Source organism: Camarhynchus parvulus, chromosome 1, assembly GCF_901933205.1.
Source record: "Camarhynchus parvulus chromosome 1, STF_HiC, whole genome shotgun sequence".
NCBI classification, from domain to species: Eukaryota; Metazoa; Chordata; class Aves; order Passeriformes; family Thraupidae; genus Camarhynchus; species Camarhynchus parvulus.
This window is the reverse complement of record NC_044571.1, coordinates 39,591,769-39,663,697: the sequence shown is the minus strand read 5'-3', so window position 1 is coordinate 39,663,697 and position 71,929 is coordinate 39,591,769. Positions and strand designations below refer to the sequence as shown.

General features: G+C 42.2%; 2 protein-coding genes across 2 annotated transcripts in view; both read left to right on the top strand.

The window, feature by feature from the left end:
• The first annotated feature begins 23,417 nt into the window (after positions 1-23,417).
• TM9SF2 (transmembrane 9 superfamily member 2) lies at positions 23,418-51,746 on the top strand. Its single transcript, XM_030946049.1, has 17 exons — positions 23,418-23,694; positions 28,365-28,432; positions 29,499-29,592; positions 30,238-30,365; positions 34,504-34,633; positions 36,188-36,312; positions 37,176-37,287; positions 39,157-39,236; positions 39,327-39,435; positions 39,559-39,691; positions 39,935-40,054; positions 42,215-42,272; positions 42,918-43,077; positions 44,504-44,655; positions 45,689-45,800; positions 46,408-46,579; positions 50,593-51,746. Exons 1-17 carry the CDS (start codon positions 23,563-23,565, stop codon positions 50,658-50,660), a joined length of 1,953 nt encoding a protein of 650 aa, XP_030801909.1. The 5' UTR covers positions 23,418-23,562; the 3' UTR covers positions 50,661-51,746.
• Positions 51,747-69,663: 17,917 nt separating this feature from the next.
• The window catches only part of CLYBL (citrate lyase beta like), a 164,993-nt gene continuing 162,727 nt past the window's right edge, over positions 69,664-71,929 (top strand). Inside the window, exon 1 of the mRNA XM_030950586.1 lies at positions 69,664-69,718. Within this exon, the coding sequence (XP_030806446.1) occupies positions 69,666-69,718 (53 nt within the window). The 5' untranslated portion in view covers positions 69,664-69,665. The remainder of the gene's footprint in view (positions 69,719-71,929) is intronic.

The following is a 71,929-nucleotide window of genomic DNA, read 5'->3' as shown; positions in this document are numbered from 1 at the left end:
TCCTTTCCCACTGGAGGAAGGGAGCTTGCCAAGGGGCAAGTTCCCCTTTCTCAGGTGGTGTTGAACTTTCTCTGGCCTCCCGAGGGTGCAGGGTGCCTGCAGGGCCCTGGCACTCAGCCCTGAGCAGGCTGATGTGTTAACCAACACCTCCAGGGCTTCCAGGAGGCACAGGAAGGAACTCCAGCCTACCACAGCCACAGTGATGCTGCTGCTTCCCATAAAAATGCTCCAAAGGGAAAAGCCACTTTGCTGTCACTCCTGCGTGTGCAAAGTGCAGCAGGGAAGAAGTGCTGAGTGACTTCTGAATTTCTGATGGCAGATGCTTCTCCAGGCTTGAGCTGAGGAAGATGTGCAGAGCTGTCTGCAGGTCCTGGTGTGGATTCACAGAGGTGGTGCAGGGAGGAAGTGGTTGCTCTCATGTCTGCATGATTGCTGCTGCACACCAGTTGTGAAGCCTTGTATGGGGCTCATGACAGAGCCTGCCCTGCACAGGCAAGGCAGGATGAGGAGCTGGTGAAAAACCCCCACATTTAAGGGAAGAAAAGTGATTTTTGTGAGACGGGGGGGGGGGGAATGTGTCATCCCACATCACCTGTGGGTTTGAGACAAGCCCTGCTTGGTGCAGATGGAGCATGGCAAAGGCCACTCAGACATTCCTCCATGCACCAGCCATTGGCCCTGGGACCACAGGGGCTGCTGAGGTGACAGCAGCTGGCCTGGGGGGCAGGAAGCCTCCTTGCCCTGTGTGGAAGGTGTTGATGGGACAGGGGCACATGGGACTGGTTTCTCATCCCAGGATGCCCAGATAGGAGATGAGGCTGAGTTCACCAGCCCATTTTGGATCAGGGGCTTGGTTTTGTCCAAGGGTCTGGTCTTGTGTGAAAATGTCAGCAGGGTACTGGAAAGAAGTGGGAAGAAGTGCAGGAGAAGGAGGGGACTCTTTTCTCTTTCTGTGCCAGTCTGGAGCAGGGAGGGGACATGGAGGGAAACTGAACTTCTAAGCCCTAAACCACATCCTCTCCATAGTCACCGATGCCAAAGAAATGTCGATTTACAACAAGAAATCAGGAAAAAGTAAAGAAGGCAAAAATAGATTTTAATCATCAGATGCTACATTTTAGGATACCTGGAGGTGAAATCTGCTGCCCACTGTCCTGGGAATTAGGCTCAATATCGGGGAAATATCCTCACTACACACCTCGCACAGATTACAGGAACCGGCTGTGTGCGCACCGGGCTGCAGAAAATCCAGACCCAGAGCCCACGCTGCTTCCACCTCCATTTCCTCAGCGGCAGAGGTGAATGGCGGCAGCTCGGGGCTGGGTGCCCGGAGGAGGAGCGGCCCGGGCCAGAGGCGGCTCCCGGTGCCGCTAGAGGTCCCCGGCACAACGAGGGAGGAGGGAGCGGCCCCGGCGGGGCGGGATGGGCCGGGCGCGCATCCCTCGCAGCGCGGGGATGTGCGGGGCAGAGCTTGGCCGTGCCTCTGCCAGCGCCCCGGGAAAGCTTTGTGGAAAGGCACGGAGTCAGAGCAGCTGATTAACACAAAGGAGGGAGGGAGAAATCAGATGGAAAATGCCTATTTTTCTTTCCTTCTTTTTTTTTTTTTTTTTTTTTTTTGGTTTTTTTTGAGTTTTGAAACTTCAGACGGCTTTTTAAGCGTGCAGCGTCCTATGCAAAACCTTCCTTAGCACAGGGCTTGGAAGCTGATTTTTTCCAACAGCTTCAGTGCCATGTGTCTCCCACACTGGCACCTCCATCAAACGCGCCTTCTTCACATTTCCTCATCGCCACCCAACAGCGAGGATGTGGGCAAGAAATGGGATCCCAGCTGCTGCACCAAAATCTTTGGTTTAAAATCTTTGCTTCTTAGTGTGTATGAATTAAAGACAATTTAAGAAAATGAGGTGTTAAACTTGCCTGAGGGAAATACCTACGATTCCCCTAGAGCTTCCCCCATGTCCTTCCTTGGATGTTTGCTCTCCTGCCTGAAGTGAGTTTCAGCCTCTTTGGGCACAGAGAGCTCTCATTTACGAGCCTCAAATGTTCCTGGGTAAGGTAACGTTTAAAAGTAAGTAACCATCATGGTTTTAGCCAGGTTTCACTCTGAATCACCAACTTACCTCAAAGCAAAACTGAGAAAAAGTTCTGGGCAAACTCTAATGTTCTCAAACCTTGGACTGTTGCACGTCTTGACTTAGCGTAAATTTATTCAGAGCTGATGCTGGCAATTATTGGTCCTGTTAGAAACCAGACAAAACCCCCTCAATTTCAGTGGTTTCGGGATTTGTTTTTAGTGGCTGCCCCCATATTTAGCCGGCAGAAATGCCGGCAGCAATCATCACTGACACGAAGCAAACTCACTCTCACTTTCCACGCTCACACCCTCTGCCAAGCTGCTGCTCTGGTGACACTTCTTTTGGGGAGGACTTGGACTTCCATCCCTGCCCTGGCCTGGGAAATACCACACAATAAGGAGAACTGGGGACTTTTGGCCGGTGGAAGGTGGTGGGTGTACAGCATCAGGAAGCAAAACCTGGTCAATATAGCGCAGCCACTATAAAACATCTCTCCTCATGAAAGCCAACATCCTGCAGGGCTGTGAGGGTGATGCGCTCAGCAGCTCTTCCCATGAAATTTTCCATAGAAAAATGCATTTTCGTTGTGCTGTAAGGGTTTGGCAGAAACGTTTCGCCTCGATGTTGCCACTGCATGTAGATACCATAATGCTGGTGGGCACCTCGGGTGGAGGCAAATCCTTCCCTTTGCAGTGCATAAAACAGCTCTGAGTGAATCACAATGGTTTGGGATGAAAAGAACCTTAAGGGTCATCTTATCCCCACCCCCCTGCCATGGGAAGGGACACTTTCTGCTGCACCAGATCTCTCAAAGCCCCATCCAACCTGGCCTTGAACACTTCCAGGGATGGGACATCCACAGCTTCTCTGGGGACAGTTCTAGTGTCCCACCACCACCACAGTGAAGAATTTCTTCCTGATATTTAACTCAAACCTGCCCACTCTCAGTTTATAGCCATTGCTCCTTGTCCCATCGCTACATATCCTTGTAAACAGGTCACCAAGCTCCTATTTACCAGACACTTCCTCAGCTGTCTGGGCTTGCAGGAGGAGAGGGAGAAAGAGGTTTAGGGCCCTGCAGTGTGGAAGGCTTGGCTGGGAGGACGCTGCTGCAGGGTTCTTTTGGACCTTTATGTCCCTCTGTTCTTCTTCTCTGAACCCCAGGGACCAGCAGGCATTTCCATGTTTCTGAAGCATATTCACAAGTTTTTGCAGGCACATCATAACAACTTTTGTTTGTACAGGCAGTCCCAAGGACTTGTGCAGCCTTCCAGCTTGCCAGCAGCTCCTTGGCACATGTCAGGGGAGGGAATATTGTTTCCTAGTAAAAATAAGGGCACTGGTGTAGGTGCTGCAGTTTAGTTTCTTTTCAGAGACAGTCCTCCTTACACAAGGCCGGGTGTGGGGAGCAGAGAGGAAGAAACCAATGGGAGGAAGCAAAACACCCTGAGAGCAGTGAGGCCCTGGCTCCTGGAGGACACCTAAGGGTATTTGGGTTTTAAGGGTGTCATCTGTCATCAGAGTCCCTGTGATGTGGGAGAGCCCCAGGTGTCACACACCCCAGTCAGTGCTGAAGCATTTCCTAAGGTGTGGAGGAGGTCTGGTAGACAGGGCACACAAAGCCAAGGCAGGGGAAGGCTCCCACCAGTCTCAGCTGGAGCAGGTGCCACCTCAAACTCAAGACATTGTTTCCCTCATCTTGTAAAGGAATCTCCTACAGAGGCTGTAGAGAAACAATAAGAAAACCTCAATAACAAGCCCTGTGGTTCACTGGACTGAAATTTCCAAAAGCCAGGGCAGCTTTACTGGGGGTTTTGTCCATTTAATAAATAAAATGTGCTTTCCATCTCACTTTGGAAGCACATGACCACAGAGATTGAAAGCAGGCCAGGAGAAGCCCTAAGGAAAACCCCACTGTAGGTATGGGATAAACTCCAGTACAGGCAAGTTAGGTGCTGATTAGAGACCATAAACACCTGAATAGAAAACACACGGCGAGCCAAGGTGCTGGAAAATGCATTCCTCATAGGAACCATAGGAGAAGGTGAACTGCAGCTGATAGAAGCCTCTGTTTGGCACCAGATGGCCATGGAAGGCTCCTTCATGTACCTTTTATTGTAGAGGGGGATCTGGGGACTAATTCCTCAGCCAATGTTTAGGCAGAGAAAAGATCTTGGTGCATTTCAGCCTTGTTATTCAGGCAGTAAGTGAAAATCAGGAAGACATGCATGTACTCAGAAAGCAGGTTAGTATGGAAAAAGTTTTAAATCACAAGCTAGTTAAAGAAAAAAACGTACAGTGAGAAGATTTTGGACATCCAAGTTAAAAATTTTTCCCACCAGTGCTGTTTTTATATGTTACATACTAAACCCAAGAGATGAAAGCAATAGATCCATGATAGTTTCTAATTTGGTGATCAAATGGTCAGTCTTTACTAATATTATCAACTGCAGCTTGGATTAGGCTGCTGTAAGACCTATTCCAGCCTGGCCTAACTTTTGATGAGAGTTTGTAAACAACATAGGTTTACAGAATTCAATTAATTAGAGGCAGGTTCTAAAGCTCATGGGTTTGCTATCAACAAGAAAGTTAATCCTAGTTAATGCCTCAATCGATCACAAAAATAAACAGTCAGAAAAAATCAAAAGATCCTCCCAGCAGTCCCTCAAACACTTTATTCTTCTTGGAGAAATGTCAATGACTTCAATTTTTCGGGCTTTTGAATCTACCTAGGAAAATTAAATTTGTGGCATTTTGACAAACTGGGGAATTTTGAAATAATTGACATTTTTGTGGTCTACAACTTCCTTACAAGGGGAAGCAGAGGGGCAGGCATTGATGTCTTCCCACTGATGACCAGTGACAGAACTCAAGGAATTGGAATGAAGCTGTATCAGGGCAGGTTTAGGTTGGGTTTTAGGAAGATTTTTCATCCAGAGAGTGTTTGAACAACAGAATGGGCTCTCTAGGGAAGTGGTCACAGCACCAGCCTGACAGAGTCCAAGAAACATTTGGACAATGCTTTCAGGCACATGGTGTAATTCTTGGAGCTGTCCTGTGCAGGGTCAGGAGTCGGACTCTATGATCCTTGTGGGTGCCTTCCAACTCAGGATATTCTATTATTCTATGAAAAAAATGACACAATTGTTTCTTGAATGAAGTCACTGTGTTTGTGTGGGTGAGATTCAGCATCTCTGGACTCACCCACTTACACTGAGATACTGCAAAGTAGCTGTCTTCATGTGGAAAAAAAATCAGCTCTAATATTCAGATGCAGAGAGTGGAGCTGATGTTTGTTTGTGGAGGACAAACAAACCTTCTGGAACTTAAGTGGATACAAAATAGGAAAAAGTTACAAACTGGTAGCCCGGACAGTGAATTAAATAACTGCACAGGTCTGTTTGCTGTTATTTCTTAGATTTGGGACATAATCCTGCTCTAAGTCAATGGGAGTTTTGCTATTGAATTCAGAGGGACCAGAATCAGGCACTTTGTCTTCTCCAGACCTGGCCACTTTATTTGGAAATATAACTTTTTAAAACACACACTTCTCTCTTAAAACGCTACAAAGTAAAGCAAGTAATTACATTAGGCTCTACCTGAAACTCCAGAGAATTAAAACAAAGGCTGCTTGACTCTTGCCAACTTTCACTATTACAATTTTACTAGCACCATATGCAGCACTACTGTACCTGCTTGTTTCACTTAGTAAAATCACTGGGGTTTGGGTTTGTTGTTTTTTTGGTGTTTTTTTTTTTTTTCCAAAGGAACATGCAATATCCACAAACAAAATCTCTAGGGAGTAGGAACCAGCTCGGAGGCCCATATGGTCTTAGTATCAAAGTAATCAGAGAGGGAACAGGTCTGTTTGCTCAGCAGCCCCACCCTTTTTGCAAACATGTGAGAGTTGGCTCAGGAAAGGTGCTCTTTTGGGTGGTTTCTGCTGCTTGCTGTCATGCAAGAAACTGTGAAGTGAGATTTCCAGTGTTATTTTCAGCACCCCTGTAGCCTAAAAGGAAAGAAGCTGGGAGGTAGGGAGAGAACTGGCTGTGTCAGCTTTGAGACCACGGAAGGGTTGGGGACACCTTCCTAAGGACACCCAGGAAAGGGTTTCTGCAGAGGAGAGTTTTAACCAGAAAAAGCTAAGCCTGTGATTCTCATTTGACTAATTCCAATGCAGGAGAAGAGCTGAATGCAAATGACACATACAAGGCTTCGCATAAAGGCCAAAGTGTCTGCTAAAGCAGAGTAAAAGTCAATGAGGGATTTTTCATCACTGGACTTGAAAATATAGTGACTTCTTGCTGAAAGATGAGATTTGAAGACCCAAGAATCTGCCAGTGTGCTGCTTTGACATGCACAAATACACTGAGCTGTGACTACTGCGAGGCACAACCACGTGGAAGTCAGATACCAATGACTTTAAGACTCTGGCTAGCTAAGGCTGACAGGTTTGTTTGCAGTCTTGGTTCTGAACCCCAGCATAGACTAATGCACATTTGTAAGGGCTAGGCTGAGACCAGCCCTCAGGAGACAGCATCAGGAAGAGCTGCCCTCTCCTTCTGGCCAGGTGAGCTGGCTGATGGTTTGGGACATGCTTCTCTGCAGCTCTGGGAAAAAGAACTGCAGAATCACAGGAATGTTGGTTGCATGAGACTGCTGGAGCTCACCTAGTCTAATCTTCTGTCAGAACAGGACTACCACAATCATCATACATTAAATTAGCCTTATCTAGCTAAGCCATAAAAAGTCTCCAAGCCAGGAGCCACCATCACCTCTCTGGAGCATCTGATGGAAAAGGCCAAGCTGAACATCTCCATCTGCCATGTGTGCCTGTTGCCCCTTGTTAAGTCCCCTGACATGACCAAGAAGGGTTTGGATTTGTCCTTTTTTTGTACCTGCTCTTCAAGGAGATCTGCTTTGGGTTTCCCTTCACTGGGAAAAACAAGCTCCTTCCACCTCACTCTCGCTGCATCAGCACTCCAGATGCTGGACCATGGAGGCAGCCCTTAGCTGGATCTTTCCAGTTTTTATCATGTTCCCCTTGAGGCAGAAGCCCCAAAACTCCAGCTGTGGATGCACCAATGCTGGGAAAAGGAAGTGCATGGTGCCAGGTGTTTGAGCCACAGCCTTGTGTTGTGGGCCAATGCACGGTGCAGACACCGCTGTACCTCCACCCCTATTTCCACTGCTGACTGTCAAAGGGGACTAAACAGTTGATATAAACTAGGAGAAACAGAGTGATTTTGGTTACAGCTATGGCTCAGTATCTCTATATAACTTTCCATGCTTACTCAGCAAATCAGAGCAGAGCCCAGCTTACTCCCTCTTGTTCCTCGAGTTCATCTTTCAGTCTAAGACTTACCAAAACATAGTTTTATATGCTAATTTCCTCCCAGTAAACCCCTTACTGTATGTCATTCACCGATACCAAGCGATGTACATGGAAGAGTAGGCCAATATTCTTTGTATATTACCAACTTTATGAGTTAAAGAATTACAATGTGCTTGCTTTATTTAGGTGGTAAACTATTTTAATGAGTCTGGAGAGTCCTTTACATAAAAGTACTGACTCTAGCTTGGCATCTCTTTCCATGTTTATTAGAAATGTGTTTTACTTTACCGTGAAAAAAGCCAAGGAAACATACAGCCCTAAAGTCTAATGAAGTAGTTACTCGTGCAGTCAAAGTTCATAAATTTTAAACACATTTAATTTATAAATTGAAAACATAGCTTGCACTGGCTTTTTCAAGATTATTGCTTGCCACAGGGGTTTTAGGAGAGTTGCTGGGCCATGCATGCTACCTCTTTTCTTTCCAGGCCAAGACTGAATCTTCATGATTTGCTCACACTCGTGGTTGTTTTTTTTTTTTTTTTTTTTTTTATAAAAGCCTTTTCAGAAAGGTATCTCTTTGGAGTATTAAAAATCATAACCCATCCAGCAGTCTCAGAAGTCTCTTTGTTCTCAACTTAGACAGGATTTGCTTTTGAGCTGACACTTTGAGAGCTCTTTCTCCTGGTGAGAAGCCCTTTGTCCCTCTGGACACCTGTCTTCTCAGCTAATTGTGAAGGGCAGGCCCTGCAGTGGCAGTCTGAGCTGGATTCCAGTCTCACACCAATAAAACCTCAGTGCCAGCCTGGGTGAGGAGCCCAGCTCCCAGGAAAAGGGAATTTGGAGGAGTGGGGAAATGAAGATGCTAACTCCCCACTTTTGCCCTCCGCATTCCACAGGTTGCTTATCCATCCCTGGTAAACGACTCTGGCTGCACAAGCTCCACCAGATTTGTCCTACTTGCAAAGCAGTCTCAGGTACAAAACACTCCATAAGGATGTCTGGCACACAACAGCACTCTACCTGCCTCAGGAGGAGATGAGAGGAGGGTTCCAGTCTTATGCCAGCTGGAATTTCCACCAGACACTCTCACTGGGCACACTGCTTCATGTTGGTGCCTCTGTGAAGCGAGCCAGCAGATACCTGATGACTGCAGGATCACTTTTCGTTGACTCGGAGTCACAGAAAGTCAGTTCTGGAGCTTCAGGCCACTTTACATGGATATGATAGAAATTACACTGTGCCTATGATAAGGGAAAACATCCGACCCACAATACTGGAACAGCAGTGTTGGTATTTAACTGTTGAACTTTTACATTTATTTGGACAATTCCCCCAAGCTTCTTTTAGCAATATGGCAATGCAGGTAAAGAAAAAAGAGTAGCAGGGCTCATCCTCTCTGCTTCCATGCCCCCAAAATGATCAGTTATACCCAAGCCACTTCAGAAAGATATTTGTGTGTCACCTGGCCTCAGCAGCCCCATGCCACAACATCCCTTGCCTGGATACCCACCGAGTCCCTGTCCCACATTTACCAGGGCTGCTTCTGCATGGCCCCTCCAGATCACTCCATCCTCAGTCAAGCAGGCACCTCCAGGAGCTCCTGAAAAGGCAGCTGGGAGGTGATGCCCTCCCAGTGACTGCTGCAGGTCCCTGCTCTGGCTCACCGTTTCCCCCATCTCTTCCCCCCCTAAGTCCCGCAGTCCCTGCGTCGCTGCCTGGCTGTTGGCACACACCAGGCCCAGCCAGCGCCGGGAGCAGGGCCAGTAATTGGAAAGGGGAATTGCAAAACCGCAAAGCTGATCAGCTGGCAGTGAGGGAGCATTCAGCAGCCACTTCAGGGGCCAGCCCAAGGCCCAGAGTGGGTTGGCAGCCTTTTGTTCGGTAGCACGGGGCAGACGCGCACGGCTGCTCCGCTCTGAGCGGGCATGGCCGAGGTTAAAGAGGGTGGTGGCTTGCTGGCTGGGGAAGCCTTCTCCTTCTGCTGGGGCTGCTGAGGCTGTGCAGGAGCAGTGCTGGAGCAGGGAACAGCCATGGCACAGCGCTCAAGGAGCTCACACTCACCAGTGAGCATGACAGCCTCGAGCACGGCTCCTTGGCCTCCAGAGTGCCACCAAGCACCATTCCTGTGCACAGCAGGAGAGGCTATTTCCTCATACATCTTTTACTCATTAACCAAAGCTTCTAAATATAGCCCTGACTAGCAGTAGCTGGAGATGGGGGGTGCCCTCTGTGGTTGGGTCTTTGCTGTCTGCCTACCTGCAGCACCAGCACCTGATCTTCGCTTTGTCTGGTGCCCTCTGCTCTCAGCCCTGGAGCACACGGATAATTTACATCACAGGTTTCCTGGTACACACAGGAAAAGCATGCAGTCCCAGGAATGGAGCCAGCTTCTCCTGTGCTCCTGCCAGCCCTCAATGCCCTGTGCCATCTTCCCCTTTAGTCCTGAATCAACTCCTGAACCAACCAAACAATATCACTCCTCTCTGGGAGAAACCAGGCTCCTGGTGGAGCCAGCATGGGTAAAACCCATGAGTTCAAAGCCTGACTCCTTTTGCAGTTGTTCTCACTCGTTACCTAGGATGGGTCTATTGGGAGTTCTCTGTTCTTGGCAGGGAAGGATTGAAGCTTATCAGGCAGGTAAAATGGAAAGTATTACCTTTACTGGAAAACTTTCAGGACATATTGGGAATATCTGATATATTTGTATGATTAAGTTCCTGACTTCAGCCTTGGCTTGATGGCAGGTAGTAGAATCCCTGTACCTGCCAATTACTCACTGCCAGACAATGCTTACCCCTTCACTCAGCAATTTATTCAAAAAGTGGGCGGCTGGGGAAGAGGGAAGACATCTCATGTTCCTGTGTGGATTTTGGGCTACATTCCACCTGTAACTTCTGCAGGAGTTACATGTGTCCATTCCTTCTTCCAGTTCTGTAAGACTTGAAAAAGACAGTCAAGGGAGGAAAACTAAATGACCATTTGCATTTTGTCCGACAAAGAAAGAGGTTATGGATGTTTAAAGGTTTGTTGCTATATTCTAGGTAAAGGAATATGATTATGATTTCTTACATGTTGAAATATGATGTCACTTGACAGCTTAATGTTAATTTAATTTTTTGTCCATTCCTACCAAAATGGGCTTTACAATGCAGTAAAAATTCTAGGCAGTCTCCAAAACTCCTCTAGAGCAGCCTACCATGAAGCTTCATAATTGTTCTATGTGAATTTGTCAACTCATCTAGCTCAACATGATTTCCTTGGACTAAATTAAAGCCCACGCTTCTCTATGCCTTGAATTCCTTCTGTTACAATATTTGAGGTAGGATAGCATTTTGTATAGAGAAAAAAGCTTTGTAATGGGTACAATATTCTCATCAGAAGTAACCTGCCTTTTAGTGAATGGCCTCTTATGCATCCTCTCTTAGCCAAGGATCATTTTTCACAGTAGCTGGAAATCTAACTACCCATGTCTTCTCTCGGGAAAACAGTGTAAGAATAAAAATCTGTCAGTGAGCAAATATTTGGTGGCAAAGCCAAAGAAATCATGTTCTTTTGAGACAAAACTCTCTTTACTTACAGCTGAGTAGACAGAGATTAAGTTATAAGGAATCCAGGCTCCTTGCCAATTCTTCCCCATCTGCGTGTCAGGAACAAATGCTTTGTTATTTGGCTCAGAGAGGGAGCAAAGAGCAGGAGAGAGGACAGTAGGCCATGGCCATGACCTCCCACAGGCACTCCCCTGTTGGATTTTGGTTAAAATTTCAACACTCCCCCACCCACAGGAGCTGCTCTTGCAGCACTAGTACTCCATGCTAGCGACAGAGAGAGGGCCAGGACTGGCTTGCCAGCAGAAGTGGGTATCATTCAGGAAAAAAAAATCTGGATAAAAAAATAAATGAATGAACATGAATATGTGAGAGTTAAGAAAAACAACGGTGGGTGTGGAAATCAAGAAAGTAAAGAAGAGAGATTTTCAGTGTCCTTGTGAGATCAAGGTATGTTGTGTCACTGATAGGAGCAAAGAGACTTCTGGGGGCTCTGAGCAACTGAAAGAGTTGGTAGTGCCTGGAGCTATGTTGCTGTGTCACCAGTATTCTCTAAAAATGTGAAAAATTAGAAAAGCAAGTGCAAGAAATATGTACCTCTACCACAGCAGCAATCTTAGCAATCCTATGGAGTTCAACAAGGAGACATTTAAAAGTTTTGCATGTGGGACAGAAAAACCTCAAGCTGTGAAGTACCAGCTCTGCTAGAAAGGACCTGGGGGCTGTGGTGGGTGACAAGAGGAGTGTGAGACTAGAATGTGAACTTATTGCAGCTAACTTACTGAACTGGGTATCTGCACGGCACTGGTAAGTCTGCAGATGGAGTACAACATCCAGTTTTTGGACTCTTGTCTCAAGGGGGATGTGAAATGAGCTGGAAAGGTCCAGCTAAGGGGTGCCACTATGGCCCAGTGTCTGGAGTGCAGATGTAACATGAGAGGGGGAGGGAGCTGGGCTTGTTTTTCCCAGTGAAGGGGAGCCCAAATGGTGATGGAGCAGCAGCCTATGTCTGCCTGAAAAGAAGGTACAAAGATGACAGATCAAGATTCTTGGACTGTAACAAGGGGCAGCAGGCACACATGGCAGGTGGGGAGGCTCAGCCTTGCTGTTAGGAAAGGTTTCTTTGTCAGATGCTCCAGGAAAGTGGTGGCAGTTCCTGCCTTGGCGAGTGTTCACAGCTTGGCTGGATAAAGGCACAGCTGACCTAGCAGTGGTGGTAGTCCTGCTTTGAGTAGGGTGATCTTCAGGGTCTCATCCAACCAACATTTCTATGATCTCATTTCTTGGCATAAAGTTATCAGTGTAGGTACTGCCTACTTCACTAGCACAGATGTTATTTTAGGAAAGATTGCAAACAATCAATGCAACACTACACAGACAGCTTGCTGCAATCCAAACATGTCACCCAACCTGAATCAATGAATGCACAGGCTGCATATTCAGCTGCATGTATTTTCCATTCAGCCAGATCACACAAATACAATTGTGTCCTTCAAGAAGCTTTTCCCACTGCATCCAAGGTGTTGAGGACTAGCAGACTCAGCTGTTGGTTTTCTCTAATTGCTTCCAGATTCACCATTTTTGGCAGGCCAAGTCAGCACAGATTGTTCTTTCTTTTTTTCCTTGGCTTGCAAAACTCCTGAAGCCCTCAACATGCTTTAGACACAAATGTAAGACCAAGAGGTCTTACAAACCATATGAATCCATAGATTGCTGTGTCAAAATGAATCCATAGATTGCTCTGTCAAATGCATTATCAGCCTTCCAGACTACCACTCTGCACTTGCTCATATATGTGAAGGAGGAACAGTACAGAAGCTGATCCTTGCTGAAACAGTGTTGTGAAGCATCCAGTGTACAACATATTGGCCAGTGCACCCAGTTTCAGTATGTGTGAACACAGCTGCAGCACCATGTAATGTCACAATTGTAATTACCCTTTCCACACTTAAATGTTATGTTATTTTAATCTAGGAGTATAACTGTTGTGCATGTTGCAAAGTCACACTGTTGAAACTGAAAAAGAAAGCTGACTTGACCATTGAAACTGAAAAAGAAAGCTGACTTGCAAAATTCTTGGTGTTGACAGATTTTGGGTTGTGTTACTTTCCATTTTCTCTGCAGCACTGTTCTGTATTTCTGCTCATTCAAAGCCAATAATGGCAAACAAGCACCTCTTTCTGAGCAGTGCCACGTAACCTTTTCAGACCTACCCACCACTAGGAGTGTTTGGAGATGATTTTCATGACAGGTATACTTGATTTGTTAGCAAATTCACATGTCAGATGTGATTCTTTTCATTACAGCCTCTGTTTCCTGCTCCTGCCTATTTGCACAGTGACCCATATCCCACATGGTAAGTAAACCTCCCAGGGAACATACTGTAATTTCCAGAGACAAAAGGCCACTGAGAGAGCCATCTTCATTTCACCAGGACTTCCCAAGCATTTCTGTCTCTTTCCTATGTAAATAATGTGCATGGATTTTTTCACATCTGAAGAATGTCCTACCCACCAATCATAAATTGAAGAGGCAGTTTTGCATTTTTCTGTATTTTACATAATCTTATTATTTTTTATGAGATATGGAAGACATAAATCAGCATGTAATTCAAAATTTCCAGCATTCCTCTGGTTTACAATGAATTAATAATACAAAATAGCAGAGATAATAATTCCCCTACCTGGCGTTTTACATCAATTTTTGGCATCCTAATCCCATTGATTGCTAATTTAATTAACTTTTACACTAACCTCCATCCTGTTATTGACTGGGATGTATTTACAAAAAAAAAAAAAAAAAAGCATGTGATTCTTTAAACATTATCTCAGCAGAAAATTTATACAAAAATCTATAGGGGGACATACCTCTCCTGGTGCATTCTTTCCCCTGAAATTTTTAAATATCTAAGCACTCCTAACACATCACTTTGAAAAGGGTAATGAGGGCACCTAAGAAAGAAGTTTATTTGCAAATGAGGCCACATAACCTTATTAAACCAGTTTGTGTGTGGGAGCTGGCAAAACCACATCTTGCAGTCTACCCAGTAGGAAAATACACCTCTTGGTTGTTTCTAATAATTCAAATTTGGGTGCTTAGAGACCCCACCCTCTAAAATATAAAAGGGAATTAATTATGGGAGGAGTTGCAGTAGGTTTGCTTGTTTTTCTCCCTCATTTGGGAAAACAAAAATCTTCATGCAAAGATTTTTGTCTGCTTAGGGCAGGTTTGTATTGACTGATCCAGCAAGTCCCGTTCTGTTTACAGCCACACACAATTGCTAAGAAGGCAAAGGCATTTGCATGAAACTACAACAGCAGATCTGCAATATTGTGCTAAGTTTTTAGTCTGGAGATTATTTTGTTAGTCTTAGAGAAAACAAAGTTCCCCCATTTTGTGCCACCTTCTCTCTCCACACCTTTCTTCCTCCTCCATCTTCCACATACTTGGCTGATCCCTTCCCTCCTTTTTGCCCCGCTCTGCAGTAATTTAATGAAGACCACATGCCCCCAGTTTACCCATCAGAGTGTTTTATGGGACAGCATCAGAAGCCTTCCTTGTCCTGCCTGCCTGCAAGCCACCTTTTATAGCATCTTTTTGACTGTCAGACCATCTTCCTAGGTGGTCACACTGGCCTCTCCCCATTCCTGCTGGGAGCCTCCTGCATCAGAGCAGTTTTTCATCCCATCTTCAGCTCCTCTTTTAGGAGCTGAGAGTTCTCCAGGGCTCCCTTTCCCATTAAAATTCCTTTCCACAAGACTGCATTTACCGATTCTTTGAGTGTGTTGAAGTCTTCTGGTTTAAGTTCATTAGTCCACTGCTTCTGCTCCCTCCTCTCCTGAAACTCAAGGGCTCTGCTGATTTGTGATCTTTTCCACTCAGAACACCTTCCTCAGCAGCAGCAGCCTCTCATCCAGTTTTCCCACATTAACCAGCAGCAAACCACAAGCCACCAGGTAGAGCTGCACACACCTCATGTCACTGCAGCAAAAAGCTGCTCTTTATCCACAAAACTTCAGGGATGGGCTAGACATTGTAATTGCCTCCTGAACACATATCTAGGACAGAGTTTCCAGCGCTGTGGAACTCCTACAGGAATTACAGGCATCGCTTTCCCACGTTCCCTGCTGCACACAGGGATCTGGTTGAAGGTATAAGCTCACTGCAGTTAAAGAAGGATGCTTGTGGCTCTGCAATCAGACTCCTTGTCTCTATGCAAACAATTCCACTAGGAACCAGGAACCAGCTCCAACGCTTTGGCTCTGTGCTGTCCCCCACTCCCAGTAAGCCCTGGGATGTAACTGACTGGAAAGAGATGAGTCTGGGAACTTCCGAGTTGTGTTGGCATCCTTGTCCTTGAACCAATGCACTTCTTTCCCCAGTAACAGGCAGTCAGATGTTCAGATGCAGATACTGATTTTGCAGTTCTAATCCTGGATGCTGTATTTTTCTCTGAAGCCAAGGAAAGTGGCATCAGGAAACCAGCAATGCTACAAGTCACACACGTTGTCTTAAGAAAGGGCAACAAAAAAAAAACCCTCAACAAAATCCACAAAAAAAAAAAAAAAAAAAAGAAGGCATATAAATCTGAAATGCAAAATTCACAAAAAAAAGAAGAAAAAAGAATTTTTGCCTGGATTTCTCCCAGAAACGGCCACAAAAATTCTCTGCTGGGCTGATGATCGAGAAAATTATCTTTTAGTTCTACCCACATCATCTTACATGGTATTTTAAACATAATATTATTCACGGTAATTTTTCACTTCTAATTGCAATGTCCTTTCACTTCTTTTACTTCTAAGTGCCAAGCTTACAAGAGCTAAGCAAAATTCTTTTCAGTGTCAAATTCTTCCCAATTTAAAGGGCTAGTTGCACTGCATTACCATTGCCATTTAACACACCTCCTGCTTTTTGTGGTTCTGTCTTGCTTGCTCTAAATGCTCTCCACTTACTACTTTTTCCCTTTCTCCACTTTCTATTTCAGGCTGTCAAGGAGAAAGCAGAGTCTGACTCCCACAATGAAATGCTTCTACCTGCAGAGCCTGCTGAGAGTGAAATTGATAAAGGACAGCACCAGCCCAGGCAATTTCACTCACAGCGGGCACTTGCAGGTGAAACACTACCATAAAATGGAGCAAGGTTACTCACCTGCTGCCTCCCAGCACAAGTCACCAGTCAATAGCTGCTTGTTTCCTGACCTTTTCAGTTGTCTCCTGCCATGCACCACTTGCTCTGACCCCAGTGCGAGAGGCAGGGATCAGCCATGTAGCCCAGCGTTTGCAGGCAGGGGCTGAGCCCAGGTAAGTGCTCCAAATGTGGAAAACTTGGCTGGAGGCTGGCCCAGGCACGGGACTGCTCAGGCCACCTTCCCACCAGGGGGATCCTCGGGAGGATGTTTGCAGTCCCACCCACACCTTCATGCAGTACAACAGTCCCACAGAGCTGTCACCACTGCAACAGGACAAAAATCAACTCATAGATGCTTCTGTAACATCTCTGTAGGGTACCAGCCTGATGCCCTATGTCATTTAAGACAACCTATACATCATTTTAGCTGCTGGTTTCCATGGATCTATTTCAACACAGGTTTGATCCCAGGGGGTATCACTCTCACTGTCTCTCCAGCATTGCTTTGCCCCAAGTCCTGCTTCCTTTACTATTTGAAAATCTTGTGTATTAAAGAACAATTCTAGTCAGTTCAGGATTTTTTTTTAATAGAATGTTCCTCAGAGCCTGACAAATACCAGGGCTGATGTTTTTCCCGAGACAGGTTAGTGTAAAGAGTAATCATATGAGAATTGTGGTGATGCAAAGTAGGGAAACTAGGCTCTGCCATCTACCCCTTTTTTCAATACTAGGAGTAGGGGACGAAAGTCAGAATCTCCAGATTTGGAAAAAACAAATTAACAAGCAAACTTTTCGTATGTAATTCATCATGTATTTAACAAGGTAATGTCACTATTTCATACCCAAGACCAAAATATTTTGAAATGTAAAAAAAGCTTAAGTCTTTCAGGAGAACAGTCATCGTTTCACTTAGATTACGTGGATAAAGCAAGCTTAAAAGTTCCAACAGATCACCTTTCTCATACTTCAGGCCATAAAATTCCGGGAACAGAAGGGATTATTGAGAAACTCCCTTTCTAAACTGTGCTTCTTATGGAGTGCTATACAGTCCTTGTTAGAGACTTGAATACCAGGCAGTGCCAGACATGTGGCAAAGCAATTCCTGCAGCACTGGTGGGGGAAAATCATTGCTACAAATATTCTTTCTATAAATACCCATCATACCATTTACAAAATTCGAGGACTGAAATTAAGACCTAAGGAGCACAGTGCAAACTCAGTGTAGTTGAATACCCAGATCCTAATTTGGAACATAATTCTCAATTGAAATTAGTGGAAAAATAGGAGTCTCAGAAGGATTTAACTGCCTCAATGCCTTCACGTCTAGATTTCCAGTAGGTGAGTCTCAAATCAGCTCTGCAGCCTTTACTGTGCTGTTCCAAAAGGCTTCTCACAATGTGAAGTGCAAAATTTACCACCAGGAACTGGCCTTCGTAATAACCTTTATCAATGGCTGATTACAAGTGTGATTATTGTCATTCCATGGGAGGATTCAGGGCAAGGACAGAATACTTCAGAAATGTGACCACAGGTTAACTGCTAATAAGCAGATGGTCTCTGTGTGTTCCCATTTGTGAGCTAGAAACAGATTACAACACTTTTTAAAAATTATTTTTTCCCAAAAGATCTAGTTTAACTCTTGTCGGAGATCCTGAGCAGTCTCTTGGAGGAAAAAAAATCTACAGCAGATTATTCTTTTCCCAGTTGATAGAAATTAGTGACCACTAAGAGTGATTTAACCTTGAAAACTTAAATAAGCATGTATATTTAAGCTGACAGTAAAACTATTACTTGACCATGCTCACTGCTGAACAGGTAACCAGCTCAACTGATTTGGGGGTCACAGAGCTATAAAAAGAAAGCATTTCCCTTTGTTTTACCCACAAACATATCAAGGGTATAAGGGTTTGTTTCTTTGCAGTCTCTGTAATTCATACTGATGTTAACAGCATTATATTTTTACACACTAATTGGTGCAGCCTGAACCAGACCTGCTCCAAACATGGGAGATGTGAGCCAGGCAGGCAGCAATCTTCCCACACTTCCTTTTGTGCCGGTTTAAAACTCACCAGGGACCTCACAGAAACCTTACCAACAGCAACAGCTGAAACAAGCCATAAATGTGGCTGCTCCCAAGGCCCAGAGCGTGCAGGCTGCTCTGGCTGGTGCCACGTGTCCCCTCTCCCTCCCGGGGGAGTCTGGCTTGTGTTTGCTGCAAGGCATCACCACATCCCTCTTGGCACACTCATTTCTCCAAAGGCTCTGCCCCATTGTTCAGGCAAATGCTGAATATTAAATTCAGGCAAATACAGTATATTAAAAGCTGAATTTAGCTTTAAATATACTGTAATTGTCTCAGCATTTTCTTTTTAGATGTAATTCACCACCTGTTTTTACCTGACAGAGCTCTTCTTTGCCTATTTTATTCAGTCAGTCCTTTCTCTTTATAACTTAGAGAGTAAGGCATTGGACTGATTGAATGTTTCTAGTGCCCTTCCCTTTTTCCAAAGGGAAAAAGGACATAGGCCTCCACAGCATACCAAAAGCCTGAAAGGATTTATGTTAAATATTAATCTGAAGTTGGTCATAAAATCACAGGAAGTGCTGAATCTAATGCCTGAACAAAGATTAAAAAAAAAAAAAAGTACCAGCAAACCAGACTTGCAAGTCATTAAAAACTAAACAAAATCAGCAATGGCACAACCAGATGAGTTTCTACACACCTTGTGACTACTCAGAACACTGGCTTGTTTACTTATGTAATGATGTGGCTTCTATACAAAAGGACACATTTTCCCAGAGAGACTATGCCTCTGCTTTGACTTGAAGGAGAAGCACACCTCACATGCCACCAAGCCCTGATGAAGTCTTCACCCTGACTGCTCATTTTATAGAAAAATGGCCAACCTACCAGTGTAGGAGTTACTTAACAGCAGGGGATTTCCCCCCAAATATGAACAACAAATATAAATTTTTTCATTGTTAGTGCTGGTTGCCTGGAGAGAGAAAAAGAATGCACTTATTTACAAAACTCTGTAATTTAGTTGCTTCAGGTTCCAGGCTGCAAATAGATAATTTATATTTTTTAAAAAGTTGAAATGACAATTAGCAGCAAAATGGACATTAGTTGTATCCAGTTAGCACCCTAAAAGTTATGCAACAGCATTATTTTGTTCTTCTGGTCCTAAAATTGGAACAGAACTGTATCCTGTGGTGGGAAAAACAACTGTGTGCTTGCACCTGCCAGAGCAAGGGTTATTGGTCTGTTCCACAGCAAATGGGACAGCCCCACAGCTTGGCTGCAAAGGCAAAGGAGGGAGTACGCTAGGAGAAGGCATTAGCCACTGAGCTATAGGATAAGAGTGACTTCTGGGACTGTGTTTCTGAAATGAAGAGCTAAACTGATATAAATAGGGCAGGAGATCTTTCTCCTTTCTAATGCCTTTATCAAAAATGAGATTGGGTGGGAAGTACCGATGGGTCGCTGGTTTGCAGGTAAAGGTGGGTATTCCATCCTCATGAGATCATCAGGAGATTCCCAACTTTTTGCTTTGACATTCGGGGTCCTCTTTTTAGCCGACGTCTTTTTAGGTTAGGGTGAGGAGTAAAGGGTCTTAGCGGATACTGGATTCTGTTCCTCACATCTAGACACCACTTTGATCCCTTAATTCTGTGTTGGCTCATTGTTTTTAGGGGTTTTTGCTAGGTTTGGTGAGGGGTTTCCTCATTTGCACGCCAACTTCGTTTTCCCCTCCTCTTCACCGTCCCAGGTGCCCTCCTCCAGGAGGCGGCAGGGTGTTACTGACAAAAAGGGAAATTCCCAACCATTTACAACAGTAGTTTACGAAAAACTATTAACAACAGGTGATTACAACATGAAACTATCAACAACAAAGTCAGAGCTCCACCCTGGCAGCAACTGGCCCAACTTGTGAACTCTGCAACCTTTTAAAAAAAATGGGCAACTTTTCTACTCCTAACATAAACTGTGGGAACTGTGACTCCTCAGATGAAGAAGGCACTCCTTGGAGTCCAGACATGAGCAGCAAAATGTGAGAACCATCATAAGAATAGCAAAAGTTATTCACAACACTTTCTGATAAAAAGAAGGGGTAACACTTTTCAAGGAGTGACACTTCCTGAGAAGTTTCCAACTGCTCTATATTCTTATCTCTGTATTTTCTTATGATGATAATTTATCAGGAAAAAACACAGAATGTCCTTTTACATTGGCTTCTGTTGGTTCATTAGTGTCTGACACAGTATTTTTTCCTGCATTTTATTTCACAGTCTTGCATAACCTTGAAATTTCTGATGATAAAACCTGTGATACTTGTTCTTCCAGTACTAAAACCACATCCCCTGAACTGTAACCTATGGCTATAAGACTCGTAGCAGGGAAATTCAAGAAGAGAAATTATCAAGCAAGTTCTCACTGAATTTCTCATTAAATTAGAGAGAATGGGTTTTGCCCAGCTTCAAACTGGATCTCAAGGGCCATGACCATTCCTGGGATTGTAACCCATGGTTATAACTACTCCAAAATAACACAGCCTACAAACAGTTTTTCCACATCACCTTTGCAGAGCAGTGAGGAGCATAGCATATGGCTCCACATCCACAGAAATGCTGTCTGGACTGACTGGCAGAGCACTCCTTAAAATAGCTCTGAGTCAGCAGGTTTTGCAGTCACGAAGGCAGAGCAAGGGGAGAGACTGAAGCAGCTTACAAAGCATCGATGCACACACCGCAACTCCTACTCCTGGCGCAGCTTTTGGAGCGTTCTCAAGGAAGAAGAGGGTTAGATGGGCAAAGGCTTTTAAATATTCTCTCATGCAAAGGAATGGAATTAGGCCCACAAAAGTAATTTGCTTGGAATATTAACCTGGGAAATGGGAGATACAGTTGAACTCCCTTGTGGCAGAAAAGCAACTGAACTTGGGTCATTTACAACCTGATTATCCTAACCATGAGTAATTTTAAATAAAAAGAGGCAACTGGGATTTCTTCTCCAGCTGTGCTTGTCATAAGGCTTGATCTTATAATTGTCCTCTTAGGATATCTACAGGATGAGACAAGTAGGAATTGGAATGAGAAAGGTAGATGAACAACTTATATTTTAAATACATGGAGAGTTTAAAAAGATCTAATGTATATGCTATAAATTAACACGCATTCATCTCAAACTTGAAGAATGGTTTGTGTAATGTTGAAAATTCATACAGATTTATTAAAATAACTTTGCCAAAGGACTGTGTTATGTGATCTAGGTGCTTAGATGCTCAACCCTGTATCTGGTCAGATGCTGTGTGAATTGACCCACCTGAAGCTTCACCCTGCCCTAGACACTTTGGCTACTGCAGGACTGTGTGATCAACAGGTGTGCTCCCCAAGCCCAGTAATGAACAGCAGAAATTAAATAAAAGATGTTGGGAGAACCAAGGCAATTAGTGGAAATGCTGCAGCATTTACAAAAATAGTTTTTCATGAGAGGGTGTTGTTTGGAGTTTCTGAAGCTGCACAAACCCAAATGGATGGAATGCTTTAGGAAGTAGGGAAATGTAAAATGATAATCTGAGCAATGTCCTCTCCTACATTATCAAAACAGACTTTTTATGTCTGCCCCTCTTATAGGGTGGGGGTTTTTTGATGGGGATTTTTTTCAGTAGATTTTTACCAGTGCTATATGACAGCAGCCATTGATGACGTGGAGAGAACGAGGACAGAGATTGCTCTGAATGCTCAGCTGCAATGGACAGCCACCACAGCCAACATCTGTCTGTCTGTCTGTCTGTCTGCCCCTCCTCCCCAGCTCCACTCAGCCAGCAGTAGGTCTCACCCCAAGAATTTGGTTTGAAAACTGTGATGAGTTGTCCACCCATGAGAATCAAAAAAACCAAAACCTGTGAGAATTAAAAAGACCAAAACCAGACAGGGATGGTTTTTGCTCTGAGTCTGGTATGGGCAGTGTCATGCCATGGTCACAGGACACCTGAGTCTGGAGGCCACCTACCTTCAGGGCTGATTGCTCCCTGCCTAGCTGTGTCAGGCATTAATTCACCACAATAACCCATGGGAGGAGAAGTGAGGATTAAAGACTGGATTTTCTATTTTAAAGAGATTATATTTTGCATAAATTTTTTAAATATTTTTATTTTAAAAAAGCCTCACCCTCCCTCCTTCCCAATAACAGCCATATTCTGCTGCGCCTAGAAGCTCCGTTTTGTTTCAGTACTTTGAAATTAACTTTATATTCTAATAACCCCTTCCTCACTTAGGAACCCTTGAACTGAAAATGATTGGAAATTCAAGGGTGCTGGTAAGAGGGGCTGGGCATGGCAGTCCCCTCTTCCCAGTGAAACCCTTGAGAATTAAGAAAAACCACAAAAAATAAAAAAAACAGACAAAATTTATTTTAAAAATATGATTTATTTTTTAAAAGACAAAATTTATTTTAAAAAAGACAAAATGTATTTTTAAAAAAGCAAGGACTGCAGGACAGGCATGAAGGCAGTGCAGCCTGACAGGGACCAGTGGAGCCAGGCTTTGCTGGGATTGACTGCCCAGGTGCAGGGGTCCCAAATGGCAGCTGGGCACCATTCCTGTTTATCACCTGCAGGCATTCACAGAATCACTGAATGGGACAGGTTGGCAGAGACCACAGTGGGACAATCTGGTCCAACCTCCCTGCTCAGGCAGGGTCATCCCAGAGCACACGGCACAGGATTGTGTCCAGGCAGTGCTCGGGTATCTCCCGAGTGAGGGAGACTCCACAGCCTAACTGGGCAGTCTGTTCCAGTGCTCAGTCACTCGCACAGTATAAAAGTTCATCCTCACGTTCAGATGGAACTTCCCGTGCACCGGTCTCTGCCCGATTCCTCTCGTCCTATTGCTCGACAACACCGAGCAGAGCCTGGCTCCATCCTTTGGCACCCTCCCTTCGACACTGATAAACATTGACGAGGTCCCGTCTTAGCCGTCTCCTCCCGGGACTGAGCAGGCCCAGCTCTCTTAGCCTGTCCTGGTAAGAGAGAATCCAGGAGCTCTAACATCTCACCCAGCGCTGGACCCCCGTGCTGGAGCTCCCGTCTCTCTCGCACGGAGGAGCTCAGACCTGGGCACAGCACCTGTGCTGAAGAGCAGAGCAGCCTCACCGCCCTGACCCGCCAGCGGGGCTCCCCTCACGCATTCCCGCCCTCCCGCCGCCGCTCGGGGCGGGGCGGGGCCGCGCTGCCGTGGCAACGGGGGCGCGAGACACCCCGGAAGCGAACGCGCGCGCCGGCCCCGCCCCCCCCGGCTCTCGGCCTGGCGGCCCCGCGCGCGGCGGGTGACGACGTGTCGCGCGCGCGCGCGAGGGGGAGCCGGAAGCGGCGCGGCCGCGTCAGGGCGCGCGCGGGGGGCGAGAGACGGAGCCGCGACCCCGCTGCCGCCCAGCGACCCCGGCCCCGCCGGCCCCTGCCCCGTGGTCCCCCGGCCGGACATGGCTCTGCGGCGGCTTCTCCTCATCGCTGCCGCGCTGGCGGCGGCCACCGCGCCCGCCGCCGCCTTCTACCTGCCGGGCCTGGCGCCCGTCAACTTCTGCGAGGCCGGCAAGGAGAAGCCCGAGTGCAAGGTGAGCCCAGGGGGCGCTGAGGGGAGGCCCCCGAGGCCGCCCGGGTGCGGCGCGGCCTGGGTGTTGTCCCCCTGCCGCGGGGCTGCGTAGTGGAGTTTGTCCGGAGGGTCTGGAGCCGCCGTACCGGGGCTGCGGCTGCCGGGGCTCCGAGCGTGGTGCGGTTCCCGCTGTGCTCAAGTTGCTCACAGAATTGTTAGGGTTGGAGGGGACCTCTGGAGAAACCCGGTACAACCTCCCTGCCAAGGCAGGGTCGCCGGGAGTCGGTGACACAGGAACGCGTGTGAATGTCTCCAGAGGGGGAGACTCCGTGACCCTCTGGGCAGCCTGTTCCAGTGCTCTGTCACCCTCAGCGTAAAGAAGTTCCTCTTCGTGTGGAGGTGAAACTTCTTGTAATTTAGTTTATGACCATTGCTCCTTGAAACGGAAATTGATGAGACAGAGGACCCAGGGGAGTGGCAGAGGTGCTTGCCTGGCTCAGCTCCGGCCTGGCTGGGAAGGGACCACGATCCCTCCGAGAGAAGGAGAGGGATGTCGGCTCATCCTGTGAGTTACGGCCACGTCAGGAAAGTAGGAAGCTCCGGCCGGTTATCTCTTGGGTCCTTTCAAATCCCTGCAGGGAAGCTGCAGCAAGTAAGGATGGCAGTGACAGGTCAGGCCGAGGGGTGTGTGTGTGTGTGATTCTTGGCAGGAGCGAGCAGCTGGTGGCTGGAGCAGATAACAAAGTAAACATCCCGTAACACTCTCCTTGCTGTGTCTTCCTGGCTGCAGGAACTTGAAGTGTAGGGGCTGCCAGGGCCCGGAATATCAAGTGAAGCTTAAATTTACTTTCATGTCTGCAGAAGGGACAAGCGAAGTTTGCATAACCAAGCAACTCATTTGTAAGGATATTGATGGGGAGCATTCATGTAAATCTCCTCTGATGAAAAATCGTCTTTGCTCCTTTGGGGCACCTTTTGAAGTTGTTTCCTGCTGCTGTGATGGAAATTACAGCAGACTATGCTTTAATACTTGAATGAGAAAGTTCAAGACTAATCAGTTCTATGATCCATGGTCTTACTACTGTAGAAAGCGGCGGTCTTGCACTTTCTGAGCTCTCAGCTTCTGCTTTGCACAAGACACTGGTTCATAATTCTTCAGAATAAGAGCCTGCTTAAAACTGTATGCTTTTGGTAAATACCATGTGCTGACTTTATCTTTCTGCTGTCCTGAATCAGCAGAGCTGGGAATAAACCAAGCACACAATGAAGGCAGTTCAGTTGTAGTAGTAAAATGTCCTGTAGACATTCTTTGTAGGACCACAGAAATGGTGTTTGGAAGTGACCTCAACAGGTCACATACTGCAGCCTTATGAGTATGGAGCATGAGAGGACAGAAAGCACCACTGCTGAGAACACTAGATCAACTCAGCTCTACATTTGTTTAAGCAAGTTTGGAAACATCCAAGCATGGAGTAGCCATCTCCTCCCTGGGTGACCTGTTAGAGTGCTGCACCACCCTCTTAAGGAATGGGGTTTTTTCAAATAAAGGCTTAAGCTTTCAAGCTGCAGTTTGTATTTTTTTCACAACATCCCTGAAAAATATTGCTATGTTTGGATTATTCCTGTTTTAAGCTTGTAGAAGGCAGATTTATTTTTTTAAGTCAAGTGGACCTCATAGCCTACTATATTTTGTAACCAATCTGAGACACTTATGGGATGATCTTTCTCAGATGTCTCTGCATTTTTATTCCTCATAAAACATGTACAAAATGTTTGTGTTCTCCTGAGATTTTATCATTTAATAAATGTGACATGAGGTACTTGGGTAATTTAAATGTACCACCAGCAGGCAGCTGAACACCAACAATTGTAGTAGTGCAAAAATTCTTTCTGCAATTAGCCACTTCTTAGCAATTTCCATATTAGACACAGGCATATGGAGAAGTCTAAAGCACTCTTCACATCTAATTCTCTCCATGCAGTCTGCAGCTGCATGTACTCTGGTTCCTGGTAAGGAGAAACAATATATGATTGCATTATTGCTGTATCATATTTATGTAAGTGGATAAAATTAAGTTTCCTTGGACAGGCTTCATTTCTCACAGGTGTTTTGCAGTTATCACTGTTAATTGCAATGTCAGTAATAGTGCATTTTCCTCTGCCTGAGGATTTCAATCCACATGCCAGATCTCAATGCCTACTATTTGTCTGTTATGATTGCTGTCATCTCCTGTCCTGTGTTGGTGAGATAGGATGAGATGTTGTTAACAGGGCATGTAGCTAAGAGCAATGAGACCTGTGGCTTTCCCCCTTTCTCCAAGTTTCCTGCTAAACTGCTTGGGCAAACTCAGTTTGGCTGCTTCTTCTGGTTTTGGTTAGAATATCGTCAGAAATGGAATGGGATCTATGCAGACTTAAATAGTAATTCTTGCCTAAAGATTAAGAATCCTTACTCAGTTTTAAAAAATCCTGATTGCTCCAAAAAGGGTTTGGTATTGTATGGGAAATGGTTTATCAAATATGCTGATCTGCAGCAATGCATATAATTCTTAGGAAAAATTGCATCATTCAGTAAATCTCCTCCGATGAAAGTAGCTAATTTAAGGCCATGGTTCTGTGGCCAGCTGAGGCAGTCTAATTCCCTGCTGCTGAGAGTGAGATTTCATTGCTGTCTTCCCCCTAGGCAATGTGTTCCTGTCCTCTGCATTGACTCAGCTGTGTTACTTGTTGTGCTTTTGAGCTTAACATGGCAGGAAACTATCCAACTTTTTGCCAGTCTAGTTTCCTGCTGTGTTTGGGAGTTGAGGTGACTTAGAGAGTTATGGCAAGCATAGACTACCCAGAGGTGAGCAGCAGGTCTGCATGGCTTAGGGCAGGGGAAAGATGAGCCTGAAGGTGTGTCTTCACTTAGTGGGTCACACTAACAGCTCACAGAACTTCCTGTGTCTCCCAGGACTGCATCCTGACTTGCACATGGACAGCTAAGTCATATCAGTAAAACACAGTACCCAACTGAAGTATCCGAGCTACAGATACATGTGAACATTTCCAGCTTTTCTTTTCCTCCAGAATTTCTTGGTTTGGCTGAACTTGAGTGAATTTTCATAGGGAGGAAATGCTCTTCTGTTGGTAAGAAAATAGATGGCTTGCTGTTGAAAGGGAGAGGGTTTGTTCTTGAGGGCATTCACCTCTGATTTGCTCTTCAGCTTTTGTCTGATTACACAGTAAGACAGCTCAGTTTGCGTTGTGGTTTAACCCTGGCTGGCAACTAAGAACCACACAGCTGTTTGTTCCCTGCTGACCCCAGTGAGATGGTGAGGATAAGTGGGGGAAAAGTAACTTGTGGGTTGAAATAAGAATAGTTTAATTGAAAAAAAATGTACTACTAATGATAGAAACAATAATAATAATTTTAATGAAAAGGAGAGAGAGAGGCATGAAACCCAGGCAAAACAAGTTGCACGATACAATTTGTCACCACCCACTGATGGATGCCCAGCCTATCTCAGAGCAGTGATTGTCCCCTTCCAGCCAGCTCTCCCAGTTTATAGTCTGAGTGTGATATTCTGTGGTATGGAGTGGCCCCTTGGCCAGTTCAGGTCAACTTCTCCTGGCCATGTTCCCTTCCAGTTTTTTGTGCACCTCTGTGCTGGCAGAGCATGGGAAACTGAAAAGTCCTTGACTCAGGGTAAGCACTACCTAGCCACACTAAAACTTCAGTGTGTTATCACATAATTCACTCATTGAATACAAAACACAGCAATGTACCAGCTACTAAGAAGAAAATTCTATCCCAGCTGAAGTGAGGACAGCCTACTGTGATATTAAGAACTGCTCTTCAAAATTTTTGTATAGGTCTTTTGCTGTTTAAGCCCATTGGATTGGTTTACTGTGCAAGCAGATAACTGCCAAAAGCAGTGTAAGGCAGACACTTGAAATTTATTGAAACTGCAAGACTAGAATAAGGGAAGGGATTTTGAGACTAAGAGGGAAGAGTGAGAGTCCTCTCCCTTTCAGTAGAAGTGGAGTAGCCCATCTGTAATTAATGTATATAGATTAAACTAGTCTGAAACCACAGTAGACTGACTTCTTGGTTCTTACCCGAGTTGACAGAGTTAGTGAAAAATTTTTATAGGAAGGTAAATGTGGGTATCCTTGCCTTCTCTTTGAAAAGAGATTCTGTTTAAACTTAAAATATATCAGTTTCATTGCATTGTTGAAATTATCATGTTTCAGTTTATAGTTACTACACATATAAAATTGTGGAGCATCCTTAAATGCAGGGAGAAGTACTGGTCTCATCTGCACTTTCCTTCATGTTCTTTTGAGACTTTGATTACACAAAAGTTGTGGTGATGACTAATATGACTCTAACTTGGTACATTAAACTCAAACACTGGCAGCTGTGCTAATGATATTATTTTTGTGCATGATTTCCTGCTGTCTTGTAGTTGGAGTCGTTATGTTAGCCTTTAAGTGTTTTTGTCATGTGGTCACTGCTTTTGTGATGGTTAGATAGGGCTTTGCTTGTGCTCCCAGCAGATACAGTTCATTACACATCAAGATGTACGATTACACAAATCTTACATTTTCAGCTTTCCTTAACCTTATTCAAACAAACCTATTTTTATATATCCATGGGAATTGAAGGAGTGCTTTAAATATAACTGCTGATTCTCTCTGCTCTTTCAGTCTGGAATCGAGCTGTTTGTGAACAGGCTTGACTCAGTAGAGTCTGTCCTCCCCTACGAATACACTGCGTAAGTATATGATACCATTTGTGCCATTTTAATTGTCAGTTTTTCCAAAAAGATGGATTTAATTTACCTTATAGTATTATCTACTGCTTCTTACAGCAGTGTGCCACTGAGGCATGACTATTTATTCTGCTAACCTAAGTTTACAAATACAGGGTTTTCAATGAGCAGATGGATGCCTACATGGCTTCCTTTGTCTCAGTTGTCTGCTCATAACTTCAGTGCATGGATTTACAGGCCCTCATGCAGGTTGAATCGCTGTTGTAGTGTAACTTAAGGTTAAAATATGTGTGTATAAATATATGATACTTTACTGCATCAGTTGTCACTGTAGATCAAAGTATTACCTCTGTCTTTAGTAGCCGATGCCAGATGAGTTGAAGTGGTAATGAGGTGCGAACATCCCATCAATTATCTTAATGAGGTGTTAAATGTTTTCTTTGTACACATCATAGGAGTGCACAAAATGTATCAGTGCCTGGTACAACTATGTAAAGTTTTTGCTATAAAGAATATTTTGGCTGTTAATATTGAAGAGCTTAAGCATCAGTTATGTCTACACTTTAAAGAACAGAAATTTGCTATTTTTAAAAATAGAATGGAAAAACGTGGAGGATGTGCTATTAAATGTGTTGGTGAATAAAACTGTAATAACCTGTTTAATAGTGTCTGTTGTAAGGGAGCTGTCTCTGTCTTTTTTATTTTTATTTTCCCTCAAATTCCGGCATCTGGGCTGCATGCTTTTTTCTGAGAGTCATTATTAAACTCTAGATGAAGATTTAATTCTTGTCTAAAATCCCTGTTCAAATAGGAAACTTCAATTACTTAAAGAAACTTACGCTACAGTGTTCTGAAATAGCTGATGAAGAGACTTCAATGTTGGCTCTGTTTCATCTGGTTTATTCTCAAACCAGGGCAGTGGTTTTTACACTTCACAGGTTAAATGAAGAAACTGTTGTCTACAGGGAAAGCTGTATAGCTCCTTCACTTGTGATGAACATGTTGATTTGGGAAAATTATTTGTAGCTGAGAATGTTTTATTCATTTTTGTATCTTTTCTCTAATTCAGGTTTGATTTTTGTCAAGCAGAAGGAAAGAAACGTCCATCTGAAAACCTTGGCCAAGTCTTGTTTGGGGAGAGGATAGAACCGTCTCCTTACAGGGTTGGTTCTCTGATTTTCACAAGGGCTTTATCTGAGAAAGCTTCAGCATCTGAAATTCTACACGATGAAAATCTGTCAGTTTAACCTAATTGTAACTATGTGCTCTGCATGGTGGGGCTGGAGCCTGAAGTGCTGTGCAGGTTATCTTCTCTCTTTGGGATCTGACAAAACCTGATTATTGCTGCTCAGCACTCCTGTTTCTTAGAACCAGATCTGAAAATATTGCAGCCATAAAACGGAAGAATTATAAATGGTGTTAGCTTGCTGGTCTTTCCTGCTGACTGAAACTCTCACATTCTCTTCTACAGAAGTAGTAGGAGAGAAAGTTACCAGTTGAAGCTGCCTTTGACAGCATGGCTGCTGAGAGGTCAAATGACTTATCTGGTAAATCATGGCAGAAAATGTGTGCTAGTCAGTAACAAGGAGCTCTTGCTGTAGGGCTCCTACAGGGAGGACAGGAGGGGTTTAGAGCACACACCAATATAAAAACCTCCTCTGGAGGGTTGATGTACCTAGTCTTAGTAATTTGTTAGGTGTTTTCATTATAATAGTATAGGAAATGAAATGTATAGGATAAATTGTTATGTACTGAAATAAGACAGTTTGTTACAACCTTTTTGCTCATGAGTCTTTCATTTTTCTTAGTTCACATTCAACAAGAAGGAGACGTGTAAGTCTGTTTGTACAAAAACATATGATACCACAAAGCCAGAAGACAAACAGAAATTAGACTTTTTGAAAAAAAGTATGCTACTGAATTATCAACATCACTGGTAAGTTGGTAAGTCTAAAATTCATAGATTGGTTAGTGTAGTATGTTGGTGATAATTTAGTTTATACTTTTGTATTTTCAAGTTAACACAGATGGAACACTAGATATGTGCACTTAATTTCTTCCTCTTCTGTTTTTGCATAAAATGTTATATTGTTCGTTGTCTTCATAAAAAAATCTGTCACTTGAAGGATAGGCATGAAAAGCAATGGAAATGAATCTATTTCTAAACACAAAGCTTTGTGCTTACTGTAAAATACTGCTGCTTTTTTCACCTGTAAATATAGAAGTTAGTCCTGCCTTAGCTTGAGAAAAGTCTTACAGGACCTTTATTCTGTTGCTATGTTGTCTTTGTTTTCCTTGAGAGCCCTTGCACTCACCTTCAAATGCTGTGTCCAGGAGACAGGATCAACAGTTCTGAAAGACTTTTATGTGATGTATGTTTCTCTTCTATGGATGTGAAAGGGAAAGGTGGCCAATGAAAACGAATTAATTAAATAATTTTGGGGAATGCATAAAGGCTTGGTCCTTTCCTATTCCCTGGGCCCCTCTGTAACCATCGATTGACCTTGGAGCTCTGTTTGATCTCAGACATTGAATCCTCATCAGATGGGCATTAAGGGTGGGGCAAGGCTGAATGTGTGTGCTGAATCTCGGGCAGATATTCAGTTTCCCAACACTGCACCCACATCCAAGAGTTGTGAAATGTTTATCAGCAGGCTCAGTCTTGACGCTGGAAGTGTCCCAGCCATGTTATCAGTGTTTATTTAGTGCTTGACGTGTTGGCAGGCTCCGCCAATAGCAGCTTTCAGGTGCAAGAATAGAAGGAACAACTTGGGCATGAGTTCCTGAGGCATGTCTTAGCAAGGAATGCATGAACATCATTAATTCATGTCACTCATAGGTATGCCCTAATTCCAAATATGGGCCTCCTGCTTTATGGGGACAAATGTGTTAGTCTTCATCTAATCGGATTTAAACTTTTTGGATATTTTAGTAAAAATGCAGGTTGAATGTTGCCATTGTCATTAACTGTTTTTCTGTAATGTCACATTCCATTTCTTCAATTTTGAAACAGCTGGAAAGGCTACAAGTGCATTTTTTACTGCTCTCAAGAACTGATACGGGATATCCCTTTGTGGGGATAAACCGGGGTTCACTTTTGTAAATGTTCTGGGAACCTCTTGAAAATGAGTGTAGTAGGAATTTGACAGGTTATGTCAGAAGGGTTCACAGGCAAGAGTCTTATGTTCAGGTAGGTGAACATACAGAAACTCTGAAATGTACAGCTACTTTTGCAGGGATTTGAAGTGTGTATGCCTAATGCTAAAACAAGTGGAGCTTCAAACATGCTGGACTTGATTATATTCCTCTTAAATACTGCATATGTTTGTAATATTTGCACCACTTTGAATTTGAGTAATGCATGTGAGTCTGGCATAAAAGACTCAGCTATAAAAGGTTATGTATATTTTGGTGTGAAACTTAAAAATAGCTTCCCAAGACTATGAAGCTTGAAGGAAGTTAATTTTTTTTTAGGAAAGCCCATAACTTAAGCTGATAGAAGCTGAAACAGAGCTGTGTAAAATTAATCATACAAAAAAGTACTTCAGACTGTTTTTTTTTCCCCTGTAGATTAAATTGTTTAAAAAATATACTTAGTGTATTCAAGTAGACTTTTATTTTTAACCAGCGTAGCTAACTTGATAGGACTGTTGAGGTTTAAGATAGATAATTCTGTTTTTCAGTGTGAAAACTTCCCTTGAAATTTAGGTTATTACTTAATTCTTTTAATGGCTTTTTTTTTGTCCTTTTTTTTTTGCTCTGCTCAGTGCCCTAAAATTTAGGGACCAGTGAAAAATCCCTGGTTATATCTGTTAGTCCTCCTTAGCCACAGCTTCACAAAGTGGCCGTGGCTGGATTTTGTGATTAATGATGCATGCTCCAGGAGTATGGTACAGAGGTATGTTGTACAGGGATGAACAAGGTAGCATAAGTGAGGATTCAGTAGAGGGTTATTATCCAGCTTCAATTTATCATGAAATTCCTGGGGAACACAGATGGTGCAAAATACCTCTAAGGTTTCAAAAGCCACTTAATAAGATTAGGAATTGACATACTGAATTGGACTCAACAGCTATACTGATATCTTGGCTGACAATGTTCATCACCAGATGTTCTTGAGAGACATATAAGAACACTGTTGAATAGCATATTTGCTCCACATGTATAATCTCTTCAAGTCATTTTAAATTTGAAGATTAGCTGTGAAAAATGATTTGCTACTTAAACTACCAATTTGTTCTGGCTTTGCTACTGCTGCTTGAAGGCAGCTCAGTTTGTCTTTGCTGCATAGATGCAAAGGAAAGCTTTTATCCAAACCAAACTTGCTTGCAATATGTTCATGTTGCCTTGTTTTGATTAGGAGATGAAAACACTAACAAAAGCAAGCAATCTCTCTAGCATACATTATAGAGATAAAATTTCAAATATACAGGCACATAATTGATTGAGTTGGAAAGAACCTCTAAGATTATTGAGTCCAGTCGTGTGGTGGGTTGACCCTGGCTGGACACCAGGTGCCCACCAAAGCTGCTTTGTCACTACCCTCCTCAAGTGGACAGGGGAGGGAAAATGTAGTGAAAGGTCAAAATAAGGGTAGGGAGAGATCACTCATCAACTACTGTCATGGGCAAAACTGACTCAAATTGAGGAATTTAGTTTACTTTATTACCAGTCAAATCAGAGAAGTGTAATGGGAAATAAACCCAAATCTTAAAACTCCTCCTCCACACCACTCCCTTCTTCCCAGGCTCAACTTCTCTTCCAGTTTTCACCACCTCCTTCACACAGGGGCTCAGGGAATGAGGACTGTGGTCAGTTCATCACACGTTGTCTCTGCCACTCCTTCCTCCTCAGGATCGGGACTCTCCACACCCTGCCCTTGCTCCAGTGTGGGGTTGCTCCCATGGAAGAGTTTTTGATGAACTTCCTCAGTGCTAGTCCTTCCCATGGGCTGGAGCTCTTCAGGAACTGCTCCAGTGTGGGTCCCTTCCATGGGGTGCAGTTCTTCAAGAAGAGGCTGCTCCAGGCGTGGGTCGCCCATGGGTTCACAGGTCCTGGCAAACCTGCTGCAGAGTGGGCTCATCTTTCCATGGGGCCACAGGTCCTGCCAGGACCCTGTTCCAGTGTGGGTTTCCCATGGGATCACAGCCTTCAGGCCACATCCATCTGCTCTGATGTAGGGTCCTCCATGGGCTGCAAGCAGATATCTGCTGCCCTGTGGTCCTCCATAGGCTGCAAGGGGACAGTCTAACTCACCATAGGCTGCACCATTTCTCCCCCCTCCTTCTCCACTGACCTTGGTGTCTGCAGAGTTGTACATATTCCCACTCCTCTCTCCAGCTGCAGATGCTGTTGTGAAAGGTTTTTTCTCCCTTTCCTAAATCTGTTTCCCAGAGGTGCTGCCTCTGGTCACTTATGGGCTTGGCCTTGGCCAGCAGGGAGTCTGTGTTGGAGCCAGCTGGCACTGGCTCTCTCAGACACGGGAGTTTGTACAAAAACAGTTGTTCGGTGGCTTACAATTTTTTGGTAATGCAAATCATCTAATTAAAATGTTGCATACTCTTTGGTAGCTATACATGAGGTTAATGATTAGGAATCCACTTAAATAGCAAAAAAAAAGTTTTAAGAGTGCTATGAAAAATGTATTTTGCAATCAGTAAGCTGGAGAATTAATAATTTGTGATGTAGGCTTTTAAAATTTTTTTTGTTTTGTCTTAAACTTGAAATTGACAATTTTAGCTGGTTTAGCAAATTTGATTATTTTGGCCATTATTTAAAGACAAAATGATAAGTTGTTACAAATTTGGACTGGATGAGTTTTTGGCTTTGGGCTGGTTTTGAATGAGGACTTCATGAAACAGTGCTGTGAATAGAGTGGTTTCAGTTGAAGAGCTACATGCTTGTACCTCGTTTGGAACTTGGATTGGCAATCAGTGCAATTCCATGGGTAGTATTATTCTTGTAGTTAATATTCCAGTAATGAATATAGCAAAGTAGATTACTATTAATCTGGTTTTGTTTCCATTACACTATGTATTTTGAAAAATGGTGAAGTGTCACTATGTCATTTACAGGATTGTGGACAACATGCCTGTGACATGGTGTTACGATGTGGAAGATGGCCAGAGGTTCTGTAATCCTGGTTTTCCTATTGGCTGTTACATTACAGAAGATGGCCGTCCAAAAGATGCCTGTGTTATTAATGTATGTTTATGCAATTATATGTATTTTAATATATATCACTTCTTACTAATTTACAGACTTGCATTTCTCCTGTGTCATGTTTCTATGGTGAGTCCTTGCTATTTTAAGAACACATGCTGCCTAAAAATAGGCAAGTGTTGTGGTCTCTGCAAGTACCTCAGTTTGAAAACCTGATCTAAGCCTAAGAACCTGGTCTCTTATGCTGCACAGTACAGAAGAGCTCTAAAAGATCAGGGGGTGAACATGCATAACATTCAGTACAAGTGGAGAGTAAAGGTGAAGGAAAGCATGTCATCCTTCATTGCCTAAGAAATGGAAATGTTTGAAGGCTTGGACTTGACATTTTTGTGGGATAGAAGTGTTTTCATGGAAGCAGATTTGCATAGGTGTGTTTGTATTTCTGCGTACTTTTGGAAGATTTGCTTTCCCTAAAACTGGGAGCTGATGGAAAAAGATAAGATTTCTGCATGATCAAAGCTTCTCTTGTGATAGCTGATATACTGGTGGAGATCCAGATAAGTGCACTGAAAGCATTATGGAGATAAGAATACAACAGAAAGTCCAGGAAGTCTTTAGACTACCACAGACCTCTTCCATGGCAAGGTCACTGAGAACTTGGGATAGGTTTTTGGTTTTTTTTCAAGATGGTTGGTTTATTTAATAGATCTTACCAAAGATAAGTTTCTGTGGTTGCCAATTTTGTTTAATTGCCTCCATAATGAGTTGGTTTCAGGGTCTCCATGGGAATGGATGCATATATGATCAAATATGTAATCTGGCAATATTGTTTTAATCTTATTTTAATACTTGCTTTTAGTAGAAGGAAAATAACCTTTGAAGAAATAACTGATGTACTGTAGAAGAACATTTCATTTATGTAACTATTCTTATAACTGGGAGTGCTCTATAGAAAGGGCGGAGCTAGAACACTTTAGAGGTTCTAACTGAACTTCAGTAGACATAGCTGTTAAATTACTTGAGAGTCTAACAACCTCTTTAACTAACTAAATTCTAAGGTGATGTTTCCCTTCACCTAAGGTTTGCATTCAGCATTCTTGGCTGCTGCTTGCTGTTCATTCCTGTGCATCTTTGGTTTCAAAGGTGGTTGTGCCACGGAGAGCATTTATTTGCATTGTCTTGGGAGGTTCTGTTTAATTTCTGAAAAATATAGTCATTGTTTTAAAATAGCTGATGCTTGTGAAATGCTTCTAATAACAAAACTTGTCCCATAGTTATCTATTCAGTTTGCTACTTAAATAAAATAGGACATCTTCAGTTAAATTGATTAATAAATATATATATTAAATATTTTAAATTAATGTTTCTATTTTTCAATTTTACTCGACTGTTCTTAGCATTAACTTTCATAACTTATGTTTTTAATGCAAGAAGGCACTTACTGTCTTTATAATTTCCAGTATCTCACATTCATATTTTAGGACTTCTTGACAGAAAAACTATATGCAGTCTAAAATTCTGTTATGCAGACTTCTGTGTAAGGCTTTGAGATGTCTGTATTTTTTGATTGTTTAATATAACACTTTTTCATTGCAGTCAGAATTTCATGAAAAGGATACCTTTTATATTTTCAACCATGTTGACATAAAAATTTATTACCATGTTGTGGAAAATGAAGCTCTGGGAGCAAGACTAGTTGCTGCTAAACTTGAACCAAAAAGGTTAGTAGTTGAAAGTAACTTGTCATCAAAAAGTCATCCATCCCAAGACACTTGCTTTGATCTGGGAACCTGCTGCTAGTCAGAAATGCTTTGAGATATGTGACCTGTAGATTACCTCTCCTGTTGATTGATGTAGTGTAGTTAGGACAGTCTTATGTAATTTTGTTATTTGATGGGCCTTGATGCACTTTCTCCTACTTGGACCAAGAAAAGATGAAATAAAACCTGTAAGTGTTTGTGGGGTGTGATGAGTGTGTGTGCATGCATGTAGAACCCTAATTCCCCTACCAGGAAATATTCTGTCTTGTATCAGAACAGGACACCAGTGCCTGCTGCAGGCTTGACTGGAGTGCAAGATTTGATCTCTTCAACAATTGGGATTTGTATGGAAAGATTTCACAGATACACTCATCAGTTGTCCTGGTGTCTGTGTGGCTTTTGCACAATTCATGTCTGTTGTGTTATTTCTTAGCATCTTGTCTTCCGTGGTATAACTGAGCTTCTTGCGTTGTTGGTTCAGTTGAAAGTATTTTTTCCTCAGAGAAGTTAGTAATTCTGGTGGTGTAACTTTTTAGATGTTTTGGAAGTCCATAGCAATACTAAGGCTTCTTTCATTTTTGGTACTCTGCTTTAGAGACTGTGCTCTTTTAAAAAAAGAGACAAATCTTGTTTAAGAAGTTCAAGTTTCAAAAATTCTTGAGCTTAGCATATGTTCCTTATGAGTTCTGAAATTTATGAGACATTAAGTACAATTCTTATATTGAAGGGAAGTATCCTTGGTATGCTTTTCTAAGATGAATGAATTCTTTCTTAAGAATGTTGTCAGTGAAGTGGCTTTCATTCTGTGTCTTGTCTCCCTGCAGTTACAAGCATACTCACCCAGACAACCCCGACTGCTCAGGAGTGCCCATGGATATAAGTAATAAGGCCAGTGGAGAAGTCAAAATTGCATACACATACTCAGTTACTTTTCATGTGAGTACTGTGATTTCTGTGGTGGTTACCTCTTAAAATCATGCATTAGTACTCTGAATTATAAAGATGGACAATTAAAATTGGCTCAGAATAGTAAATTTGTAGTTTTAAAGCTTTATTTGAATTGGAATGTCAGAGCTGGTTTGGGATTTAACCACACACATTACAGTTTTGCATACCAACACACACAGAGTAGATGTGAAACACATATGTGGTTTTTAAGAGTCACACTTTCCACATCTGCCTAGGTTGTCTGGTAGATTATTTTTCAATCCAAGTTCTTAAGTCTGAGAAATTGTGTGTTTCATGTAGGTAGCTTGAAGCTGATAGTTTTCTGCCCTCCTGCTGCAAAAGCTGCCTTCTTTTTAAGGTCTTCCTTCCCTGGAATCCTTGAAAAGAGTAGGAAGCTGGTAGTCTTTGTTCTACTACTCTCTGTTTAAAAGCAGAGGAGCAGTATATCATGCAACTGCAGGCAGCAGTGATAGCTGAATATTTCTCATTTTGCTGAAAAGAGAGGGAGGTTTTGATTTTGTTTTGGTTTTCTGTAGATGGAGGTTGCTGGACAAACTGTTTATCAAAGTTCCCTACTCCTTCTCAGTGTTTCCACTCTGAGTTCAAAATACAATAAATAGTATAAGAAGTATACTCAGGGGGGATTATATTATGTATATACTATATAATGATATTTTAAAAACTTATATCAGTTGTAGTGCTGAAATTAATTTGTATACCGAAAAGCAAGTATTTCTGGAAACCTGTGAGAAGTTAGTAATTAAGAGTGACCTCAGCTTCATATTATTTGATTGTTTGTCCTTAAAAATGACATGCCCAGCTGTGTGTGTGCAACTGTCTTGTGCACAGTGTTACATCAGTTGGAGGTAATCTTCTGAATTTCTATTGGGTTGGCAGACCAGGTCATCTCAGGAAGACAAAAAAGGCAATTTAAGTATGAGGAAAAATGCAGTTCTGTCCTAGACTCATTGATACTGGTTTAGAAATTTGTTGCTTCCTTTGAGACATGGTTTTATTATCTCAGTGAACTATATATGTGATCTTGACTACATTTTTTTAACCCACTGGGTTTTTTCAAAATCTGGCTTTACTGGAAAGTGCTCTTGTATGTTAGAAATTACTGAAATAACAGCCTGTCAGACACCTAGCCAGTTTTGTTAATTGGTTTGTTTAATAGCCATCTTCACCTTGATTAACACTGTCTATTCCTTTTTTCCTGTTTACTCTGCAAAATAAAACAAAGAAATGTTCTTTTCGAAGTGTTTTTGATCAATGAATGTTCATTTTGAATAAGTTTAATCTGTTGAAATGCCTGGAGGAATAATTCTCTTCCCTCTGCTAGCAATGTAAGTTCTGTAGTATTGCCTCCCCACCTGTCCTGCAGCAAAAGCTGTTTGTAATGGGTTTGGTATTTGGTACTGAAATGAGGTTGTATGAAAGCAAAGGATAATTTGGACAGAGCATGATGTAGTGAGTGATGTATCATTTGGAGACTGTATAGCATAGCTTAGTTTCTTCATATATGGACTTATATGTGGTTCTTTCATTATTCTGCTGGTCCATTCCAGATGAACCAATACAGTTCTTGAAGGGAGGATGCACAATTAAATTAATTTGGTAAGCCTTAATGTCTTAAGAAGACACAGGTGCTCAAATTCAGAAAATATTTTGCTTTAGATTCTATGGTCAAGGCTTAGGTTTGTTCTAGGTAGCTATTATTAAACTATTCCCTGTAAAGCATGGAACTCGAAATTTCAATTAGTCACGAGATTTAAGATTGCTTTGCACAAACATCAACTTTTAAATGTGCAAGTTGGATGCTGACTGTATCTGATGTTCATGTGTTTACTCTTCCAGGAAGAAAAAAATATCAGGTGGGCATCAAGATGGGATTATATTTTGGAATCCATGCCTCACACTCACATCCAGTGGTTTAGGTAAGGAGGAAGTTTATTGTACTGAAGTGTTTACGTTGCAGTTTGAATGATGATTTTCATTAATTTTTTTTTTTTTTTTTTTCTTTTTAGTATTATGAATTCCCTGGTGATTGTCCTCTTTCTGTCTGGAATGGTAGCTATGATTATGTTGAGGACACTCCATAAAGATATTGCAAGATACAATCAAATGGATTCCACGGTAAGTCTAAAATGTAGCTCCTAAAATTTATTTGGAATGTAATTTTTCCAGTTAAATGTGTAGCTGTAACTGGCTATTTAAGTTGCAATCTACTGAGTTAAAAGAGATGTATTTCTTTTACAGGAAGATGCTCAAGAAGAATTTGGCTGGAAACTGGTTCATGGTGATATTTTCAGGCCCCCAAGAAAAGGAATGCTGTTGTCAGTTTTTCTAGGATCTGGCACACAAATCTTAATAATGACTTTTGTTACCCTGTGTAAGTAAAGTGGGGAGGATTTAGTTGATTGTACATGATTTTTCACTGCATGGTGCTAGTAAAAATAGCAGTATCATTTTGTCTAGAAATTTCATTAAAGTCATTATAAACAGCTCAGCTGATGTAGTAGACATGCAACTTAGTATGCACAGATTATAAGATAACTGATGTACTGGCTTTAAGTCAAACATATAGTCTAAGGTTTCTAAGTCATTTCTAAAATTGTGCATCTCTGCTTCACAGTTTTTGCTTGCCTGGGATTTTTGTCACCTGCTAACAGGGGAGCTCTAATGACCTGTGCTGTAGTTTTGTGGGTACTGCTTGGAACTCCAGCCGGTTATGTTGCTGCCAGATTCTACAAATGTGAGTAATAGTTACTGAAAATGACAAGGCTTAAGGTCATTAACATAAATTATCATTACAGAACTGATTTTTATTTTGCTGCACTGTTCGTAGCTTCCCTCAGGGCAATTTGGGGAAATGTACTTACCTTAACAACAGAATATACATATATAGAACATTTAACAATAGTTACACTGGTTTTGATGTTATGATGCCTAAAGACCCTGAATTGCTCTTGCTGCTGTGTATTTGTGAAATTAAATAATATTAGTACTAAGGTCATTACATCTTCACATCAGACTGTTTTCTGCTTCTGTTTACTGTCACAGTGGGGACTGTGTAAACCTGCATTGAATTTTAGCTGTGGTTATTGCTTGGTAACACACACCTGCACCCCCAAATTGTGAACCTCAGTTCTTGCATGCCTGAGATTTGTGAGCTCTTTTTAGCTAGCTCCCAGGTATTTTGGAGAATAATGCTTTTTGGACTGTGGCTGGAGCATGGGGAGAAGGACTGTTAGGTGTTCTGTAGTTGTAGAAATCAGCCCTGTGGTGTTTGGGCCCCTGACAGGAGTTAGTTGATACTGTTCGCCCTCACTGATCCCAGCTATTGTTTCAAAACCTGTCTGTTTGCCAGCCTCAGATGGTTTACCCCTGTATCCTCTGATTTATTTTAAGGTGAAGCATGGCATTCCACATACAGCTTGTTTTAATTACTCAAGGTGAAAGGCTTTTTGACTTGAGAAAAATGGATCTTTTCTCTCTTTTTCCCCTAGAATGGGGCTAGAGAAAAAGTTATTTCAGAACTTCAGCCTGTCAGTAGATATTGGAGATCTTTCTGCTTACCATTTTCTAATTTTCATGTGGGGAAAACCAGTGGGAAAAGTGAGTTGGTATCTTGTCGGGAGTTTTTTGCATAGTGGTGGTGACATGAAAGTGAAGTATTCCTAATATCCAAGCCAGTTAAAACTTAAACAGAAGGAAATTTTAGTACTAAGAGCATAATTGAGGATAGAATTATTCTTGGTATTGTGGTGTATACTGTTTGTTTTGAAGGATATTTTGAAGTGTATTAATGGTAAATTGAATCCTATGTCTTTGGTGGAAATGTAGTTATTAAGGATAAAATTTAATATTTTACTTATTGGTAATCGCTTAGTTGATACTTGAATGTTGTGTTTAACTACTAAGACAGTGAATGACTGATTCAGAGATATTTTTGTTATAACAGGAAGTGGTTTATAGCTGTATTAGAGCATGTAAAGATGAATGGGGGTTTTTTAATAGTATACAAATAATGTGATGCATAAAATAAAATACAACTGAAATGGATATCCAATTTTAAAAGTTGGGGTTTTTTTTCCAAAATTGCATTTAAAAAGTGAAACCTGAGTTGAAATTAAGTGGTTAATCTTAATAGTTACTGTCACGTTCTACCAAGTTTTTATGAAGAAATAGAAACTTAATTAAAATCACTCTAACCATAATCACTTCTGACTCTTGAAATAAAGAAGCATGTCATTATGGCAGTGCTCAGATGAAATTATCAGCTTCACTGCACTCCAGCAGGATATTTTCATTTGAAAGTATATTGGCTAGAATTTTTATCAGCATAGTGCAATTTCATAAAGATTTTCTTAAAAAAGCTATCTTTGGTCTTTTGGTATCACCACTGCTTAATGCTGTTAAGGCTCAAGAAGACATCACTACTTCTGTAAGCGTGTTAGTTCTGACTCTTCTGTAAGATTCACAGGCAAGAATTATTTCAAGAAAACTGTTAAGCTTGGTTTTCACATATTTATGTATCTTTACCTACTGAAACCTGCAGTCAAATGCTAGAAAGCTTAAATTTCTTAATCACTCCAGGTTTAAAACATTTTTTAAAGATTTAGAAATACAGCAAATCTGCTCCCTCCTTTTAGTAGATAAAGCCGTCAGAAACACAGTTTTAGTTGGATACCTTTCCTGACCTTGGTCTGAGACGTTTTGCTTTGAAGTTCTGTGGTTAAGCAATAGGATAAGGAAATCCAATTTTATTACTGAATATTTAGTTTACTGGTTTTGGGCATGATAGCACATTATTTGAGTATTTGCAAGCTAAGTATAACAAGTAAATGGACTGGAAAATTAATAGTTGAGCTTAATGCATGTTTTAATGTCTGTCAAATGTTTTAATATACAGCATTTGGAGGTGAGAAATGGAAAACAAATGTCCTGCTGACATCATTCCTTTGTCCTGGGTAAGTTGAGAATATTATGATTAAGAGAATTAAATTGCTTTTCTGATGTGCATAGCTAATTTTTTTAGATTTCAGCTATACAAGTAAATCTTGCATTGTCCCTTTATTCTGGGAGCTCCAAGAGTATCATGGTGCTTTTGACAAAGATGAGTATGTTAGTGGCATGTCATCCTTAGATTTTTTTTTTTGTAAGCATTCGTTTACTCTCACCACATGAAAAGGTTGATTAGGAAAAAGCATTATGATAGTAGTAAGTTTTAGGCCCACTTTTTAATTGTTTTCTTTCATTCTCTGGACTGCACTATTCTGACCTCACTGTAGTCAGTCTTATATAGTGTCATATAATATATAACCACTCTGATAATTTTTTCCACTTAATCACAGCAAGCAGTCTTACCCTGAAGTGTAGTTAAGACAAGCATATATTTGAAATAGCTTAGTTGGAACGTCAGTGCCTGCTGGAGGTCAGTCCCACTAGATTAACAAAGAATTGCTTGTCTGATCTCTTTGTTTTCATATTTTGTGTGTGTCATTTGGTTTTAGCAGAGATTTGTGCTAAAATCTCAAAACAGTGCCGTTGTTTTGTCACGGTTACTGAATGTTCAGAAGTATTTCTGTGCTCTAAGTGTGCTCTGTGTTTTTCAGAATTGTATTTGCGGATTTTTTTATCATGAACCTCATTCTCTGGGGAGAAGGCTCTTCAGCAGCTATTCCATTTGGTACCTTGGTTGCTATTTTGGCACTCTGGTTTTGCATATCTGTACCACTGACCTTTATTGGTGCCTATTTTGGGTTTAAGAAAAACGTAAGTGTTCTTAAGAATTTGTTTTTTTAAGTGCATGCATACATAAACACACACAAATATTTTTCTCTGTACTGAGGTAGCACCTAAGCTAGTTGCACTGTTGGCTCCATTTCAGTTCAGTTACTTTAGAACTGCCTTAGAGAACCAGTCTTGTTATTCCAAGGCTGTGACACATGATTGGTGGCAGTGATACTTCTCTGCAGCGATTTGGGTTGTCATTGTTTTGTGATTTGAGCATTTTAATTTTAATTAGCATCTTTTTCATGAACTAAAACCAGTACTTGACCCAGCGAGCATGAGGGAAAGCAAATTATGCATTTCTGGGTTTCATCATTTCATCATGTATTTCTTGTTCCTGTCTGCCCTCTACACTGAGGATGTTTCCTGATCAAATTGCTGGAGTTCTGTGAAATCTGTTTGCATAAGTGTTCTGTAAATGGTTATCTCTGCTTGGCAGACATTAATTGTGATTTACTCCTAAACCGATCAATTTTCCATATTTTTATGAGGACTCTTTATGACCAAACATTTAGTAATTTGGTGACCAAATCATTAAATAATGAGATTGGTTCTTTTTTTTTTTCCTTAAAAACCTGTTTACTATCCCCCACAAATAAATTTCTATAAGAACATATACATTTGTGGGCTTTCTCCTGCATAGGAAGCCAGGATTCTAGCTCTCTGTAGATCTCCTGTAATACTTTCAGAGAATATTGTTTTAGTAGGCACTTTTTACTTCAGTGGGCTTTTTCTGATAACTGTGTTGAAATTCCATCAAGTTACCCTGCATTGTACAGCTGTGTACGTCTTCTTTTAAGGAAGGAAGATTTGATAAGCTAATAAGGCAATGTGGTAGATGTCACAAAAACTTGAAAATCAAATCAGAAAGGAGGTGTCTATTGATGCTTTTGATGTAATCGTTATGAAAGGCAAAAGATGCAGAATATGCATGTATCTTAAAATGCCTTACATTGTTTTCTCCCACCATGCTGATCCATGCATGTGTCTTAAATTAGGATTAAATTGCCAGATTGGGTCCTTTCAGTAAGTTTGTCCTAGTGTGATTCTTTAAGTAAATCCTGAAAGACAACATGCAAGAATTTCTAGAAGGTGAAAGCAGGAATCTGCACCACCACTACCCCAGCTGAAATATGGTAAATCAGCTCAGGCTCTGTAACAGATGATAGATAGGCAAACACTGAAAGGGAAGTCCAAAATATCTGTCACTATGTTTTCAGTAAGAGCTGTCTTTTAGCAAGTTTGCCAAGCGAGTGTTGGTAACTGAGCTGGAGCAAAAGCGAATGTAGTGTAGCTGGGTATGCACATGCTCAAAATAGAGTAGAATTTTTGCCACCACTCATTACAAAAAGAAAGCAAAAAGGTTTGATACTTTATTTATTTAACTGTTTGTTATTTTCGTTTAAAGGCTATTGAACACCCGGTTCGCACAAATCAAATTCCACGTCAGATTCCTGAGCAATCGTTCTATACAAAGCCATTACCTGGTATTATCATGGGAGGGATTCTTCCTTTCGGATGTATCTTTATACAGTTGTTCTTCATTCTCAATAGTATTTGGTAAGTTCACCAAAAATTGAATTTTCTCCATCATAAAAAGTGGTAATTTCTTTGTGAAAGTTTTTCTTCAAGATGCTTTCCCTGATTATTTGAGGATGCAGTGTTACCATAATACTGGTTCAATAATATTTAAATGTTAGTATCTTTTTAATGTTTTGTTATTTCAAAGATACTTGGTGCCTGTTATGCTTGTTGGGGTCTACAGAGAGGTGGCTGTGATATGCTTAGCAATTTACAGCTGACCTACCTTCAGATAGTTGTTGTTTTCTCATGCTACTCTTGTGATTTCATGTGGAAGTGGCTCTGAAGCTGATATATAGCATATAACTTGACAGTAGTAAAGTTTATTAAAATAAACTTGAGATTTTTTGGTAGCTGTTATTAGGCTAGAAAAGTGTTACTACTGTTGGGAGGAAAAAAAGAACCAAGAACAAATTCTTGTGAAATTTTTATTAAAAAAGAGTAATGATTTTTTAAAACAAAGCTCCATAGACTAGTCCAGTATAAGTGAATTTTGATGTGAGCTCACTGACGAACTAATCTACTGTGAGGAATTTGTCTTCCTTCTGGCACAATTTAGTTATTGGATCTTGTTAAACTGTTTCTGAACCTTGAATTGGTGCTTCTACCCAACACAGACAGCTACAGCATTTGACATTTCTTGTTATTTTGGAGCTTTGAGCTTTGCCCCTTTGATTGAAATGTGAGGTGAAATCCAGGTTCTTCTGAAGTCAGTGGAAGAGGTCATGCTGACTTCACTGAAACTGTGATTTCACCATTATGTTTAGTCATTTCTTTGTCTAAAATCCCAACCAAGGGCATGCTTTCACCTTGCTTTCTCAGTGTTCCCAGACTGAGCAGCCAAGGTTCCTATTCTTTAATTAGAAAATAAATTGGTCAATTGTATGGCTGCACAATTGACAGTATTTCAATAGGAAGGGGGAAATACTTAAGGTGAAGGTGATCTTACTACCTGTGAAGAAATAATAATAGCACAATGACCATTTAAATTTTTTTAAACTCCCTTTTATAGGTCCCACCAGATGTATTACATGTTTGGCTTCCTGTTTCTGGTATTCATTATTTTGGTTATTACATGTTCTGAGGCTACAATATTGCTCTGCTACTTCCATCTATGTGCAGAGGTAGGAAATATTTCCTCTGTTTTCAAACCTGATAATGTTCTAAGAACGCTTCCAAAAATGTTAATGCTTTTGTAATTGAAAATAAGTATTCCAGAATTCAGCATGAGCACTAGTGCTAGATGAGATGTGCACCACGTCTTTAAAAAAGTGAAGCCGGCTACTATTGGCAAAACTTGTAAGAAATATTAAAACCTTGCACTGGGTATTGCTGAGTCAGGTGTCACATCTTTATATTCTCACTCCCTGTTTTCTGAAGGTGCTAAATTAATCCATTAATTTTGTTCAATCAGAGTGCATTTCGGACATGCCCAACCTTGGGAAAAAAAAAACCTCTATGGCTGGAAAGAAGTACACTTGGCTTATTTGGGGTTTTAGTATTTTCTGTATTTGCTATTGATATTTAGGTTACTTATCTCTAATTTTGAATGGTGTAATTAAAGCAGTATTGATTATATATAGTTCTTCTCCCTCTAGATAAAAAACCCTACAAAAACTTAGTTTTGGATAAAGTAATTATAGAGAAAGTAGCTCTGTATTCACTGGTAGGGTCAGTGGGCCAGACGTGTACATGATATTTCTCACACATTTGTATTTTTTCTCACTCTAGGACTATCACTGGCAGTGGCGTTCATTTCTCACTAGTGGCTTCACTGCAGTTTATTTCCTAATATATGCAATACATTATTTCTTTTCTAAACTGCAAATCACAGGAACAGCTAGCACCATTTTATACTTTGGTTATACCATGATTATGGTTTTGATCTTCTTCCTTTTCACAGGTAAGTGTATTGAACCTGAATTTTAAATTTTGAATCTGCCTTTAGTTTTGCACAGTAGAATCCTTGGAAAAATGATCTTGATACAGAATTATAAATTTATGTATGACTTTGATTTATTTCAAAGTGTAGCATATTGCAACTATGTGATTACAAACTTTAATAAAAGAGATAAGTGAGGATGAGGCAAAACTACTGCTAACTTGAGGTGTGGCCTATCATTAGGTCTACAAATATGTGATAAATACCTTTCCAGATTTTATTTTTATGATAGTCATATGACAAACTCAGTTTTTAAAAATAAGTTGTCCTTGGAGAAGCACACTTCAAATCACACACAATCAAGTATAAAATTACCGTGTCAAGATAAAAACCTGCAGATTTTATGGAATAGCTGGAAGGAAGAGAGAGGAATAAAGGTAGACAAAGAATGCCTTTTTTTTTAATTTGCTCTCTTAGAGAATGTATTTGCCTTTATCCCAATTGCATTGAAGTGGAATGGGAAGCAGACAGAATTTCTGTAATATTTTTTTTTTTATCAGTCTTGTCAGAACCTTGTAATCTTCATTGTGAGCGTTTGGAAAATACATCTGTCTTAGGTGCTGCATTTCAATTTCCTCTTCAAGTAATTGAGATGAGGTCACAAAATTTTCCATTGTAGTCTTCAGTCAGGCAGAAATAGCCCTTGTTTAGGGTGGGAAAACAGCAGTGAAAATGCAAGAAGTCTCCTTTCAAACTGATGCAAGAAGGCAGCAACCATCAACTCCTCAAAAAAATCTTAAAAATTCTGTGTTCTGCTCCAGCAGAATGCAGTCCATCCTTGTATACTCTGCCCTACAGAGCAGTACTTCTGAGACTACTTTGAACTGATCAATGGTTTAAATAATTTCAGGCTTCTTGATGATGATTTTTAATGATTCCAAAGGCTTGGAATCATTAAAAGATACATGTATCTGTGTATAGACACTATCTTTTGAGGCCTCCTAGACTACAAATGGCTTGTCATCAGAACTTTTAATACAAATCTCACTATGACTTTTAAGTAGAATTTTCATTTCCACTTAACCTAGGAGAACAAAAATAGTGGAAGAATAAAGAAGTAAGAATGGTGTTCATTTTAAGTGTAACTGAATATTTCAAAGATATGTCCACTACAGCTGAGGAAATATTGAAGCTGTTTGTGGACTGAATGCAGATGATGATGAATGGGACCAATGGGCTGCAAGGATTTTCTTGGGTCATTGCCTGTTTAAAAGGAAGAAATGGGACTTGAGTGCATTATATAATCTCACTGAAAAGTGATCAAGCTGTGTCCTAGAAGTGGTCAGTTTTATCTTCCATCCTTCTTTTTAAGTCAGTCCGGTGTGTTTTGGCATTGCTTGCAGATAGTTTGTAATTTATGCATCTCTGCTTTTATTCACATTTCTGTACCAGTTTTCAAGTCATTCTGAATGCATAGATCAGAGATTCTGCCTCCCTTGCTCAAGTTTTCTTCTTTCTCACCTTGCTTTTCTCTTAACCTTTACCTCTGGTCTGGGTGTACTGATAGTTTCGTTGAACAAAAAAATCCTAGGATGTGTGGTTGTTCAACTAGAAATGAGTGTGTGCTGCTGTATGCCAAACAGTTTTAAAGGCAGTGCAAACTTACAAAGTAAGGTGAAAACAGTAAGGCCTTACATAAGTGTAAGGTCAATTAATTTAGTTTCACCAGCTTTTCCAACAGATGTTCAGCAAGTCTGCCTGTAATAGTAAACAGTTTTGCCCAAAACCAGAATTGTATTTACCCTGTCTCCTTTGTTCACTCCGTTCGCTTTGGATCCATGCACTAATTTTGGAGCAGATTACTTCAAGATAAAGGGGATTTACAATAATTTTCTATGCTGAGACATGGTTTAGCTGCCTTTTGCATCTCAGATACCCAAATAATTTCCATCTTTTGCCCTTATTCTTTCGAGTCAGTCATGTCACATGACATTGTCTAGAGGCATTAAGATGTGTCCACTGCATCCCCTTTTTCCTTTGCTCACGTGTTCACTTTCACTTGACCAAGTGGCTGTGCAACAACACCTGCCAGCAAATTTTTAGGATAGGTTCACAAGCATGCAAAGGTGAAGTGATTTATTCCCAGCCCCTTTCAGTTGCTTTTTGTGGCATTCATTTGTTTGTAACTGGGACAGTGGAAATGCAAGTCATCCTGTGCAACTAGAACTAAGTTTTCAGAGTCTGTATGCTCTTGGTTTTTTAAATTTTCAACTTCTATGTTGAAATTAGGAGAGGATACACTTGAGGTAATTAATTATACAGAATTGTAAAACACTGCTTAGCAATTTTTTTATCTACTTCCCTTAAGATTAAGTACAAATTACCTTTTAATTTGGGGAAATAACCCTGTTTCTTAAGATTTGAGAAGAATTTTGTCCAATTACTTTGATATGAATGTAAAAGCAGATTACGTTCAGTTCTCTCAGATTTACTGAAGTGCTCTGAGATAAGGATTTACAGAAGAAATCAGAGGTAGGGTGAAGATACAGGCAGTTCTTCTCCATCTTTTTTAAACGAAAGAACATATTAGCAATTTAGCAAAAAATGCTCCCAAAGGCAGCTGACTTCCCATGTCAGGATGATAAAAAAGCTAAAAAGAAAAAGTCGTAATTGTTGTATGAAAGCTATTCTGCTGCTGCTTACTCATCTGTGAAAAATTGTCAGGATGGGAAGGAAGGGTTTTGATGATGCCCTGCTGCTATGTCAGTGTAACACATGCTTCAGGCACTTGCATCCATACTGCATTCCAGGTCATTGATCAGACTCAGCAGGCACAATACCGGGAGCTACATGACAAATTTTTGATTCACAGCTGGGATCACAACTACGTATCATAGTAAATGAGTCACTTAAACATCAGTAGTTTAGCAAGCGTAAAGTGAAAAAAAATGACCATGATATCATTCATGGTTCCTTTCAAGCTTTGATAGACAACAAGTTACCGCACAACTTTTGTTGCCCCTCTTACCAGATATAAAACATACGATGTTTTTTCCTCTAAAGAACTTCTTTGATGCTAGTATAAGTTCAGGATATAATTTTAGAAGAGGTATTTAGGCAGAAATCAGATAATCTTCAGGGCTTTTTTCCTGTCCTAGTTTTTGTGGGAAATTAAGGTTCCTGTAACAGGTGTTCTAAGCTGCTGTTTAATCCAGTATCATTCTGATTGAGACTAAATTTTGATGTAATCCAGTTAGATTAACAAAGCCCACCTATATTAACTATTTCACATTCAAAATAATATTTTTGTTATAAGTTTCTTTTGGAGTTACACAAAAAGAAGGGATGAAGCCGCTGTTTTTATTCTGCTAGAAGGATAATAAATAATCAGGGAAATGGTCTTCATCCTACAATTTTAGTTCAAATCTGTGTGTACCTTTTGACTGTTGTAAGTATTTCAGAAGTGTTTATTTTTAAGGTATGTAACACATGTTTTCAGTAGGACTACAAGTTGTGTAGTAACTACTTTATGGTTTGAAATTTGTATTAACTCAGTCTATGGAGAAATAAAGGTAGTGCTCTAATTTTCCAAGACCTTAAAGTATTGCTAAGTAATGGGAACTCTGATGATGTTATTATGTTTATAAAAAATAATAACTATTCTGACAGCTGAGCATATGAGATCATGTGTGTGAGTAGTCACTGAGAAAGGGTGAAATGGAGCAGTGTGAAGGAGTGGGACTGCAGCGTACTGGAACAACAAGAACAAAAAAGTAAACAGAAACATCTTACTACTAGAGTGTTCTACATGATCTGTTCTATGCTCTTGAAAATAATGAGAGGTTACAGAGTAGTTGATACCTATAAGGTCTGAGTACTGTCTGTAACTTTCCATTTTCTGATCTGATTGATGTACTGAATGCTAAGGACAGCAGATCACATATACATACATTCTGACTTATAAACTACAGATAGAAATTAATGTCTCCTGTGTCAGTGTTCTAACATGTAATTTTCTTTTTTCTCTCTTTTAGGGACTATTGGATTCTTTGCATGCTTTTGGTTTGTAACCAAAATATACAGCGTAGTGAAAGTCGACTGAAGAAACCGATGTAAAGAGTTAACACAGAAGAGGTTCAATCTTCATTAACCTAACTTAAAAACCTGGTCTCGTTGATGAACTTGAGCTTTATCAGAAGTATTGGCTTCCTGTTCTTTGAGAATGATACTGAAATGCACCTACTTTTCCACTAACACGTTTGTATTGTGACTTAACAGCCTGTTTTCATTCAAACCGTAATGAAGATCAGAGTTACGATATTTATGCATTTGTAAATACAACTATACATTAAAAGAAATGTTAAATTCTAATGAAGAATAGAAGTGGCTGTATTACACAACTTAATGATACTTCTGATCAAAGTACAACTGTAAATAGGTTTTTCTAGCTTGGTAGGTGGGATGATTTATTTTTCTTTGAGGGAAATGAGAACTTTTTATTATGCTGTCTTTGAAGGATGATTCTTTAAGAACTGTTGCTTTTAGTCTGGATGTGATTTTTATTTTTTACTGGTGTTACGTCCATAAATCTGATTTCTGTGACTTAATTAGTTTTGGTGTTCTTGGCCTTTTAAACTATGTGCCTCTGAGTCCTTGAATTTATAAATTCATAATCCAATAAACATTGTAAAAATGTCTTCATTGACTTATTACATATTAGAAGTTCAAAAATATGTAAATACAATTATATTGAAGACAGATGCTTAAAGATTGCATAGAGTATTTTATGGCATTTTCTATGGTTTAATGTATATTGACACACATTTAGATCTGCAAGAATTATTATTTGTGCTAAATGGCTATAACATGGACATGTGATTGTGGTGCATGGGATCTAAATTATACACTCATTTAACAAAAGCTCTCTGCAGCATTAATCCAATCCTTAACCCAGAGATTGCTGTGGGGTTGTCACTATGTTGAGAAGATCTTACAAGGCATGAGTCGGCATTCTCTGCTGATCTTGCTTTTAGATCTCAATGATGCATATTCTATAGAGCAACTATGGCTGACTGTACTTAATGTAGGTTAAAAAATAAAAGAAAATTACTATTTTTGCCTTATATTAAAAGACTAATGTCAATTTTGGATGACTGGCATTAAACCTATATTTGCCTTTTTTTGGAAATGGAGTATTTTATTCAAACCTTGTTTGATAGTTTTAGATTCATAACATAATTTCGCTGGTAAAATTTTATTTTAAATTAAAACTTCATGTACCAGTTGCCATTCATAATGTTGGGGGGTTTTATTCTTACCAGTTTAGTTTTCTATAGGACCTTAACCTGATGATGCTTGAATATTGGACCCAGTAAAAATATCCTTGGTTAAGGTAACTTGTCATTATTAACCTCTCAAAAGTTGGCACATCAAGGCTTCAGGAGGCATTGCCACAATTGCAGTGCTCCACATCCCTTCCCAGATGAACCGTAGCACTTGTGCTCTGCCTGTTGCCAGACACAGCTCTGCTCAGATGTGGACGGGTTTGTTCCCGTGCCTCTCCCAACATGTAGTCACTAGGAAATGCTGATTTTAGGTAAATCTTCCATGCTTTGTGTTCAAAACAGGAAATAGTGAGTATGGTAAGTGTTTGCTCTTTACTACTGCAATGAACTGTAGTGTGACTCTTGATTCAAATGTTTAGAATAGTCTTCATATCCCTGGTTTTGTGACCACCTACAGTATAGTCACTGCCTGAAATCACCAGTAGTTTTTACACAAATAGGGATACTTCATTTGAGAAACATGAATCAATTGTCTGCTATTGAAATTCAAATTCAAAAAGCCAGATTTTTGTGATGTATTTACAATTGCTGTTTAAAAATCAGATTAGTAGAAGTTAGATGAAGCCACTGTGGTGTGTGTGTGGGTTTGAAACTGATGGCTGTATTTTCCTGGGGATTTTTCTGCAGACTAGTTGACAATTCATGGCAGCTTCTCAAGTATTTTATTTCCAGCTTTAAAGGCAATCTGTGAAATGTGTCACTGTCTTCTGGAATCTGAACCTGCTGCATACACAGCTTTTCAAGCAGCCTCGCCTTGTAATAATTGCAGCTGTTTCACAATTGCAATGTTTCAGTGTGGACTACTTCAGTGTAAGACAATTCAGAAAGTTTAATACATCACAGATTTTTCAGAAGAGCTGTTCTAAAGTTGGTTTTGTCCTTGTAACACATTACTGCCTCAAATAATTTAAAATGTTTTTCTAGAATTTAGGCTTTTGGTGTGTGTTAGGGCATTTAAGCGTTCTGCTGTATACTGTATCTGTTTTCCTCTTGGGAGACCTGTTTTTTTTGTCTAAACTTTCAAAATACTGAGCTTTTCCAAAACCTTGATGTATTACCCAGCATTTTCTTAAATTGCACTTGTGGCATGAATGTCTGAGAAAATGTAAATTAAAAAGAGGGTTAAGAGGTAGGACAAATTGCTGAGCTGCAGGAAGATGGCAGATTTGGACAAAACACTTCAGAGAAGTGTCGGTTTTTTGGTGCCTGATAAATAATTTTAAAACTTAAAAAGAGTGGCTATCACTGCCAAATTTAGTCTGAAAGGAATCCTTGGTCCAAATTATACTTTGAAAATGTGATATGGGAGTTGGTGTCTTGATTTTCTTTCTCTAGAAGAAATAAAGCAGCTTTTTGGCAAGCTGTTACTCACCATGGCAGGCTCGTTGGGCCATCTTTAGTCTGTAGCTTCCCTTCTTATTAAAAAGCTTGGCTGTGTTTGAGCACCTGTGAGAGCCCTCAGGTTTCTGTGGTCATACAGAGCCATACAGGGTGTGAGCCCTCAGCTGCTTGGCTGGATTTTGTAAGCAATATTATAAATATTAGTTGACTGTGAACCAGTCATAGTGTCTTGAGGCTTTTTGTGCCATTTTCAGGCAAAAGGCAGTGAGAAATGACTTCAGGAAAAGTCTGGAAGTGACGACAAGCGGTAAAATGACAAAATTCTGGCAGGCACCTGAGGTGCTCAGTTATACTGATCTGAGTATTGGTTTGGAAGGGCTGGGAGGTACCAATCAAGTCCTGTTTGAACTGATGTACAAATCAAAAAGGCTAAGTGTGGATGTGAAATGTTTTGCTAATACTGGAAAAGGCAAAACCACCAATCTCTAAGTAGGCTGGCACATCTATATTTCAGGCAAGTGAGAGACCTTGAAAGGGAGTGGTTTTAGTGTATATGACTTTGGTCCATGGAGTGAAATTGTGGCCAAATTTTTCTGCAAAGCTTTGTGAGAATGCTGGGGAGGGGCTGCTGCAGCCGGTCCTGATGACATGGGTGGTGTTAAGTCAAAACTGAGGTTTCTCACTGAGTTGTTACTCAGCTGGAGTAACAGATGGAGATCCTGAGTTTCACAGGTAAGAAGTAAGTTACATGAAATTCTGTAATGGAAGTCTGGTAAATCCTTAAGAGCTGTAGATGTTTTTGTGTTTAATGGCTGATAAAGCACAGCAGCGAGCATAGAATCACAGAATGGTGAAATAGTCCAACATACCCCCGCCCTGCCTTTTGGTTGGTTTTTTTTTGGGGGGGGGCAGGGGCACGGTTTTTTTTCCTCCTTTTAATTGAGTGTTTGGTTTAGCACAGTGTTTGGCTTAGTGTTTCTGCTCCAGGAATTGAGCAAGAACTTTAGTAAGCTTAGCTGGTGTGGGACACACATGCCCATGAGTTTTTGCCATGAAGTTACAGGCCATCCTCTTTCTGTTTGGGCATCTTTACCAGTTTGGACACCACCTTCATTTCTGGGGGCAGCTGTATCTCCAGCTCCAGTAGCCCATCACAGCTATGTATTTCCTTAAAGGAAGGGAGATCACTTCTGCAGAGATGTTCTTGTCCCAGATACACTGCTTCCTACAATTCACCTTTAATTTAATTTTTTTATTCTCAGTACCCCGCTGTTTCTCCTTATGTCAGCCACTAGTGATCTATTTATTTCCAGATCTCCATAAATATGTATTCCTCAACAGACTCATGAAATAATTCTCCTGTTACTTTAAAGAATTACTTTGGGTATATGTGTCTACACAAGTGTGTGACACTTCAGATTAAAGCACAAACCTTCAGGGACTACTGAGAGACTTAATTTATCAGTTGATTACTGTACAGCTGCCATCATGCACTATTTCCTCTTATGTGAAACATCTGGAACTTGCTGTTGATGAGATGAGAGTGGTTAACTCTTGTAAATCAGATAACCCAGAAGATTACAAATGAAGCCTGTCATGTTTGGGTGATGACACATTCTTGCCACTTGCCAGGATTCCAGGACTTGCAATGAAAATGCAGTTGAAGTTCTGCCTTCCCTCGAGCTATTTGAGGATAGCCTGCTGGCCACAGCACACACACAGGTACAGGGTGCAGGAGCAGAGGCAAGGGCATGACAGGAAGTTTGACCAAAGCAGTCTGCTGGAGGGGTTTAGCGTTAGGTCTTTAAACATGCATGATCCAAAGTTTCTGGAAATGCACAGCCAAAAATCTTGGCAAAGAATAATAACAGTAATTAACCAAATAATTCATTGGTGAATGTGCTAACATTGTGTCTCCTGCATGTAGTATGGACACGCTGCTAGCAAGGCCCCTCTAGAATTCACTGTATTTATAAAGCCTTGCTTTATAAGGATTAATTGTCCTTACTCAGGAACCCCTTCTGATACCTCACAGTTTTTCTAAGTTCACTACAAAAGGCTGCTTCAGACAGGGGCCCACAGGGTGTCCTGAGAGGCTGTCCAGCCTGGGCAGTGGGATGGGCAGAACGGCACATTCCAACTTCTCGGTTCAATTGTGCCAACACCTTGGTTTCAAACAAATCAGCACAACTGCTGTTTTGCTGATGCTGCTGCAAGACTCAAGACTTGATGTGGCTTGTGTGGGTGGTTTGGTTGGGGTTTGGGGTTTTTTTTTCGGGGGTGGGGGGAGCAGGGTTGTTTGGTGGGGTTTTGTTCAGAGATATCTTAGGGTTTTTTTCAGTAATTATATCAAGTCAATTTCATCTCTCTTTTGGGGAAATCGTTCAGGTAGAGAAGACAGTCTTCCTGATATTTTCCCAACTTCCCATGACTGCCTTTTGATTTGTTTACAATTACACATTTGGTTGATGTGTATGAAATCGTTAAACTGCCTTGATTACATGATGTGAAGAAGGGAAATGTGCAACTGGGAAGAGAGGTGATGTTGCACATCCCAGCAGGGCAGGCACATGCACAGTCTGGCCTCTGCTTGCCCTCTGAGTTGCAGAAGGTGAAAAAACTTCTCATTCTCTGGAGGTTGGTAAAGGCAAGTGGGCTGTGTTCAGCACACACCTTTTGCATGCACCTTTTGCTCTGGGATATTACTTAGGAGGTCAGTGGGCTTCCAGGATGGCCCATCCTCTCCCTTGGTAGCCCAAGGATACAAGAAGCAGTAGGCTTGTGACATTTCTTCTCCAGCCTTGCTTAGGAGCTACAAAATGGAGCAGCCAGAAAATCAGATCTGTTTCCTACATTTTTCTGCAAGTTCTCACAAGGAGCCCTCTCCACTTTCCTGCTGGAAACTGCTCTTCCCACTGGAGGAAGGCTAGCAAGACAGCTGAGAAGAAACTGATGTTCTGTCACTCTGTCTCCTTCTGCAGGCTGTAGTGACAGCAACAGAGCAAAATCATAGGTGTTCTCCTGCTGCAGGATGTCAGATCAGGGCAGCCCCTAGGCAGGTGAAGGGCAAGGCAAAGGAGAAACAGCAGGTGACCTTAAATTTGCTGTTTATCCCAGAAAGCTGGGTGACCATAGTAACACTGGATAAAAATTAGAGAGAGGCTTCCTTCCCTTCAAGAAGGACAATATCCACACACAAGGGGCAGAGTCCAAACAAAGAATTGACTTATGTACCAGGAAAATGATGGTTTATTAAACTCAAGTCTTTTCTGTTAGCCTGTTACCTGTTTCAAGTGGGGGTTTTTACTGGAAGAGACATCTTAGATCCAGAACTGAATTTCTGAATAGACCAAGACAAGCAGACAAATGTAGGCAGATTAAGAATGTGACTAAATCCCCAGAGATTTTCTTGACCAATGGATTATGTTAAGGTTACTGTGTCTATCTTTCTGTCCTTTGCAACAGCTTTGCCAACAGGTTTGTGAAGGCCCATTGCTGCCCAGAATGGGACAGAACTTGCAGTCTTGGTTTTGTTGCATGGGACACTGTCTCCTGTCCCAGTCATCCCTGACACTTCAGAGAATTGCTGATAAAATAACCTGAGCAAGCCATCTACCATGTACTTTGATGCAGAAATACACTTCTCATTGCTCCAAGTGCACAGTGTCCATATAAATACCCAGCAGAAACCCCTAGAGTTTGATGTAACCAAGAAAACCCAAAAAACCAAGGGGGAAGTAGGAAACAGAAATTCCATGAAAAATGCAAAGTTCTTGGGCTGCAAATAGATGACAGCAAGGACAAATACTCCCTCTTGCAGTTTCACTCAACTTTGAATCTCATAGCCTGAGCAAATACAGATAAAGCTGCAGCACTGCTAGTTCATATGTGGTATATAGGAGAAATCCATCTAAGTCAGGGCTTGTCACACCAGAAGTTCATGGAAAAACAAATAAATATGCTCTTAAAAGGTTTATAGGAATCAGTAATAAGAGCTGTATTTACCACAGGTAAGCTTCAAAAGAAAATCTGGGCTGTCTGGAGTGAAAGGGAAATGGAGAGGGCTTGTGTGCAGATGCTACACAAGCCAGAGGGTCCAGTTTGGTATGGACATGTTCCAGCCCTTCACATTTATTTGTGTGGGTGAAACATTTCTTTCTCTTTTACTTTTTAGCACGGCTTCAATAGAGTAGTGAAGGCATAGGAAGAAGCAGGTATTTGCCTCCATGTCTTATGAGCAGTGGCAACATCCACAGCTGGAGTAAAAAAGATTGGATAGAGCTAAAAAATTAGAGACCAATAATTATTAAACAAATAATTATTACCCACCACTTTCATTATAACTTTGGGCCATTTATTCCATCATCTCACTGCCTGCCCTGGCAGCTCAACAAATTGGTCAGGTGTTTGTTGGGGTTTTTTCCTCCTCTCCATTAGCTGTTGTTCATTGTGACAGGAACTGCTGTCTAAATTTCAGTTAGAACCTGCAGGTCCATCTTAGCAATCAACGCCTGGTGGTCTTTGGGAAACAGCATGGAAAGTTGTGTGGGAACCCAGGAAATTCCTCTGGCTGCCCTGAAGGACTCAAGCCCCTGCCCAGGGGGCTCAGAGACCTTGGTACAGAGCCCAAGACCCCTGTGCCTTTGATTTAGCCCTTGGAAAAAACAATTACCAACCTTTATATGAAGAATTACAAGCCACGTAAGTTTAAGCAGAATGATAGTGAATTTATCACAGGGTGAAAAATAGATTTTTGGAGGTTTTTAGAATGGGGGTTCAGGGGGCAAGATGGAGGAATCTGGGCGTGTCCAGCCTTTCTCCTTCTTCTTCTTGGCCTCCCTCTTCTGCTGTGATGCTGGCACTTTTAGATTGTTTTAGAGTAGAAGCTCACTGTCTAACACAGATGATAGGTATTGGAAAGTAATTGTAAATATTGTACATGTAGTTTTTAGTATAAAAAAGAAAACACCACCCCAGGGGAGGCAGTGTGCCTCTGACTGTCTTGCTGAGCGGACCTCGGCTGGACAAGAGAAAGAATTTTATAGAGAAGAAACAATAAACAACCTTGAGACCGAGAAATGAAGAGTTCTGACTCCTTTGAACACCAGGCTGGGAAAAGAGACTTTCTAACATATCTCGGGGTCACTCTGACCAGCTAGAGACCCCGAGAAGCTGTGGTGGAGGATCACAGATTGCTATCAGCAAATCGGTAACATTACAAATTAAATATCTAAAATTTGGCGTTTCTGAGGGGCCAGGTTTATTCCTGGCAATGAACACTGACAAGATTTTTATACGTGGAAAAGACTGAATTCATACTATGGTCACCAAGTGTAGCAGTCTCATTTTCAGCTATTCTGTTAAAAACTGAACAACTGAAGGCTACTTCTGAATATCCCAACGCCACGGTGGTTAATGAGGCCAGCCGTCGTTATCTGGGAGATGCACAGGCAGCTGTCAGAGTAGCTGTCACTCACAGCAGCATTAAGTACAAACCAAGGCATTAAAATAACAAACAGGAGAGGAAAGCTGGGCTGCAGAAGGATTATCCCAGGTCCTGTCCGTGCTGAAAACACCACTGACCTTCTTCCCAAAATGGCAGGCAATCACTTGGTTGTGTGGCAGTGAGTGATCCCCTGGTGGAACTCTGGAAGGCAGCCTCTTCTCAAAATTACTCCTGCTAGAGATTCTTCTTGTCTGCTTAGAGCATGGATTTCTCTTGGAAGTTTATTTCACTATTTCTGAAGATGATGATCTTTTTTTGAAGACTCTGTGTTTCCACCATGCATGACAATGACTTTCTGTTTGGTGTATGGTCTACATCTAGCCAAAATTATTTGTCATTTTTACTTTCAGTTTAACTTAGGTTTAATTGTCTTGATTTAAGCCTCTTGCACTAACACTAAGCTGCTTTTGTTTTTACTTTGGATCCAATAATTTTAATGTTTCCTCCATATGGCAGTGAGTTTTTGAAGGAAAAAACAAGGTCTGAGATGTTATTTGAATGGAATTGAAATTTGGAAAGTGAAACTAAAAATATAGATAAGAAATACCAAGTTAATGTGACATAAATGTAGGGAATTCCTGTGTGATATAGACATACTAAAAAAAAGACAAAATTTTTCACTTCTTTTGTATCTATAGTGGATGCCTTCCTTATGCCTTCAGCAGCTGGATAAGCAACACAGCTACTCCTTTGGGGTGAATGCCAGAGAATAACAGTTATAAAATACATTTCAGTGATTCCAAACAATGAATTACACCTCCTTGTCAAAAGTATTTTTGTCAAGCATAACTGGCCTGTGGGCTTATCTGTGAGTGTGGTATGTTTTAGTTCCTTTATAGTCACTTGGATCATTAGCACAGGGAGGAATACGGGTGTGTCGACCCAGTTTTTTAGTCCAATAGGTATATTGGTAAATATTCCCCCTTAAGAACATTTAAGCATTTGTTAAATTGGTAAAACCAATATTGTTTCACCAGAATCTGAATTTGGGTCCTCGTCCAGTTGTGGCTGTGCCCTGCAAGGCCAAGCTGAGGGGGCTTTGCTCCCAAACATGGTAAGTGAGAGACTATATTCTAGTTAGATCTGCAGGCTGAAACATTTCTGTGACCACCCTGAGTTCATTTCCTTTCAAACACCTTTGGTTAGCCAAGATCTCCCACTTAAACCAGCTGATTTCAACTGAACACCTTGGGGAGCAATCATATGATCCCTTCTCTCAAGTCACCCACCAGCTCAGGAGGTCCTACAGGTCACAGTAGGTCATTCATGACCACAACTGAAGCAAATCTACCTGAACGAGTCTCTACATTGCTTTGCAAAAAGCACAACTCTCTTTTTCCCTGTAAAAAATGTGTGAGATACAGGAAGTGGTATGTTTCTGCATCCACTTGTGCTCCTTTACTTGCATTTAAGTCTCAGGTTGCTCTCCAAGTTTTAGGTCTGGCCTCTAAGGTGGGAATTTTTTCAGTCCTGACCGATCTAAAGGTAGCCAAAGTTGTTAGAGGATGTATTTTTTGCCATGTGATAGCCATATGGCAATATCTCTAATGATGGATGATTCTGTTCTACTTGATGGCAGAAAATATTTATGTGTCATTAAAATCGTTGTGACAACTACTTTTCACACCATGTTAGTTACAAAACTGGAATCAGTTTAAACAGAGATTAAATGGAAAGTGTATTTCCAAGGTACTCCTGTAACGTCGGTCACTCTGAGGCTGCTGAGATGCAGGAGCTCTGTGTTCCTGATGGGCATGATAAATGTGGATGACAAAGATGTCAGCAGATACTTCAGTTCAGGATGTGGGACCAGCACTAAATTTACATTTGCCTTATCCACAGAGAGAGCTACAGAGAGCTCCCAGCTTGATCCTGCTGTGGCACATGGCATGAAGCACTGGCACGAGTCAGTGGGGGAGCTACCTGGCAACTTTACCCAATGAAATGATCACAAAACCCTACAGTCTGAACCCATGCAAAGAGGAAAGGCAAATTTAGTCAATAAAATTCTAGCTGAGACAGGACATGGGAGGCAAGGTGCTTCTGTAGATTCGCAAGGGATTCCAGGTTTTCCCAGCGGCCTGAGCCCTCCTAAGCACCTGTAAGGATCCTGAAGGAGTTCTGCTGCCAGCATTAATGGCCTGTGCTTGAGGATAGAGTATAACAAATTGTCCCACTATTAATCTGATGAAGAGTCCCTGCTTTTTGCTGGGTACCTGGCTTATTTCATTTGATGTTTCACACATCGAAAACATTCACAAAATCTAATCACACTTGCCAAATCCTTTTCTTCTGTTTATAAAAATGAGGATCTTACCTTATTGAAGTAGAGTGAGACGCCAGCCTTCAGATGTTTGATGGTCTTTGGAAAACTATTTTATTTTGAGATCCACTGCTTTCTGACATGACAGAAAGCAGCAGCATTGAAATGATGCTTCAGGCTCTATAAACAGAATAACATATTCCAAATATGCACTGCATTCAGAACATGTATTCTTACCTTCTTGTCTCAGCAAATTTACTGGTTGAGAAAATCTTACTGGAAATTAGTGAAAGCTCTATTTCCTAGTTTTCTTTTTTCTGCTTTTTTACCTTTTTGCATTAAAGGATAATGTACTATGTATAATCTTTTACATAAGAACTTCAGAAATGTTTAAGAATTATGTAAAGTCAGTCCAAGTGGTAGGTAGAATGGCTAGTTTCAAATTCTCTATGATTTCTTTAAATGTTTTTTTAATCTTTCTGTCTTTTCCTCTAGTGGAGCATAATCTCTGAAGCCAGCAGCAAACAAATCTAAATGGCTAGTAACACAGGGCTAAGGTATAACACTTTTTAACAAGGAGAAGGAAAGACTAAGTTGTACAAACCTTTAGTTTGGAATTAGATAGAAATTGAACATTCCTTAAATGTTGCCTCATGGAGAGCTGTGCAGGTAAATCAAGTCAGCTTTTTTCTACCTGTTTTCTCCTCCAGTTTCCCAGAGCTGATTCCCCAGTTCTTTGGCCATAAGGGCTTTTTTTGGAGATGCACTGGAAGGCTGCCATAGGTCCTTATTTTCTTTTATTTTGATTCACATGATGCTTTTTAGGATATGCAGGTTCCCAGTCCCTGTGATGCCTTGTGAAGGCTGACCTGGAACAGAGACCAGATGGAGCTAAAGAATAAAGTAGGTATTTATTAGAAGGCCTCAATGGATCCACCTTGGGCAGCACAAGAGCCCAGCCAGGGCTACACCCAGTGGTCACCAAATGGATGACTGGTCATGGAGTCTCATATTTTTATAAGTTCTGGTCCATTAGCACAATGGAGTTATTGTCCAATTACAGCTTTAGCCCATGAATTCCCATCCTTCTTGTTTTTCTCTCTTAATTCTGCTGTTGTTTATGCTCTTGGGTCTGAGAGTGGATCATTTGTCCTTGAGTCCCCAGCTAGAGAAGGAATTGTTTTTTCTACCTACTCCATGAAGAGAGCTTACTATCCCCTCATATGAAGCTCAGAATTACACACTAAAGCAGCACAAAATCTGAAAAATATAAAAGCTAAAACCTGAGGCATCACCTGCTGCATGACCCTGGGCACGAGCATTCATGGCCTCAAGTGCCACAGCCATCCCTGCTCACAAGTCACGCTCGCTGCCAAAGCGGTGCCTTGTGCTGCCTCCATTTGTGTGCCCCTCGGCTTGTGGTTTCATAACCTCCTTACAAACCACAGCATCACATGCCCAGGGGCTGTGCAGATGTAGGAAGTGGACCTGAAAACTAACAGAGAAGATCAGCTGGTGGATAGTCTGTGGAACAGAAATCTCCAGCATGGACACGCTCACAGGAGTTTAATCTGCTTGATGTGGAAGTGTCTGAACCTCCATTCAGAAATACTAAGACTCTTCTGCAAAGTACATAGGGACCTGGACTAGCAGCAACCGGACTAAAAAATAAAATCAAACAAAATCACAGCTAAAACTGTGATTAGAAAAAAAAATTAATAAAACTTGCAGAGTAACAGAAATGTAGTATAAACATGTTCCACCTTGTGCCAAAAAAATGGCTCTGTTCTACTTACCTGGTAAATATCATGATTTCTGTGCACAAATTTTTTCTTTAAATGTTGGCACCTCACAACTGAAATTTTATTTTGCCTCCTAGTTTGCTTGAAAATGAGTGTAAAGCAGAGTTCAGCTCTCCCTTACACAGAGTGAGTTTTAAAGACACCACTCCAGTTAGACACACACACACAAACAAACAAACAAACAAACAAACAAACCCGAGGGTCTCTGCCTTTTAGACACGCCCACTTTCCTCCCCCTTCCGCCAGTAAACAGCTTCTGGCTGCAGATTTGATCCTTTATGGAAGCGATTTTTAAGATGCTGGCTGACCTGTCCAGCACCCTGGTAATCCTCAAATCATCTGCTCGCCACCCTCACGAGGAGATGTCACCAAAAAGGCTTGTTGACAACCTTCTGCTGCACTAAGGACGAGTTTGTAAAACTGCCACTGTCTTACTCAGTTCAACTTCACCACATGGTTGCATAAAACTTTGGCTTCTGACAATTTCACCAAGACTACTGACAGAAGAAGATTGTACAGAAAAAATACTTTTGTTTTCCAGTTCGTTTTGGCTTAGATTAGATTGACACTTATCTCTATAACAGTTTGTGAATTAATTAATTTTTTTTTTTTAAATCTACCAGTTATTTTTTGAAGTCTGAATGTTCTTTACATGTATGTTCTCATACAATGCTTTTTAAATATCCAAATACCATATTTTGTATTTGTATGAAGCTAAAATATTTTAATTATATTTGCATCATATATTCAGTTTTTTGCTGTTTCCATATATCGTGAATAATTCTCAGGTCTTAACAAGAGCTTGTATGGCAAAAAGTCAGTAATTTAGTGATAAAATAAAAACTGTGATATTATAAGCACCTATGAATCCTTCAATCAAATTTTGCATTGAGTAATAAGTACTAATCTCAGCTAAACTGTTTTGTTACACATACAGCATGCTGTGATCCCAAACAACTCCTTAATCCACTATTTTAATAATAGCCTATGGATTAAGGGATCTATACTGTATACTGACACAATGTATTGAGTTCAGGTTCTATAGATGAGCATTTCTGTGATCCATTTTAATGGCACACAAGCCATCATAGCATTATGGTGTCAACAAGCCTGCAGATTATCTCCTGGCTTTCGAAGCATTCTGCAGGAAAGTGAGCTTAATCAACCTCCAGAAAGGTGAAAACATTATCAAATCTATAGGGAGACAGGACTTTGAAATAAAAGTGATCATATAATGACCAACAAGCATTTTTATATAATCACCTATAAGATACACAGAATGTTTGGAGTTTTGAAATTTGTCAAAATAACAATGTTAAGGACAGTCTGCTTTCTTGGCCACTCCTTCTCAACATGTGCATCATAATTTTCTCCTGGCATCCTCATTTCCTCTCACAATTTGCCAGCATTTCATGTAGGAAACCCACCATGATGCACTTCACTCTTTTTTTAATTGACTTGCTCCAAATAGCCCCGTGGTCTGTTATATTCCTGCCTCTGCACTACAGCGTCGCTGCCTCGCTTTAAGTCAAACCGCAGTGCCTGAGCAGAGGCTCTCCAGCACCAGTGCAAAGGAGAGGAGTGTCCCCACCACCCACTTCACCTGGAAACGTCACCTTGTGACCATTAAGGTCATTTTCCCCAAGCTCTGCCGGTAGTCAGGGAAAGGACACCCTTCTGCTGGAGTAGGAGTTGTTGTTGCCAGCTCATATGAAACCCAGTGCAGAAACCACATCTCTTTTTGTAAGAGATCACCTGCTCCCACCTGGAGAACTGGCAAGCAAACCTCTCCAAAGCCTCTTCCAAACTCTTGTTTCCCAGTTGTTTCCCCTGTTTCCCCACCCTGCCCCACCTTCTAATCTTTCCCAGCCAGTATACAGAGCACATGGGTGTGTTCTGCTTCCCAGCATGAATATATTTTGACTTTTCTGAATTTCAGTGATTCCATGCAGCTACTTTTCAATAATCTCCTCCCAAAATTGCATAGTACATAACAGCATCTGGATTGTATGGCAAAGAATTCACTGTAATGTCCTCCTGATGCCTGGAAACAGGAATTCTTCATATCTCCTATCAAGCATTTTCTTCAATTTATGGCTGGACCTGTTCTTCTAGTTTATACTCCCTGCAGCTTCACCTCAGCTACTGGCCCTTTGTTTTTTTCCAGATGTTTCTGCCTTTTTGGACTTTTTCTATCTGTTGATGATGCTTACCAGTATCCCCAGTTTACTGCAGAAGGGAAGAGTTTGATTTCAAAGGTGGAGAACCAGACTTGGACAAGCAACCTCCAGAGAACATCCCAGGTAAGCAGGGGTATTAACCTTTCCTGAGATCTGGAGAGGATCCGAGAGCATAAAGCTGTGGATTTCCCCTGGTTCAACAGGATGATGGTAGCAGGGGCTCTCTGCCCTTCCCAAGAGGAGGAAGCAGCTGCCTGAGTGGCGCTTCTGGGGTAGTTGAGAAAGGGAAGCTTTGGGCCCTTCAAGACCACAGAGAAAGCTTTTCCTGACAAAACAATCCTGTCTCAATGTACCAGGGCTATTCAATCCATTTTCACCAAAATCCACCTTCCATCACTCTAAATGCCCCAGATGATGTACTCTACATGGATTTATAGTGGATTAAAACACTGCACTGCTGGGATACAACACACACTGCAATTCCATTGAACATAACAGTGCAATGAATAGACATTGGGCAATTAATTTTTCATCGTGAAAATGCTGACTTATTTCCAGTTGTATGATAACACAGTTTTGGGGGAGGTTCTCAAAACTTTTTGGTGCTGGAAAGCACATTCCTCCTTTGGCTCTCATCCCACAGGAGGAGATGTGTGACTTGAGGGAGTGCTGTGTGCTGTCTGGTCTCAGGTTTCTGTGGTTGAGATGACCCCCAAGGTATTAGAAAGTCTCTTTTTTCCCCAGCCCTGTGACTGAAGAAATGGAGATTTGTCAGCTCTGCTTTTCAAGGTTGTTTATTTTCTCTTATCTATTACATTCTTTCTCTAACCTGCTGAGATCTGTCCAGCAGGTCAGGTTGTGGCACAGCCCCTGCCCTTGGGGTGGTGTTAGCTTTTTATACTATGAACTACATGTACTTTATTTTCAATAATATTCCAACACCTATCACCTATGTTAGACAGTCTGTCTCTACCCTAAACCAATCTAGAAGTGCCACCATCACAGCAGAAGATGGAGGACGAGAAGAAGAAGGAGAAGGACAGGACATGCCCGGATTCTTCCATCTTGCCTCTTGAACCCCCATTCTAAATCCCCAAAATTCTACTTTTTCACCCTGTGACAAATTAACTGTCATTCTACTCAAACTGTTGTGGCTTGTAACTCTTCACACAAAGTTGGTAATTGTTTCCACGGACTAAAATCAAAGGCACAGGTGTTTTTGACTCTGTACCAAGGTCTCTGAGCCCCTTGCCAGAGTCTCGAGTCCTCCAGGGCAGCCAGAGGAATGTCCTGGGTCCCACCAGTCTGGTGGCACAGGAGGCACAGCAGGACAAAGCTCCCTGGGGGATCTGTGGTCTCCAAGCTGGGGGGCAGCAAACACTTGGGCAGGTAGGAGTTGAGGCCCAAAGCAGCATGCTCACCACAGGAGCATTGTAACACTGCTGGCCAGCAAAAACCAGTGCCTGTCACAGAGAGGCACAGGAGCCTCAGCCAGATTGGTGCCAGCAGTTATTTCCCATTCTTGTGCACAGGAGCTGAGGAGGACATCCTTTTGTGTTCATACAAACACAGAGAGGAAGGCACAACATGCCTTGGCTGTTATGATGCTCATTTCTCTCTTGAAAATCAAAGTAAATGAGTGTCAAGAGGACACTGACATGCAATAGCTTCAGGCAGCAGCACGGCTCTTTTTTTCTACTAAGGTGCCAATAAAAAATTTCTTTTTATCAGCATGGTTTATTAATAGTTCTGGAGTACACTGCTTCTTTTTCCCTTTCTCATTCAAAAATACTTCGGTTTGTCACTATCATACCATTAAGAGATCATCATAGAATTAGAAAATGCTTGTAGAACAAGGACCACCACATATCCTACCAAAATATTTGGTTTGCTCTTTTGTAGCAACCTTATTCGTTCAACATCTCAAAAGATAATAGACCAAGATTACAAATAAGGTGTTTGAAATCCAGCAATTTTAAAAAATACTGGACATTAAATGTACACTGTGTTTGGTGTGATGTTTTATTGAAATATGAGAAGAAAAACTGGTAGGCAGTTATCCTTTTTAAGAATATTTTTCCTAATCCTTTATAGTTGCTAAATGATTTTCACCAAGACAGTCCATGAGTCATTTGACCTTCATAATTTATTATTTATCTGAGAAATTGCAGGATCCCTCCCTCTGATTACTTTGTGTGCAGTTATCTCACGTTGAGCTGAAACATTTGTGCACATGAGATTTTGCAAGGAGACACAAAACCCAAAAGCACCCACAGAAGTATCCTAATTCTGATGAGCAGTCCCAAATTAGCCCTGTAACCCTTTTCTGCACATATTCTTCATGCACACACAGCTCCGGGGGTCTTAATCCCAACCATACTGCTGTTATAGGATTCACATCCTCAAAAGTACCTCACACCTAACTCTTGAGGATGCCAGTGAGAGTTAGGCTCATAAATACCTTCTGAGCATCCTGGAAAGTGTTATACTGCCTTAATCCAATTAAGTGAAAACTTAGCATCTTTAAAGGGCTTCCCATTTTAAAAGGACAAGACAGATGCAGTATTTTTCCCAGAATACAGAAGGGAAAAGATGGTAATGAGATTTAATTAATGTCCCTGTGTTCCCATGATCATTTACAAGTCAAAGGGATGCAACAGGCCAGGACAGTCCAGGTTTGTCAGCACTGGTTGATGCACAACCCACGCTCAGCTGCTAATGGTGAAGAAAGGTTATTTGGACTTCTGACAAAACCTGACAGCTGCTCCTGCCAGCACAGTGTCCTGCCTCCCCCTGATGTCACACTAAATGCTGTTCCTGCAATGACGATTCTTCTCTTGTCTCTGGTGACCAGTGACAGGACTCGATGGAAAGGTAGGAAGATGTGTCAGGGGAGGTTTAGGTGGGATGTTAGAAAAAGGTTCTGCCCCCAGAGGGTTGGGGCCTGGAGCAGGCTCCCCAGGGCAGTGGTCACAGCACCAGCCTGACAGAGCTCAAGAGGTGTTTGGAAAATTCTCTCAGGCATGTGGTGTGACTCTTGGGGATGGTCCTGTGCAGGGCCAGGAGTTGGACTTTGATGATCCTTGTGGGTCCCTTCCGACTCAGGACGTTCTATGGTTCTGTGATGCACATTTCAGGGGTTCTGCCTGGTCTGGCTGTACCCCTGCTCACATCCTCTCCAGGCTGCTGCTCTGCTCTGCTCTCCTCTTTCTACAGGGAGCCATGGAGAAACAACAGCCAGGAGGGTCTATCAGGTGTCACACATCTCTTTTTTTCCCCCCACTGCAGGCCATCCTTATCAGAGAAGTGGGGAAGGAGAGCATTTTGTACACCTGCGAGTCTTGGAGCTGGAAGGGGAAAAGATAATAGAGGTGCCAGGAAGGAAATCAGTCCCTGCAGAAATAAGAGAGGGGCAAGGAGACAAGTCCAAGGTTCTCCTCCAGCATGTTGTGCAATATCATCCTTTGTGAGAAGTTCCCCACGGAGGTAAGGCTGGAAGGAGGAGAGAGCAAAGGGAAGGAGGCTACAGTGACAGGAGGGAGAAGGAGCAGTCTCTGCCACACACAGTTCACTGGATCTGTGCTGAGAAGGGTTAACACTGTCATGCTGCTGGTGGTAAGGAAATGTTTGCTATCTCAGTGTGTCAGATTCAAGGGGTATCACCCATGACTTGCACGCAAGATTACATGGGGGAGGGAAGCTGAGCACAGGTCACGTTCACGGTTCAGCACAGCTCTGCAGAACAGCAGATTTTATTTTTGATAGGAGAGGAAGCTCATGCTTTGCTGACACCACTTCCCCAGTAAAGTGATGCTAAGCCACACTGGAAAATTTCCACACAGCTCGCTGACAAAGGAAAGCCAATTGTGTGTCAGGAAAAGAACAAAGTTATATGGTAAAACTCAGTGATCCTGGGAAAGAAAAAGCCCTTCCATGAAGACTTGGGATGAACCTACGTGGATGTGATCTTGGGTTTTCCAAGGAATGGGGGCACTGGTTTGGGGTGCTTCATTATCCATCTCCTGTTTTTATGAAAGCTGCTGCAACTGAGTGTCTTGGGGATCTCTCTCCCATGGCCAGGGCAACATGTTCAGCAGTTGTGGGAGGGCAGGAATGAGAGATAACAGGACAGAGGCGGCATGATCCAAGTGTGTGTCCTTTGGAAATGAAGCTGAAATATCTACAGTATTGGAGGACTTGCTGGAATTATACTTTGTGGCTCTGGCACATTCCAGCATCATGGCAAAGAAAATTATATTCTATGCTCAGTCTGAGTTTGGACTGATGGAAAATAGAATCAGAATCCCTATTTCCTTTTCCAGACCCTTTTCTTCGCAAGTTCGTTTCTTTCCTACCCCGCCCACTGCTACTTCCCGTGTTATCTTCGGTCTTGTCTCTTTCTCCTCTGCACGAACGAACCGTTCCCACTCGCGGCAGTCACTCGCGCACCGGGGGCAGCGGAGCTGGAGCATCCGGTCCCCGCGGGCTGCGGAGCCGGGAGCCGCTGGAACAGCGGGAGCGCGGCCCCGCCCCGGGAGCGCGCCTCAGCCTGACGTCACAGCCGAGAGAGAGGCGGGGGCGTGCCGCGGGCGCCGCGGGCGCAGCCAATGGGAGCGCGGGGCGTGTCCCAGCGCCGCCAATGGGAGCGCGGGGCGTGTGGCGGCGGCGCGATGGCGGCGGGGCTGTGCTGGCGGGCCGGGCTGCGCGCGGGGAGGCGGAGACTGTGAGTGACGGGCCGCGCGCGCGGGCGGGGCGGGGCGCGGGACCCCCGGCACCGCCTCCCCTCCCCCTTCCCCCGTCTCCCAGCCGGAGCCGGCCCTGACCGGGGCTCCCCCGATCCCCCCGGGTGCGTCGGGGCTGCCCTCAGGCACGGGCAACCTGGGAATGGCAGCCGGCTTCCTGCTCTACGGGACGGTGTCCCTGCCGCGGCAGGGGAGTTGGAATGAGGTGGTCCTATAGGTCCCTTCCGACCCGAACTATTCCGTGATTGCTCCCGTTACCGGCACGTTGCCCTTGCCCCGTTGTCCGCTTTGGTGCAGCTCCTGCCCGGAGGGTGACCTTGGGTCTTTGCCATTCGTGCGCCCGGCCTTGGAGCGAGGGGGCTCCTCAGGGCCCCGTGCCCCATTTCCAGCTGGGGGAGCGGGGCCAGGCGGGCCGGGTCCGCACCGGGGGCCTTCCCGTTGTTTAAACAGCATCCTGTGCCGCCTGCTCCATCGATGGCTCGGCATAGGTGGTGATGTGGGCAGAAGCAAAGGCCCCCCCAGCATCCCTTATCCTTGGGATTTCCTGGGAGCCCCCTGTGAGCCCGAGGGTGCGGCGTCCCCGTGCTCCTGTGGGGGAATAGTGCTGTGGGGGGACACTGCTCCTGCAGCGCCTGGATGAGGCAAGGTCGTGTAGGCGACGCATGTGCGCTTGTCAAGGGCCCGAAATCACCCGGTCTTTCCCACAGGTGGGTGAATAGCTGTCAGGAATAGCACGGATTTCGGCAGGATGATAGGAAAAGCTCTGCTTTAAATAGAGGATCGCCATACAGGTCAGTGTTGCAGGATCAGGCTCCGAGTGACAAGTGGCACAGAGGACAAAAGCTCCACTGCACCTTCCTCCTGGAGATGTGTGCAGGTTTCTTGTCCAGCTTTCTGCCTGCAGGTGTGTGCCTGCCTGTTCCTGGGGGGCGAGGAGTGGCTGCTGCCAGAGGGAGGGATTGATGGGTCTGTGCTCATTTAAGGAAGGTTTTCAACAGCACTGCTAGAAAGAGAACATTTTTTTTTTCTCTAGTATTGATATTAGGAAGGCAATCAAGTGTTAATTCATTTTAATATCAATTTTTAAAGCTTTAAATTCTCACATTCTCTGCTGAGACCGTGGTTCTGTAAATATTTTATAGCTGAGTGACAAAAGCCTATGCGGTCTGTAAAACTGTAACGTAGATGTTACTGTGAACATGCAATATTGATGTTGGTGTTCTTGGGGAGCCTCAGGGACAGCTGGAGTGCTTTGTGCTGTGCTAGAGGCACTCTGAAGAGCCCAGTAAGTCCATGTCAGTCATTCCTGCCCACAGTAATGTCCTGCCTAGCACCCAGGGTCATTTTTCCAGCCTGCCTCCTTCAGCACACTTTTACAGCCAGTTTCTGGGGAGGATGCATGCACATACATGCCTTTTTTCTCCCCTTGTTTTCAACCCCTTTGCCCCATATTGGTGCAGAATCATAAATGCTATGCCTTGCTATTTCTGGTCATGAAGAATTTTGAATATTCATACAGTGGGGGAAGAGGAATCTACACAGTGTGAGGGCAGGGGTGATGACGTTTATGTGTGTGCAGCCCCTGTTCAGGGCTGGGAGAGGAGGCTGCCTGCATGCCCATGGTGAGGCTGCTCTCTTCCAGCTGGGGCTCAGAAGGGCCTTCCTTTGGTGCTGCCCTGGGTTGGGACATGGCTGCCAGGCATCACAACACCCTTGCATGAGTCCCAGAAGATGTGATGGCGTCCCCATAGTGGAATTTGACTGCTCCTTGTCATCAGTGCTGCTATGGAGCCCAAGAGGCCACTGGGCAGGTAGAGACCACAGAATTTTGGTCATTCAAGCAGTTGGAGACCACAGCAGGATGAGGCATGAGGAGTCCTTGCTCACTGTGTGCACTTGGGAGAGAAAATACAGGGATGACTTCAAATGTCAGCAATCAATGAACATGCTGATTGGATTTAATTAGCTCTTGTGTCCCATAGAGCTCTCTGCCATGCTGTTGGACTGGGACCCTAATTACAGCAGGTACCTCGGATGTGGTGTGGCTGCCTTTCCAGCTGCTGCCCTCCTCCTTCATGTGCGTGCTGCTGCCCCTCTGAGGCTGGGGGGAAGCAGTGCTGCCCGGAAAATGTGGACCAAGTATTTGTGTTATTATCAGGCAGGTACCCAGAGCTGGTTTTTCTTATTTATCA

Coding starts and splice junctions, on each gene's coding strand:
- TM9SF2 (XM_030946049.1), top strand. CDS start 23,563: ATGGCTCTGCGGCGGCTTCTCCTCATCGCTGCCGCGCTGGCGGCGGCC. Junction 43,078..44,503: donor ATTTTGGGTTTAAGAAAAAC/GTAAGTGTTCTT, acceptor TTTCGTTTAAAG/GCTATTGAACACCCGGTTCG. Junction 44,656..45,688: donor TTCATTCTCAATAGTATTTG/GTAAGTTCACCA, acceptor TCCCTTTTATAG/GTCCCACCAGATGTATTACA.